The sequence below is a fragment of the Hippichthys cyanospilos genome, chromosome 12 (assembly GCF_059441005.1).
Source record: "Hippichthys cyanospilos isolate Australia breed blue-spotted pipefish chromosome 12, RoL_Hcya_1.0, whole genome shotgun sequence".
In the NCBI taxonomy this organism is placed as follows: domain Eukaryota; kingdom Metazoa; phylum Chordata; class Actinopteri; order Syngnathiformes; family Syngnathidae; genus Hippichthys; species Hippichthys cyanospilos.
The window spans coordinates 13,019,969-13,077,145 of NC_142380.1; the positions used below are offsets into that span (position 1 = coordinate 13,019,969).

General features: G+C 40.2%; 4 protein-coding genes across 7 annotated transcripts; 2 read left to right on the forward strand and 2 right to left on the reverse strand.

Annotated features, from left to right (window-relative positions):
- The first annotated feature begins 3,644 nt into the window (after positions 1–3,644).
- LOC148414946 (protocadherin-8-like) lies at positions 3,645–7,929 on the forward strand. The gene is made up of 3 exons (XM_088428574.1): positions 3,645–6,240; positions 6,637–6,862; positions 7,133–7,929. The coding sequence occupies exons 1-3, from the start codon at positions 3,811–3,813 to the stop codon at positions 7,486–7,488; spliced, it is 3,012 nt and encodes a 1,003-aa protein (XP_088284700.1). The 5' UTR covers positions 3,645–3,810; the 3' UTR covers positions 7,489–7,929.
- Positions 7,930–8,570: 641 nt separating this feature from the next.
- Positions 8,571–16,401, forward strand: LOC148414947 (leukocyte cell-derived chemotaxin 1-like). Its single transcript, XM_088429517.1, has 7 exons — positions 8,571–8,836; positions 8,943–9,083; positions 10,608–10,748; positions 11,047–11,160; positions 12,634–12,784; positions 14,097–14,203; positions 15,824–16,401. The coding sequence occupies exons 1-7, from the start codon at positions 8,765–8,767 to the stop codon at positions 16,043–16,045; spliced, it is 948 nt and encodes a 315-aa protein (XP_088285643.1). The 5' UTR covers positions 8,571–8,764; the 3' UTR covers positions 16,046–16,401.
- A 1,492-nt stretch (positions 16,402–17,893) lies between these two features.
- Positions 17,894–38,266, reverse strand: sugt1 (SGT1 homolog, MIS12 kinetochore complex assembly cochaperone). The gene is made up of 13 exons (XM_088429516.1): positions 38,171–38,266; positions 38,011–38,059; positions 35,424–35,514; positions 34,559–34,628; positions 33,551–33,621; positions 33,261–33,314; positions 32,319–32,347; positions 32,105–32,130; positions 29,726–29,822; positions 28,358–28,465; positions 23,943–24,033; positions 21,893–22,065; positions 17,894–20,189 (listed from the first exon to the last, which is right to left on the reverse strand). Exons 1-13 carry the CDS (start codon positions 38,182–38,184, stop codon positions 20,088–20,090), a joined length of 975 nt encoding a protein of 324 aa, XP_088285642.1. The 5' UTR covers positions 38,185–38,266; the 3' UTR covers positions 17,894–20,087.
- A 687-nt stretch (positions 38,267–38,953) lies between these two features.
- Positions 38,954–52,275, reverse strand: LOC148414949 (ETS-related transcription factor Elf-1-like). Of its 4 annotated transcripts, none has more exons than XM_088430327.1 (9): positions 52,121–52,275; positions 49,144–49,216; positions 48,865–49,039; positions 46,984–47,098; positions 44,509–44,613; positions 43,438–43,584; positions 43,258–43,329; positions 41,835–42,030; positions 38,954–40,792 (listed from the first exon to the last, which is right to left on the reverse strand). In XM_088430327.1, the coding sequence occupies exons 3-9, from the start codon at positions 48,922–48,924 to the stop codon at positions 40,237–40,239; spliced, it is 1,251 nt and encodes a 416-aa protein (XP_088286453.1). In that variant the 5' UTR covers positions 48,925–49,039; positions 49,144–49,216; positions 52,121–52,275; the 3' UTR covers positions 38,954–40,236. The 4 variants fall into 4 exon arrangements, with proteins under 4 accessions (XP_088286453.1, XP_088286452.1, XP_088286451.1 ...); XM_088430326.1 differs by lacking the exon at positions 52,121–52,275 and adding an exon at positions 49,827–50,028; XM_088430325.1 differs by lacking the exon at positions 52,121–52,275 and adding an exon at positions 49,308–49,444.
- Positions 52,276–57,177: the final 4,902 nt, after the last annotated feature.

Consider the following 57,177-nt stretch of genomic DNA (forward strand, 5'->3'; position numbering starts at 1 on the left):
GGATTAGTTTAAAAATTGGAGTTGGGATCCTGTGCTAATAAGTATGAATTTGAGAAGTGGGCAAATAATTTTTCAAACACAGATATCTACTTTCAAACATCAGGAGTAACAGTTAATGCTATTTATGTTCAATAACAAAATATTTGTACTTTATTATTTCCCACCCTTGCCTAATGTGCCTGATTTCCATCAGCAAATCACACAAGCACAGATGAGAGAACATGCAAAATCTATATAAAGAGATAGAATATAGAATCTAATCACAGGCAGACACAGTATTTTATTTATTTATTTGTTTTAGATGAGTGATATTTAGTGAATACATACCTTTGCCCGCTCTTGATTTTCCTTAGAAGGTTTCTTCTGTCACTTTGGATTTATCATTCCAAACTCTTGTGACATCACTTCCGTAAGCATTTAGCCACAATTGCAAGGGACCACACATAGAGATCTCTGATTGATCTGCAGAGCACTTTATCACGTTTTCAATTTCCCTAAGAGTTTAAAACCATCCCAAGTGCTTCGGTCCCGCTAAGTGAAGTGTTGTCCTCTCTTTAAAGACTTCTCTCTGTTCAGGTCAGCGACACTTAGAGCTGCATTCACTACTAATCAATTTCATCTCTACTTGAGGATGAGCCCATTATATCTCCGCCACTCACACACAAGCCCTGGAGTGCGCTTCTCTGGTGGAGGGGTGATAATTGGATAATTAGTGCCTGGAACCAATTAAGAGTGAGCTGCTTGTGATGGCACGCGAGTTAAGCAAAGGTTAGCCGAGAGAGAGTGCGTGATTGTGTGCGTGCGTGTGCCTGTGTGTGTGTGGAGGGGTGATCGATGATTTCATCCCCATCCATGAGGGTGCCCGGTCAGACTCCCCTTTCTCCACTCTCACTTTTTGTGCTGTGTATGTGGTGGACAAAAGAGGCCAAATCGTCCATTTCCATCTCAAAGAGTTAAGCCCCGACAAGAAGCAGGGGTCGACCGAGCAGCCTCGCATCCCCAAAATACCCTCCAATCACTAGAGCAAATGGGAGCACAATGGTGGAGAAAAGGGAGAGATGAGGAGAAGGGGGATTCTCCAAAGATGTATTTATTTATGTTAAAGAAATGCTAATACATCCCATGAAGAATGGATGGGATTTGAAAACGCTTTCTAATTCTACTATTGTGCAACTCGCGTGCAGACGGGCCAGCGCGACACGGCAATCACGTGACAGGGTTTTCTTTCCAAGCTGGGTGTCCTTCAAATGACTGCTTTTTTTTTGTTGCATTTTTAAGGGATGCACATGCACCCGCACATGCACAGAGTATAATCCCCAATGCAACATGGTGCTAATTTGCATCTGATTGCTCCTTGGCTCTTTGCTGAGTATGAGAGTTAGAATGCGCGGGCTTCCATGCGCGCCTCCGTGCATACAAAAATAAGTAAGGGGAAGCATGTGAAATACAAAGCTGATGTGGGATCAACGCAAGGAGACTTGTCAAGCTCCTGAGAAAAACTGTCAGTCTACCTCAGTGACTCTTATAAATGTATTTAAGCATCCGTGTAGATGGTGCGTTTTTGTCATCTTTCACTCACAATAGCTATAGACAGTACAGTGAAAGGGTGTAGGTTTTTAAATAAACTTTTCCAGCAGTTTTTCTCTGGACAAAGTTCAAATGGAATGCGACGGAGCCTTAAAGGGGAAGTCAAGACAAACCATTTCTTTGCAACCCTACTAGTCTAAACATGGCATTCTGCTTAATATTGTGCTTGTGGAATATGAATTAGGCCACTTGTTTATATATGTCTTTGGGGGTAGTGGCCATTTTGCCACTTGCCGTGTCAACCGAAAATAAAATCACAGTTGATCAGGTAATGACTAATCAAGGCTCAGCATGTGATCTCAGAAAACGGGATTTGTCATTATCTGTGCTTTGAGCAACTTGATGTTGTTTTCAGGTGACGGCAAGTTGCAAAATGGCCACCCCTTAAGATGGATGAAAACAAGTGGACTTGCTGTTTGATAAATTATCTACAAATGCAATTCTATCCAAAACACTGTGTTTAGACTAAAAGTAGCTGCGTGTAACATATTATTGGAAAGAAAATTTTGGAGTCGGTTTCCTTTAAGCAATCTGTCTGTGCGCATAGCGTGTTGCAGCTGGAAAACTATATGCAAGAGGCATGTTTATGTCCATTCAGGTGTCTCCTATTTGACTTTGTGTGGCAGATGGGATCTTTATAGAACATGCCAAGTGATATTAGCTTCTACCGCAGGGCAAGTGTTGCTCCTGCATAAGAGGGTTGTGTGAGTGAGATGGGAGGAGGGAGAGAAACGGAGGAGAAGGCGGGCAGGGGGGGGCAGAGAATGAGAAAATCTCCTAAAGAGCCGTGACGGGGCCCCAGTCGCTCTCTAAATATATTTTAATAGGTGGGAGCCTCACGTCCAGAGCAATTCATCTCCCATCTCGGTGTAATGAAAGGAGTCGTGGCTGAGGCTGTGGGGACGGAGGGAAGGGGAACAAAGGATGCATGTGGCTTTGCCTCATTATGCTGCAGTTAGGCTGAGGTCTGCGAGGAGGCAGCGGGGGTTAGGGTCCCCCCAGACCGGCTCAGGGGCCACAATGGCTGAGTGGACGGCTGCAAAGGGAGCCCCTGCCATGCCATTATAGCCCAACTACTAACGAGGGCTTTATACGCCTTTGATATAATCTCACCATTGAAATCCTGATGAATCCCCCCCTGCGTTGACGGCCGAATCCCATTTGTAACGCACATAGTAAAAACCGCGGCCGTGTGCGCTTATATGTGCGTATTTTCACCTGCTCCTGTGTGCATGTTCCTGCAGACGAGGCCAAGTATAGAGTCACGTTTGACAGCGGCTTTAATGAAAAAAAAAAAAACCTTGCCTGACACTCGAGAAATCTGGTGAGTTGATCTCAAATTAAAATGAGATCAACGTTTAAGTGGCTGTTCTTTTTGGCGCGCTTCAGATTGAAACAGATATGTAGGCAAACAATTAATGGATTACAACATGCTGGGGCGGGGGCGAGGGTGATAGACGGCGGAAAACATTTATGGAATTTATTAATAGGAGTAAAACAAGCCACCAGTTACACCACATTCCTGTAGATATCTGGTTTGCACAGTTCTGCGTAAGAGCATCCATCAAGAATGCTTTTCGGATTAAGCATTGAAAGAGGCAAACCATTTTATCTTGCCACTTCAGAAGGGTGCCACTGCCCAGTTCGAGACACGTGCGTGTGGATACAACAATGTAAAAACATAAATCTATGGATGGATGGCATCCTCCTTAGTCAAATGTTTTGTCCTCTAGCTCAGGGACACTGCGCCTTTCTGCACCCCAGACTCATTTAACAGCCTGGGGAGCATAAACAAGAGATGGAAACTATAGCACGTACTAAATCACGTCGTGAATTTAGCCCACATATTGGATGCCAAGCTTTTCGACAGTCTAGGAATCTCTTTATAAGGTTTAGAGGTCTTTCAGAAGTTACCCTCATCCCTCCCTCCTGCCTTTCCCTCCCCAACTCCCCCGTTCCCGTCGTAGCCCGGATTGGCCACAGTGAGGCTCATTTGCATGCCTGCCCGTATAAACCCTTTTGCAGAGACTGCAGCTCTCTTTGCGCTGAGAGCTGCACACCTACGGGGGTGAGAAAAAGAGAGAGCAAGACAGAGGAGCGCACAGACAGACACATGGAACATTTGTTACTCTTATTTTAAGTGAAACGGTGATTTGCAGGACTTTTTGAAAAATCTCAACACTTAATTGGACTCTGTTACATTGCTGACATTGGAGTGCAAAAATGAGGGAAACAAGGTGGGTGTTGTTGTTTGTCTCTTTGACAAGCCTCGCAGTTGTCACAACGGCAAAGACAGTGAAGTATCAGACCTTCGAGGAAGACGCCCCGGGCACAGTCATCGGTAACTTGGCCAAGGACATCTCTTCCGCCTCCTCGTATTCTTCCGCGGGGTCCCGGTCCAGTTTCAGGATGATGAAACAGTTCAACTCATCTTTCATCCGTCTGAGGGAGAGCGACGGGCAGCTGAGCATCGGGGAGAGGATAGACAGGGAGCGCATCTGCAAACACACCCTGCAATGCCTCATTTCTTTCGACGTGATAAGTTTCTCCAAGGAGCAGTTCAAGCTCATCCACGTCGAGGTGGAGGTCAAGGACATCAACGACAATTCCCCCGCGTTCCCTCGCAAAGAGTCAACTATGGACATCTCTGAAAATACTGCCGTGGGGACTCGCATCCCTCTGGACTTTGCCGTGGATGATGATGTTGGCGTGAACTACATTCAAAGCTATCAAATCTCAGTTAACAGCCACTTTTCAATCGACGTGCTTAGCAGGGCCGACGGGGTTAAATATGCAGAGCTGGTGCTCATGAAGGAGTTGGACCGGGAGACTCAGGCTTCCTACGCGCTGGAACTGGTCGCTATGGATGGCGGGAACCCGTCCCGCTCTGGCACCACCCGCGTCAACATCAAGGTGAAAGATTACAATGACAATAGCCCCGTCTTTGATCGGAACAGCGTCTCTGTGGACTTGCCGGAAGACGCCCCAGTGGGCACCTTGCTGCTGGACTTGAATGCAGAAGACCCAGACGAAGGGCTGAATGGCGAGGTGGTGTATGGCTTCGGGAACCAGGTGCCCCTAGAGATCCGCCAACTCTTCAGAGTGGACAGAAAAAGCGGCAGGCTCACCTTGGAAAGCCCAATCGACTTTGAAAGTAAGAACACGTACGAGTTTGATGTCCAGGCCGCTGACTTAGGTCCAAATCCCAGTCCGGCCATATGTAAAATCGTTGTTCAGGTGCAAGATGTTAATGACAATGCGCCAGAGATTTCCATCACACCCATGACATCAATCACTGCGGGAATAGCCTATATAACAGAGGCGGCGGCCAGGGAGAGTTTTGTGGCTCTGGTCAGTACCTCGGACAGAGATTCCGGAGCCAATGGGCAAGTGCACTGCACCCTCTATGGACACGATCACTTCAGACTGCAGCAAGCCTATGAGGACAGCTTCATGATCGTGAGCACCAGCCCGTTAGACCGGGAGAAAATTCCTGAATATAATCTGACGGTGGTGGCTGAGGACCTGGGTTCTCCTCCCTTCAGAACCATCACCCAGTACACCATCCGCCTAACGGATGAGAACGACAACGCTCCGGTGTTCAGCAAGCCTGTGTACGAGGTGGCCGTGGTAGAGAACAACGCGCCTGGCGCCTACATCATCACAGTGGTGGCCCGGGACATGGACTTGGGGCCAAACGGAAAGGTCACCTACAAACTGGCAGACACCTACTTCATGGGCTCTCCTATTTCCACATTCGTCTCGCTGGACCCCGCCAGTGGGTCTCTCTACGCACTGCGAAGCTTCAACTACGAGGTGATGAAGCAACTGGAGCTCCGAATCACAGCTAGCGATGGCGGCTCCCCTCCCCTCTCTGGGAGCGCGACTGTTTTCCTGAGGGTCGTGGACCAGAATGACAACGCACCGGCCATCACCCACCCGGTGCTCAACAACGGCTCTGCCGAGGTCCTCCTGCCTCGGGACGCGCCGAGCGGCTACGTCGTCACGCGGGTGGAGGCGCAGGACGCAGATGAGGGCGTCAACTCAGAGTTTTCCTTCGGGTTGGCTACCAGTGAACCCTCCGTCTTCTCTGTCAACAAAGTCACGGGGGACATCTACCTGAACCGGGTGCTCAGCCACGACGTGGACGATACCTTGAGCGTCACCGTGACGGTGAGCGACAATGGCAGGCCCGCCCTCACCTCCACCGCCACGCTGCACTTCCTCATCATCGCCGGCTCCCCGCCGAGCGACCGTACCGTGTACCAGGCAGGCGGCGGGGGTGTGGTGTCCGCCCAGTGGGACCTGTCCGTGGTCATCATCGTCGTCTTGGCAGGGAGCTGCACCCTCCTGCTGCTCGCCATCATCCTCATCGCCACCACCTGCAACCGCCACAGAGCGGACAAGAGCGGTGAGGACAGCGACTCTTATGGGGAGAAAGGCACGCTGGAGCGGGGCAGGAACCACGTGGCCGGAAACCCGCTCCTACCTTTGCACGGGGCTGCGGGGGCGCCGGGCTTTGAGGGACACTCGTACAGCAGCCAGGCCCACGCCGGAGGAAACGACATGTGCTCGGCCTCGGAGGACGGTAGCGAAGTCCCCTGCGTTTACGACTCTGACACAAACAACAAACCAAGGGGGAATAAACTTGAGGTGAGTGCAGCTTTTGGGACATGTAGTGTAGGAGAATCACAATTGATGCTTCCTGGGTTATTGAACCCTAAATTGCCCTTTGAATGCAAATGTTTGATTGTCTGTTCATGTGAGTCTATTCCAATGAAGAAGGATAGGTGACAGGACTGTCACAAAACTAAAATGACTTTGTTGAGTTTGCCGTATTAGAAATGAATTAAAGGATTGCTCTCTCAAAATTTTTAAATAATAATTAAATGGTGCAGCTAAGTCCCATAAGACTGTGGCCCACCGTGTATTGCCCTCTTTGCCAGATTGCCAGTCCAGCCCTGACACCAGCTCACCTGCAATCCTAGTGAGATTAAAAAATTGATGCATGATTGCATAATTGAACACTCTTTTCTGTTTCATTTGCAGGGTTATTCGACATTGCCAGGCTACGGGAATGGAAAAGAGGCTGTGAGGCCAATCACCATCTGGAAGGGCAACTCTTACACCACCATCTCTGCCAGGGACCCTGCGTTCAGTGGCAAAGACAGTGGCAAGGGGGACAGTGACTTCAATGACAGTGACAGTGATATGAGCGGAGATACTGGCTTGAAGAAAGATGGCACATCTGTTCCCCCAATGGGTGGCCAAAATGGTAAGGCTCTGAAAGGAAAGGGGTCAACTCAACCTCAAGGTTTCTCTTTATTTGTCTTCCTAAGGAGAAATGTGTCTCAGTTGCAACTATGAATTACAAATAAATAAATAAAGATCAGCAACACATATAAATACCATGTACAAAGTATCAGTAGTTCATTTTTACAGTTCACTTGGGCCCCTATAAGATTTTAAGCTTCATGTTGTGTGGCTTGATGGCATTATAAGAATTTGCATTTTAATTATTTATGTATTTATTTATTTATTTTAGCATTGTGGGCTTGCACCAGTGAGTGTAAGGTTCTGGGTCATTCGGATCGCTGCTGGAGCCCCTCAGCTGTGAGAGCCAATGCTGCCCCTTCACCCGCCCCGACTGTCTCCTCCTTCAGCAGCCACTCCAAGACAGCCTCCTTGCCTCGGGACCCCCACCGCAGGGACAACTATTACCAAGCGCACATCCCCAAAACTGTGGGCCTGCAGAGCGTGTACGAGAAGGTGCTGGACAGGGAGTACGATTATGTGATGATCACCCCCCCAAGGCCTGCTAGGGTCCAGGAGGTCTGCAGTGATGTAACTATTCCTGTGTACACCCCCAGTCCGACAAACTGCGACAAAAACGATGCCTGAAGAGACTGTGCACATTTGCTCTCACAGAAATATATTATATTCCAAAAATATTTAATTTATGTTCCCCTGAAATGAGAATTGTAAATAGATATGTGTGAGCATATATACTCCCCACGTTTGTGCATCTTTGTCTAATGTAATGAAAAAGCAGAGTCAATCACTTTCAAATTTTCTTCTTTGACATGAACTGTATTATATGCAAGTTTTGTACATTCAGAGGATTTATTTTTGATAAAAGCCATAATTAAAGGTAAATACAGATCTTTAAGCATGCTTCTATTTAAATTGTTTGCATACTGTTTGGCTGGAGGGCTCAAACATGAATCAAATTGATATTGACGTTTGAAATGTTCTGAATGTAATATTATGTAATTGTACAGATTTTGTATGATCACACTTTTTGGAGAGAAAATAAACTTTCAAATAAAGCACTAAAACGTGTTTCTTGGAGTGTTGTTTTTTTAGAAAGTGAAGAATGGTAAACAAAGACCGACAGGTGTCGCTGTTATAGCAGTAGAAGACGTCCTTGCATCACACCGAAGGTCACTGCTTGTGTGTTAATATAATAATAGGTTGGTGTCAACAAATCATTGTCACGAGTAACGACCACAACCCGTGATTGATTTGCCATTCGGATTCACCTCGTAAATTAAATTAAATACCCGTTGTGGTCATATGAATGAATCATAAACCAATGAAGTACAATGAAGCCATCTACTCTGTCAAATTCTGTACTTCAAATGTGACCAAATATTTTAATCTGTTTCTAAATAATCCACTATTAAAATCTCCCTACTTGCTGCTAATAGAAAAACATCGCATTAGTTACCGACCAATCTTTTTACAGATTTAAAAAAAAAAGTTTTATACAAACGTTTTGACTGATATTGCATCTATATTGCATCTATGTTTTATTGTTGCGATAGAAAATGGCTTATATTTGGAAATCACTTTGTCCACATTGCACAACAGAAGCATCGTAAGAGCCTCTTGTGTAAGTACCATCGAGGGTGGAATCAGAATCGCGAAATACTTGTCATTTCAATTCGTTATTCAATTAGGCTGATCATTGACGTTGCAAATAAAACTAAAATAAATGTTAACATATAAACATATCGAATATATGCCGATTTTGAAGACGATCCAACTGCGCGTTTTTTTTGGGGGCGGGTGGACTCCCCTCCACCTCCTCCCCCTCAGAGAGAGCGATAGAAACATAGTGAGAGGGGGCCATTGAGCAAGTGTTCCGGGGATCCTCAGGTGTTTGGCTCCAGTCATGGCCGGGAACACCGAGAAAATACCGATCGCCTCGGCAGGACCGGAGGACCTGCAGCAGTTCATGCCTCCAGTAAGAGTTTCAGACTAAAATATTTACAATTCGGCATCATGGAGACACTTTCAAATGTATCCCCGTCATGACTGAGTTGTTTGGCGCATTTTGGCTGGTTTTGCAGGCGTACTCCACCGTGGCGGTGAAACCTGCAGCCACCGGACGCTTGCTCAAGGCTGGGATCGCGGTGCTCATCGCCGGGGCCCTGTTGCTCCTCCTTGGGGCCGTTGGAGCGTTCTTCTTCTGGAACAACAATGAAAAACACGTAAGACTGTTGTTCATTTGGATTCAGGCGTGTGCAGTGATGAGGCACTTAAATGGTACATTAAGTCTGTTAATGTCCCAAGTCTGGTCTTCCAGACAAATCCATTCGTTTTCTGTAGCAGAAGTAGAAGTTTCGTTTTAAACGTTTCTAGGCACACGCAACAAAAATTTGCAAAAATAGCCATTTGAACTGGGCCCAAACTGAAGGCTTTTGGGGGTCGACTTCAAACCTAAGGCTGTTTTTTGCTGCGTAAAAAAAAAATAAAAAAAACAACACTTGGATCTAAGTTAAACAAGACATGTTCCACCAGTGACTGCATGAATAGAACCCTTGTTTATATGTGGAGGATTTTGGAAGGGGGGTGGAGTGGGGGGCTTCTCTGGTCCGGCTGATGCTCCAGGGGCAAGAGGTGTGCGAGAGAAGCGCGTCGAAGTGCAGTTTTCTACCTGTTTTGATGGTCCAAACCTTAATTACATGGAAAAAAAGTGCCGTATGATGGAAATCAATTGATTCTGTCTGACCTGAGCTGAAAAACAAAAAACAAATAAACAACTGTGTTTGGAGTTTGGACACTTGATATATTCCAAAATATTGATTTTTTTTTCCCACTTTACTTGAAGGAAAATATATGAAAATGAATCCAGCGGTACCTGTGGGTAAGGAGTAGAAATCGAGTATACCCAATGGCTACTCTAATTTAATTGTCATGCCATTATGTGCCCCCAATCAACCCAGTAGTTTTTCAAACTGGGGTTGTGGGTACAACCCTTGGGCACCGGGACGCAGGGCTCCAATAAACACTTATTGATAATACATGATAGAATAATAAGTTAAGTGTTGATTCCATTAGTAAACGGTGGGTCCATTTAAATGTATATTTAAATTTACAATTCAACTTTCAGTAGACACACACACATCACAGCCATTTTTCGAAATGGCATTTTCCTCTTACTTTATAGATTCATATAAACCAAAAAACTAGAGAGTAAAGCTTTTTGCAATTGTTGATTGTAAAGCAACAACTCTTTTTTTTTTTTTTTAACAGTCAATGCAAGAACATATACATTTAGTCAGGACACTCCCAGTCACTTTATAAAAACAAGCTAACATTAGCTCCTCCCCCAAATACAGGGATCTACAAACAAGAACTGTGCCACAGTTCTTGTCACAAAGCAAATTCCCCATACAAATATAAATAATTTACACATGTAATGCCAGTGGAAAATAGTTTCACTTGATTTTCTTGCAGAGTGCGTGAAATTGCCCTAACCATCTACTTGGGATAGTAAAATGAAGCTTCATGAAGCATCCTTTCAATGGAGAGCTAACACAAAGGCTAGTGCATTGGAACTTTATTAAAATTTTAATTAGACTTTAAACCAAGAGAGCCATAGCGAGGAGTATTCACAAGTGCTTTGTGACACTCCACCCCCCCGCCCCCCCCCCCCCAAAAAAAAAAATGTGAAAGAGGATTAGGGATATCACTTTCATACCTCACATGCCAGTGTGTGTGTGTGTATGTAGGTCTACAATGTCCACTACAGCATGAGCATCAACGGCAAAGTGGAAGAGGGCACGATGGAGATCGACACAGAGAACAACATGGAAAAGTTCAGCACAGGCAGCGGGGCGGATGAGGCCGTGGAGGTCCACGATTTTGAGATCGTAAGTGAGCAAACACCCCGGGGCGACAGTGTGTTGAAATAACACCAAAACACTGTTTTATCGAACATGAACTGATTTTCAGTACCAGCAACCAAGCATCACGTGTCCGGACCTTTTTCCGTAAATTTGTCTTTATTTAGCTCCTGAGGACATTACATGCACTTATAAATTCTCTAATCATCATTTATCTTGGACTGGTGCTTGATTTAATGCTGATGATGTACAGTGTGGCTGTAGTCATCCACGGGGAACACACGAAGGAGTCCAACCATCATTTTGGTTTTTTTTTTAACCACAGGGAATCACTGGGATCCGGTTTTCAGGGGGTGAGAAGTGCTTTATCAAGACCCAAGTGAAAGCCCGCTTGCCTGACGTGGCGGATCTCGACAAGGACTCGATGACCTTTGACCTGGTGGGTTTGGTCTTTCCGTGAATGCTTCTGAGTTAAGTGTTCTATTCAGGTAGTTGAACAAGTTTCGTGGACATTTTAGAAGAGGATTTTGACAATGCTTTGTCTGCCAGTCTGCTGGAAAGCAATACAGAGAAAACAAATTATGCAGGATATTTTTGCAACATATGTGCATGCAAGCGCGTTATAGTGAAATTTAATTCCTAGCGAGGCCTGGGGGATTTAGAAAAATAATTCAAACTGGAAGTAAATAAAAGACATGAAGACTTATACAATGTTTTAAGCCACCAAGAAAAATTGTGTCTGCATGTTATTGATAAGTTAAATTAATAATGATTCTAGGCAAAGTCAATCAATGTCTTCTTTGAGCTACAATCACACCTTAATATCTCCCACTAGTAAATTTGAATTGATGCTGAAATTCCGCCCCACATCTATAGTTTGAAAAGTTTAGCCTTGATGAATTGGGCAAGATTAATCTTATCCCATACTTAGGGTGATTGTTAAGCAATTGCTGAAATACAACAGAAGGTCGTTCAGTTTCCATCTGCAGGGGAACAAAATGCAGCGGATTTAGTGGTAACGAACAAAGATTTCCTGTCAGTATATTGTATGCGAGCACACACACGCACACACACAAATGTGTCACTGTGATTGTTCAACTGAAGCTGTCTGATAATTAAAATCATTTAATTCCCCATAAGCTTCACATCCACATAAATCCACATCACCGCAATTGCCTTCATAAACACACACACACTGACACACGCATGCGCTCCTACACACACAAGTCATTACCACGCAAGACTGTTCTTATTGCCTTTCTCTGCGTCATAAACGATCATTTATTTCACATTTGCGCTTTTGTGCTTGATTGTGTTACCGTCTCTCTTTGCCTTCAAAATGATCATTGTGCTTCGTGTGTGTGTGTGTGTGTGTGTGTGTGTAAACAGGGAGATGTTCTAATGGTTGCTGCAGGCTTGTCATTTACTGTAATTTAGAGTGATGGCATAGTGCATATGGGTTAGACACACACGCACAAAGCCCTGCCAGAGAGAATGGGTCAAACAAACTCTTATTAGTTGTGCAGTGGAGAAGGGCCCCCGCCTTTTATTTTCCCCTCTGGCAAGTCATTTGTGCTGGACAAAATAAAAGACAGAAGTAGGTCTGCCAGGTTCGATCCCCAGCAACAAATGCCTCAGAGTAAGAACCACTTCCACCTTCGGGGATGTAAATACAGTATGAATGTTTGCGGTCTACAAACCTCATTAATTTATCAATCAGTTCAATCTTTTCCCTCCCTGCAGATGTTGATGAGTTCCGACATCATGTATTCCGCTAAATATGGTGCAAATAGGATCGGCAGACTCGAGCCCCAGGGGCCCCCCCGCTTGATTTCTTGTTCCGATGGGCTGGGACGCTCGTCGAAAAGGCTAACACGATAAATCACGCGAGCTATATTTCTGTTTTCGCTAGGAGGACGAGGTGATGCCGGCCAAGTTTGAGGATGACCTCGTATGGGTGGCGGCCGGTGCGCCTCTCTCCGACTCCGCCTTCCTCAGTGACAAGATTAAAGATTTGTGTGGAGATCTGCCCATCTTCTGGCTCCGTCCAACTTATTCTACCAGTAAGCAATCGCACAGCTCAATACATTAAAGATTAGCATAAAAAGTAGATGAATTTGATTATCCAATGCTACTGTGTATAGACAAACAACTTGAGACATCGAACCATGAAACCTAAGGCAATTTGCATCAGCTGTCTGTTAGAACAGAAGTAATGTGCCAAGCACTGTTACATTAATGTAGACACGCAATGGTCCAAACAATTATATATTTATTCCGCATAATCGCTTGTTCATCAGTCTATGCCACCAACATATAGTGACAGGTAGGACATTGAAATGCTCTTTCACTGTAAAAGGTACAATAACTTGTGTATCCATATTTAAATTAAAGATAGATTTTGTGTTGCAGGTTTTTGTAAAGCTTGCATGTGCCTTGGCGCCAAACATATAGCTGGCAGATTGCTCTGTGTTCGTTACAAAACAAACAATTTGATGTGTTTTTTATCAAGGCCCAGTGGTACGCTAACTTACACGTGCCAAAACATATGCGTGGCGAGCAAAGCCTTAGGTTATGAAAGATTTAAGGATACTGCTCAGGTGAAGTGAAAAAACACGCAAGCTGCATGGAGCAGATGCTAAAATTTCAGTGTTCACTGTCTGTCTGTCTGTCTGTCTGTCTGTCTGTCTGTCTGTCTGTCTGTCTGTCTGTCTGTCTCCCTAGCTAGCTACACCTAACATCTGTAAGCTAGCTAGTTAGCTAGCTCATTTAAACCATGTGTCCCAAGTAAGCAAGCCAGTTCCATTGTTTTGCCTTGTTTTTACGTAGATTGTGTTCTAATGTGCATCTTTTTTTTTCCTACAGTCAGCAAACCAATTGTGAAGCTGTCATTGTTATGATATCTGGCTTCGACGTATAAGTGTAGTCAGTCAAACCAAAAACAAACAAACAAACTAAAAATCATGAACAAAAGTGCTTGCTTTCAATGATCGATAGCTGTGTGGATAGTAACATTTAGCTAAAAACACAACCACTGGTCACCAAAGCGTTTCAATTTGTTATAGTTTCTGTTGAGAATTTATTGCATATATTATATTCAGCAAAAGTTTAGTGGACGCCTCTGTCCTAAGCTAAATATCTTCTCGCAATCTCGCTATATATAAAATTACCTATTACATATCTACACACTGTAGTTATAAAGCACCTAACAGTCTAAAATGTAGTTCCAAAAAAATAGCGCCTCCGAGCCTTAGTTTTAAAGTGTTGAAAGACAACTTTGTTCTCCCCATGATTTCAAAACTTCCACAAGTTTGCGACCAGACAGCGTCCTGCAGCATCGCCATTTTGTTCTGTAAAGTTTGTGATGTCGTACAGGCGGACAAAGTAAGACGGGGGCCGCCCCCCGCCGCCGCCGTCAGGCACCCTTGGATGAGGAAGAAGAGGACGTGGAGGCAGAGTTCAACCCGGAGAACCCCTATCAGGTGAATCACACAAACGGAGGTGCAAATTCTTCCCCTTTTGCCTCGCCACAACTGTCCGCTCGGATCTACATTGTACCTGAGGAGGCTTTGTAGGAGGAGAGTTTCTCACAGCAGCAGATGCCGAGGTCACGGCGGAGGGCCGCGGATTGTCGCTGCAAATCTGAGCGTGTCCATTTGTTTCCCTATGTGAGGGGCTCTTTAGGACAACTTTCCTTTCAGCGGCAAGGCTCTATGAATAATTCCAGACACTCCCCTCCTCTGGCCTCACACAGATTCCATACACACACACGGTCACCCCTGCCCTTCCTTGATCCATACACGCATCTTTGTCCCTTCCACGCACAGCTCTCTCTCTCTCTCTCTCTCTCTTCTTAATCCTCTTTCTTACCCAGCAGAGTAAACCGCCTCCTCATTCCTTTGAACCTGGGGTAAACAGAAAGCGGTTTGAACCCTACGTGCTAAGAAAAAGGAAATATTTCACAACAAAGAGAGCAAGATAGCGAGTAGGTGAATGATTAAAATCAGGGGTGCGCATAATTTTTTTGGTGGGTTACTCACATGAGTATCAGAACGTAGTGTTTGGTACGCACCCTTTCTTTCATGAAAACGTCTTCCTCAGTGTCATTCTCAGTGTCGCTCCCACATTAGGCGCACTGTCTGCGCACACAGCAACGGCATATTATTCAAGTTTGCGTTCTCGAAAGGTTTCACAAATCCATCAGTTTGTGCAGTTCTTCCACGACTCAGTTTAATGATTCCAAGGAAGTCTGAGGTAAATGCTCTAAAGTCGCTGTAGAGCAGGGGTAGGGAACTCCGGTTCCTCAAGAGCCATATCCTGAACTGTTTTTGATGTGTCTCACTTTCGACACACCTGGTTGAGATGATTATGATTATTTGAACCAGGTGTCAAAGACGAGGGAGACATGGAAAATAGGCAGGATATGACTCTTGAGGAACCGGCGTTCCCTACCCCAGCTGTAGAGTGACAACGTAAATGATCTCATTCACTCCTCCACAGAATTGAAAGGCAGTCCTGATAACCAGTCCAAGATGCTATAGTAAATTAATAAATGTCCTCAGAATAGGAAGAAATGGGACACGGATGCTTAGCTTTATGAATAGCGAGGAGAGAACTGTTACACAGAATCTGCGTTGTTTCTGCAGATTGTCTCGAAGAGGGCGATTAGCTATTGCTTCTCGACTAGCTTGTTTGTTAGCAATAGCGGACCACTGAAAAAATTCCACTTTGTATCAAGCACACCTGTTTTGTCTGCTAGCTGAGGACACGAGCGGTAAAACTTGCACCACATTTATGTGTGTTTGAAGCCACGGCGCATCTTGGAGACACTTTTCAAAAGAAAAAAGAAAAACATTTGTTCAGCTCAGGCTCGGTTGTCATGGATGAAAGTTAGGTAGGCACGCAGATGCGCAAAGTGAAGCAAGCGTCGATGCGCATCAGTGATTTCTGTCTCGCATCTGCGTACCACAATTGTGAGAAACTGAACAATGGGAGCAATATTTTTCCTACGTATACTGCATAACTATCGATCTCTCCGTGTGTTTTGTATGCACAGCAGCCAATGAACCACCCACTGATATCAGTCCTCCGCCTCTTCTCAGAATAACCTTGAGGGGGAGGATACCATGAGCATTGACCCCAGGTTGGACCACGAGGGCGTTTGCTGCAGAGAGTGCCGTCGCAGTTACACCCATTGCCAGAGGATCTGCGAGCCGCTGGGGGGCTACCACCCCTGGCCGTACCATTACAGAGGCTGCAGAGTGGCCTGTAGGGTGATCATGCCTTGTAACTGGTGGGTGGCACGTATTCTGGGTATTGTGTAAATGCACCCACCCGCAACATGGCATAGAGATGGCAGGTGGGAGGGACTGGGGCTTGATTTGGGGAACGGGAAGGCGATAACCAACAAAATGATGGCCGTTTTTTGGGTTTGCATGTAGGTACTATAGGTAGCATTCCGTCTAAGCAGATATTCGGGCGTAAGTAGGCATATGATAGGTCCATGAGTAAAGGTGCAAATATTTAAAAGGTAAAAATAAGAAACATTTTAGGATTCAATATATAACCATAAGGGTTGATTCTAGATAATATTTTAAAATGTCATTTATTTAGCTATAGTCAAAGCATATATTCCTTCCAAATGAATGTAAATAAATGTAAAGGGTGCAACATTCTACTATCTGCTGTCAGCATGCTTTTTAAAATTCTCATCAGTCCTGTGAGAAATAGTTCTGACCTCCGTGTTTTTCCCCCAAGATACCGTAAGCTGAGGGACTCAGCTTCTTAGGTTGAGGGATTCAAATGTCTTTTGGCTGCATTGGGAGGCAATTTCAAAGTGCAATATCACAGAATAAACATTTTTGGTGTTTATTAAGAATTAGCTAATTATTTCATCATGCATATTGGTCTCCTGGGATGGATGATATACGCCCAGTGCTGCGTCACAATAAAAGCACATTGTGGTTTTGTGAGCTGCTCCGAAAGGACACACTGTGACAAGTTTCCCCAGTTATTTAATGCCACAGTTGCATCTCCTGGAACTCTTTAATGAGACTAAAGAGACTGTAGCCGTCATGCTAGCAGATCTTACGATGCAAAATTCTTAGCTCCTTTTGATGTCACAGCGACGCCTCAAGCTGGGGTCGAGGGTAAGGATGAGGGCGGCGAGTCCGCGTAGGCGTCGACTACCCTGAATGAATATGCTTTGTGTGTGTGTATTAAGTCTAAGACTCGAGCCACAAATAAGCATTTGATCGTCTCTGGAGATGAAAGATGTGTGAAGCATTTACCGCGTGGCTGAGTATGAGTGGCTCGGTGAGACGGTTTGGTGGCTGATCCATATTTATGCTCTTGTGACACAAGACACCCGCTAAAGGTTGCAGCTCTTGAGTGTGTGCGCTCGAGGAACTGAGGCCTTTGCTCCCTCATCCCGGTGTGGAAGTCACCCTTTCTCCTCAAGGCTGAACAAACAAGGCAACTGGCATTTCAAGATGATACCAACCTAAGCGGGATATAGAAACTAAATCCTCCAGCTTCAGGACATATCTGAAGCATCCTTTCCTCATATCAGTAATGCCACATTTCATCCCTACCAGCATATAAACACAACTTGGCTCCCTGCCGTCCTATATTGCTGTTCTTTGGGCTGACAAACCCCCTCGCCCCCACGAGGCTTTCAACCTGTCCGAAACAATTGTCAAGAGACAAAAAAGATGTGACAGCGTTAGTGAGACAAACAAGAAACCTTTAATTTAGACCTTGTATTGAATCACATTGATGCACCAAGTGGCGTAGGCCCACTTACTGCTGCTGTGATAGCTTACTGAGCACGGGTGCAAACGCAATGAAAACACTTCCTAAGTTATCTTTTAAAACATCTTAATACCGCTTTTTAACTTTACATTTTCATACAAATGTTGATTACAAGTAGTGATTAAGGCCTTTATTACAGAAGCCCACTGATTGTAAAGCTAAATTAGATGTTTTATGTAAATTTCCTTCTCAGGCCTTAATTAGGACTGAACGATTAATTGAATTTGCACTATAATAGCAATTTGATGAAACACTTTGCTTAATGGGGCATAAAACACACGTTTCAGTGAAAACTGAACAAAGGCTTTGTAACCTTGGCAACGCAAGATGGCTGCTTTGACCAGTATTGAGAGGCAGTCTGATGTCCAGGATTTTATTTTTTTGACGTGTTGAGAGTGTGCTTTCAAGACATTCATATTTACATTATGGTTCATTTGTCCATCTCTTGGTATCCTATAAAGTACAATACAACTGATATTGCATTGTAAAAGATTAGTCACTTGGGCATTGACAAATACTCAAAAAAATCAAAAAGAAAAAAAAAATGAGGGGAAAAAGACAGCAATTATATTCCAAAAGTTCAGCTTCATTCATAATAATATGCCATAGTTCAAATCCTTCTAAAGTTTGTGACCATGAGTGGTTTGGAGGATGAGGAGGATGAGGATGATGAGGATGAAAAACCCTACAGATACCTACACAAGCCAGTTTGGTACATTTTAGTAAAGCAAAGCATATTTCGTTACAGGCTGGATTATGACAGTTGCCCAAACTGTTACTGCCTTTAATGACATATAATGTAATAATGAACCAATATAAAGGAAAGAAGAATGCAGTTTTGTTTTTTTTGTAATGGACATGCCACATGACAAGCAGAAGAAACAAATGCTGGTTGTTCAGTATGAAGCAATGTCCACAAGTATTTTTGACAAGTGCAAGTTAAAAAGTTTCGCCTCTACACTTGTACAAATGATCTAGAATGATTGGAACCACCTTTTGTCTTCACCAGGAAGAAAGCCTGCTCTGCCATTGACTATACATCCAATGATTTGTCTTCCAAAATGCCTACTATTGCTTACATTAAATCATAGGTCTTAAAATACTTGTGGATCTAACTGTGTATATCTTAAACAACCATCTCAATCAATATCACCATAAGGTGCATTTGAGAATATTTTAGCTGCCAAACTTAGAACAAAAAAAAAGAAGGATTCTGTTATAGGATGGACTTCTTTGGTATATGTTTAATGAACAAATGATGCAGTCACTGAGCAAGATTCATGTCTCGAGCTGTATGTTAAATTCAGCTGTGCTTTGAGATGCGAGGGACTCGCTTTAAGTGTCTGTCATTCAGAGTATTTTCTTTGCTATGACTTCTGAGTATATTCTTCAAATACCGCACGGTATAGTGGCAATGAACGATAGTCCCTTCAGAATAAGCAGCACCTTGGAAAATAAAGCAACTCTCAACAAAAGTTAACTGTCAAACCCAAGATAAATGAAGATTAAAATGTGTATTTAAAATGAGCCAAAAATCACATTGCTTAGCCTTTAGTCTATTATCAAATTGTTAATGCTAAAATGCAATGAGAAAAATAATGTAAAACCTCTTCCAAAACTATATACTTCAAAATTTGCAATATTTTTTTATTTGGAAAGCTCAACCTAATTAAAATAAGATTAAAAATTAAGTTTTAACTGCTCTGGCCGTAAAATTGTTAATGTCGTTTCCAATCATTTCAGTGAGCAACGATGATTTGAGATATGAGTGACTTGTGTTACATCATGATCACGGAATAAAATAAACTCACCAAAAGCAACATTATTAACTTCTGAAAAGATTTTATATCAATTGATGTTACACTATTGCAGAAATATTCAGCTGATATGACACCAATGGTGTATTTTAGAACTAGCTAATATGATCATGAACGATGTTAATATTTATTGTCATCGATCCACTGTTTAGGCCTCTATTTATGACAAAATACTGTAGATGTCACAAAAAAGGAGTTTCACCAAAATGACAGGCTAGCCAGCAATTTTCAGGAGCATGCAAAATGTTCAATATGAAAATAGAACAAACATGATTTTTTTTTTAATCAAAAGAACTTATTGGAGACACTGAAACCATTAAAAAAAAAAAAAAAGAAGTAATAATTGACGCGCAATTTTACCAAAACATGATAGTCGTCAACAGAGCGGTGTGTGGGGACACGGCAATATATTAAAAAAAAAAAGAAAAAAAGATTCAGATTATTACCTTTATATTGGTATTTTTTTTAACCCAAAGGCACTTTATAGTGATATTGATTTGCCTTTTCCCAACCGCATAGTGGTGAGCTGAGCTGAAATGAACTGTACTAGTGCTGAAAAGAGTTGCTTGAGTGAATACGGCACAGCTCCGAAAGACCGTGCAAGGCAGAAAGCGTGAAGTTTCGAAACCCCCTGCTGAACTTCGACAGGGTTAGGTAGAGAACGATCAGGTCAAACTGAGAGGGAGGAAAATGAAAGGAGGCGGCGGGGGTGGGGGGTGGGGTGGGAGGGAGCCATTCAATTCTTCCTCAGCTCAACATCATCGGGTGGGCTTGCTTCCACTTTTCTCTTGCCCACATCTTTCCAGTTGGTGCTCAGGACTGTGCCGTTTGACTCTGTCTGCGCAGGCAAATGGGGAAAAAAAAAAAAACATCACTCCATGCATTGAAATGGAGCCACTATTTCATTAGCAGTCCAGTTATGCAACACCTCTCCGCTTCAAAATGCTTACATACTAAATTAGTTGACGACAGCAGTACTAGCTTTATTCATTAAAAAAAACACACACACACACACACACACACACTTTTGCAGGCTTAACCCGACTCACAAGATTCAGATGACTGACAGTCAGCACTTTACGCTGACGATCTGACTTAAGGGAGAAAAGTTTGTGCACCTCGTGCACAAGAAAATACTTTTTCCACCCCACTACTTGAAAACCACTAATACCAAATTCCTGTTTTAGCTGTCATTACAACATTGGTATATCTTTCACCATCTCGCAAGGGTTTATTAAAGAAACACAATCATCTGTGTTATGAGCAAGTGCAAAGTCCTGCAGCAAATCAGAGTAGTCAAGCAAAAACAAGCCATTAAAAAAAAAAAAAAAAAACAGTGCTAAGGCAAATGCTGCACTGTAACAAGAACTGTCTGCAACAAGGAGCAGTTAGCATCACATGTCAATTGTTTTATATAATCCTAAGACATTGGAAAAAAAAAACCGGCAGTTGAAAAAAAGCCAATTAAAACAAACAACTGTGCTTTTTGCAATGGGAGCTGCTCACTCTCTGGGAGGAATACCTTATCACCTTGTCGTGACCATACTTCTGGAGGAACTTCAAAATAAAAAGTTGTTTGTGTCATACATTACCTGTTATGTTACTTTCTTTTGAAACATCCGACTGGTCAGATGACAACATTTGGCTGTTGACCTGCCGGTCTTACGCTTCCACCGGGTGAAAGGCAGCACAGTGTTCCCATCTATTTCATTGCACTTCTGGCCCAAATCTCATCCAATCACTATAACCTTCTGCCAATAAATGTGTCTGTTCTGCCTGGAACGTTTTAATCTTTCCATTGTGAAATCATTGCCAAATTCAAAATCATTAGGTATCATAGGTCATTATAACCCATATTATGAACATTTATTTTTCAATATATTCGCTATCTAGGGCTAAACATTTGCTTCAGTGTAGAAGAAAAATTGATGCTTAAAAGATGCTTAGAACTTTTCAAATATCCCTCAAAGAACACATGAAATTTTGATGGAAACACGAGGGTGGACTTTGCAACATGTCATTCGTGTGCGATGTGACGTCGCAGTTTTCTAGGTAGGTCATTAATTTGTGCTGTCCATCCATCATACAATGAATATTGTCACATCCATGTATGTACTAATCAAAATACTCGTGCCGTTTGACGAGATTAAATCTTCACCATTTAGTGTTTTCACTACCCTTACTTTGTATCACATGACCTTGATGGTTCTCTTTGGCGGTTCCACTGTATTTTGCCTTGATGTAATTTTACAATACATTTTCATGATTCAGTTTTGTGCTCTTGTAACAGTGCATTACTTTATACTAAAGCCTAAAACATTCTGATGAGACCAGACTCCATTCAAGGAATCATGTTACACTGCAAATTCTCTACTGGCATGGACTAAAAATTATTAATATTTGCGTAAATGAGAAAGGAGCTAACATTATTGGGGATGGGTTGATTTATTTATTTATTTTTCCAACTACTAGTTTGCTACTTGTGGCTCAAGTACCTCCAAAGCACTTGAAGGCCCGCAAGGGCCACGGAATCATACTCACAAAAGACTTATTCATGGCGCGCTTGATTTCGTCCGAGCCATCGGCATAGATTTGCTGGAAGAGCTGGTTAAGCGCCGCGTCACCCTCCAACTTCTCGTTCTTTTCCTCCTCGTTAATGTCCACCACCATCTTGTCCCATTTGCAGCTGTTGTGAGCTGAAGTCGGGTACTGATCTGTTAACAACAGCCGGTTAAGGTGATGTACAATGTTCATCAATTACTGATTTAAAAAAATAAAAATAAACAGTGGTTCTCAACCTCTTTTCAATGATGTACAAAACATCTGTACAAAACATAACAAAAATAGCATACAAGTAGGGCTGAACGATTCATTGCATTTGCAACACACTGTAATCACAATGTGACAAAAGGCAATATCCTAATCGCAAAAGAGCGGTTTAGATGTCTTGATGCTAGCGGAAAAAAGTGGAGGGGAGCGAAGGGGAGGAGAGGGGCAGACAAGGGCGGCAGGCAGACGATATCATTGCTATAACTAACGCTTGCGCTGTAGCTGCATGTATTTTTTTGCCGAGTTTTGTAGAACAAAGTTTTAGCTTTTTTTGCTTCGCAAGGTAAAAAGAAAAAAAAAAAACATAAACAGCAGCAACTTCACTCGCTAAGTTTTGTTTTATAACGTTGATGTAATAAAGTTTGGTGTTTAAGAATGGTGACGGCAAACGGCGACTCTGTAGCTACATGCGGCTCTTTCATCCTTTTATGCTGAGGCTCTGCGAAAACAAACAATGCTTGGCGTAACAAGTGATGCATTTGAATTGCAGTCAGTACAGTTTGCGCGACTGGGCAATTGGACCACACCTAGGACGTGTTTGGAGCGACGAGACACGAGACGCAACGTAGCCAATCAGCTTCAGAAGTAAAACAGAAAATGTAAATATAGTGCGGCCTTTCAGATTAAAAGCGCACATTTCAAAAGGGGACATAACTAAAAATCCATCCATCACCAATTAAAACGCTTGAAGAATAACTTAGTAGAATATCTAGTATTGACTGATTATGGCAATGAAGATATTCCTAAACTAATCAGCTGTACAAGGTTTTGCCAAGGAGTCATTATAACACAATTTAGCAATAAGTTGTTTCATGTTCAATTAAATGTCTTATTTATTTTTCTTTGCTTTCCATTCAGTTGACAGTAATGGAGTAGTTCGCAGAGTACTATGTTTTTTTACGTTTTTATTCCAGGTGCCCTTTCATCGCATATTCACCAAAGTAGTCATTGCAATATTATTTGTACTTGTACTGTTTATTAAAAAAGCTATCAAGTTATGAGTGTCTTTATCTGGTGTTCTCAAACTTTAAAAACCATTGATTCAGATTTGCTGATATTTGCAGAAAATCTCATGCACCCCCCCTTGAAGTGCCTTCACATTACCCCCTTTGAAAAACGCTGCCTCGAGAAATCAGTCAGTTCCGTGCTTTTTAATGCTTGTTTATATGTTAAACTAGGTATGGTCAATGTTTCATTGCAGAGGGATCACATCATTGGATTTCTACAAGCCTGTATTAACAGATGAATTGAAAGGGTGATGCATGTAATCCAGACTCAGATTTGCATAAATAAAGCACTAAATAAGTAGTAGACATATTGGGGGCAAGTGTGTACCCAAAGCAGTGCGATCTCATAATAAGAGATGTCAGCTCTGGCGTAAAAATGTGACAGTAGTAAACACGAGACAATTTTGAGCCGGTTGAAGGCAATGGATAGTCTGATTGCACCCTTCCGACTTTTCCATCTGTGCACATGCTTGCATAAGCGATTAATCCTTTGGGCAATAAAACGTGGGATAAAATACCAAGTCATATTAAGTCATCAGAACTCTCCTTTTTGTCCACGTTTTAGCCGTCATACTAAGAAAAGACTGTAGGAGAGCTGGACTGCCCACTTTCATTTTAGTTCAGAAAAAGACTTTTGGAGAGAAGGAGGGCGCGGGAGCAAGAGAGAGAAAATGAAGAGGAGGGTTAAGTTAGGAGAAGCTGCCAAGAAAGAAAAGTCAGTAGAGGTGGCACAAATGCAAAAACTATGGACTGACTTGGATTGAAGTGTTTGATGTTGGATTCCTGTCCCTCTCCCTCGAGCTTCTCCCATCTGATGGCATCTGTCTTCTTCATCTTCATCTCCACCTGACAGATGAGGGGCGGTGAGGGGAGGGGTTTGACAAGGGAATGGGAGGGGGGACGAAGAAGGGAGATAACAATGTGTAACAAAATGTTTTTCTTTGGTGCGTGGGGACCAAAATAACACTTCTATTAGAGCGACGTCTCGAAGATACATGACATCTGATCATTATTGAGGCCAGAGAGTGTCTCTGTTCTGAGCCACCGTCGACGCGGGCTTAGTGTGGGTATGCATTTGTGCGTGCGTGTGTGAGAGAGAAAGAGAAAGAGTGAGCGAGGGGGAGAATGAGAGCGAGAACGACACATCGGGGATATGCGGGGGCACAGCTCAATCTCGTACCACACTGACAGACATACTGCACTAACGAGATGCCTGTCAGCCAGAGGGCTAGTGTGAGAGATGGAATGAGCAGTATGTGTGTGTGTGTGTGTGTGTATGGGGGCATTATAGAGCATCTGATCCAAATCATTACACCAGGAAAACATAAGAGAGGAAGAAAACAATGCAGCAAGCCCTTGCATGGACATGCATTTAATGTTAAGCTGCTCTGACAGGACACGTACCAGTGAACACGCAAGCAAGCTAAAGTCCATTGTAACCCCCTCACCCCACACTCCTCGCCACACCATTGCCACCACCCATTAATGACGTGTGTGTCTAATTTGTGCATCTCTGTGCTTGTGCAAAGCAGCGTTGGTTAAGTCAGTGCAATTAGGGAACATTTCTGCTCTGCTGGGCAATGTGCTGTTTCATTTATGAGGGTGCCAGGATTTCAGATGGAACCGGAGGTGAACAAGTAGTGAAGAGGAGGCAGAGTGGCAGAGTGCACAGAAAAAAAAAAAACGACTGCTGCTACCTGACTAATTACCTTGGAGTGTGGCTTTGGTTTGGGTCCATCTAAGGCTCTCAATTTAATATATCAATAAGCAAAACATAACACTTGGGTTCACCAAGTATCACCAGGGCTGTCGGAAGCTGTAGCCTATTTCAGCTTCATTTTTTGAGAGGTCCAGTGAACCCTGAACTGGACTTATATATGGGTTAGCTGAATTAATAAAAGTTTTATGGTCATTTTGATTTTCAGCGTATCTGTTTAAACGAAAAAAAATGTCATATGTGAAAGTCCCGATGTTGGCTTGAACAGAACGCATGTGTCTTTCTGCTCTCCCCGAGTGTGTTTAAAGATGTTTGATTCATTGTACTGTAAAAGTAAAAAAGGAAAAAAAAAATCACATTAAATACATACTTCATTTTAAAAACATAGCTAACACTAAAGGCAAAGTCAAATCCTGATGACATACTGCGAATGTGCTCACCACTGGACACACTTATTACCGGTAGTCATACAAATAGAATCTTGTGGAATTCTGGTGTGCATGCCTTTAGGTCCGTAGTGTGTTATAGGTAGAATCTATTGACGTTAAAAAATTAGACGATCAAAAAAGACAGTTGTAGTTACTTGTTGCTTATTGTTTGGGCTCTCACAGTGGTTGGTTGAAGGTTTTAAAAGACCTACAAAAATAGCTCTACTAATCCTTTTCACTCTGTAATGCTGTTCTCCATTGTAATGTCTAATCTTACAAATATATTAATAACATAACCTTCATGGCTCGGCAAAAATCATCACGTGGTTGAGAGCCGATTTGTGCCTTAACAGGTTGGTCAACGGCCATAAATCACAACAAGTAACAACAAGTGTATAAGAGCATGTTTATATCAGATTTATTTATTTATTTATTTATTTTTTAAAAAGCCTGTTGCCCATTCGAGAAAACTAGCCCATCTGAATATGACACAACTAAAATGAATAACAATTAATATGGAAAAGGCCAGCAAAGGTTACCGGTGACACCAGGGCCTTAAATATTTCTGTAGTGCTAAATGTGGTGGACTTAATGTGTGTGCGTGTCCGAGTGCGTGCTCCTGGGCCATACAACATTAATCTGCTGCCACATCTGCGTTTCCTGGCTTTTAACGACATGGCAGGCCTGGCGCTGTGCGCGTTTCCGTGTGTGCGACAGGCAAAGCGACGGAATGTAAAGCGATGTGACAGCAGAACCAAAGGAGGGCCACCACCATCAGGACCTCAGGGGCCACACACACCCCACAACCAACCATAGACACACACACACAAACACACATAGACACAAAGACACATGGACACACACACGCTATTTACAGAGCTGCACGGGGGTCTCATGTCACTTGTCAAATGCCCCCCTCCCCAAGCATTTTTTTTTTTTTTAATTTGGATCCCTGCGTACTTCAAAAGCTATGGCTAGAACGACATTTTAATAAAATTATTTGATATTTTTGTCACAGATGGGCAAGAATATTAAAGGTGAAAGACAAAACATCAGCTATTAGTTATTTACGGAAACGTTTGGAAACAAATTGACAAATAAAACAGTCAACGTTGTTTGTGTGTCTGTGTGCGCGCATATCAGCCGTCTGTTCTGATCAAATACTCTGGGGTGTAATTGGCTCCCTGTTGTAGCGGTGACCCCTGCGGTTGGAATGTCTGTCGTGGTGGTGGACAGGAAGAGGTCACACTGACAATAATGTGCGACCAATGGCACACACTTGCAATGGGAAAGCTGTCAAAAGATTACTGTTTAGCATCTAAATTTTCAAGCCTGCAAGTAACCCCCCCCCCCCCACACACACACACACACACACACATTCCAATGATCTCTCCGCCAGTAAAATAAATGCATAGAATAGCTGCAGAATATTAAAATGAGACTTTGAGTGTACCCTAAGTTGAGGGGCTTTCTCACATTTTCGTGCAAGTGCCCACACATCATCTATTGACTTTAAGTCATTTGGGGATTTGTTTACCAATGAGAGCTGTGTGTGCATACCTGAGGTCCATGTCTACTACAGGAGCCCATAGGACCAAGCACACAACCAGGTCTTTGTGGGAAAGCGGCAGAGTGTGTGTTTGTAGCTGTGACCGACAGCAGTTAAGACAAGCCAGTGTGTGCATGTCGTAAGGAACCTCGGAGACTAACGGAAGAAAACGTCAAAAGATGGCACAGAAGGAATTACAAAAAGAAGCACAAGTGAAGATGTATAAGAGGCTGCCTAAAATCACTGTAGTGTTTCATAGACTGGCCCTTATTTAAGTTGCAGCGGACGTGCAGTGTCCACTGTTGCCATGGAAAAGCCAGGGTGCTTTTCATGTGCAGGTTAGCCTCGACTCAGCACTCTGTAGCACGTAGAGACAATGTGCACAAAGGAAGAGAAAGTTCTGTGCGGCTAATTATTGAATTCTTGAGGAGAGTCTCACAATTCTACGCTTCGCTCACTTTCTTCTCTTCGAACTTTGTGAGAAGTAGCTTTAAAAAAATTCCGGGCTCATATTTTTCCCCACTTTTTCAAAAAGCTAGTGTGGCACAAAAATAGAACTGTGCATCACAGGTTAAAAAAAACAAAACAAAAAACAAAAACAAAACACAACCATTGTCAGTTGGCCTGAAGATTCATTGAAAAAAGAAAAAGTTAAATCACACAGGCTTTATTCCTATAGCTGTATATTCAGCAGGGAGGCACAATAATGTTCATTGTGACAATATTGTTTTGTATGTACAAGTACAGAACACCGGCCTGGACCAAGGCCAATCGAGCTCAATGGCCATTAAGAGACAAGTCCTCCAATCTATCGTATGCCCACAAGTACAGTGCATGTAGCATGCAGTGAAACAGCTGTGAATCACATGCACATGATGCTATGGCTATCTTAATTAGGAGAATTTTGAACCACAATGGCTAAAAGTTTCATGACCCAGTGCCAACTCTGAAAATACACCTACAAAATGCCACAAAAAGAACCTCGAGTCCTTACACTCAGGATAAATCTGACAGTGGGCAAAAGTCTGAATCTGCACAGTCATTAGCACACATCAAACTGTAATACCCACTAATTAGTTGATAGTTTTAAAACTGTGCCCTTCGCCCTCATTAGGCCTGTAATCACTTTTTAAGTGCTGAGGAACTGAGGAAATGAATATAGCCTGAATGACTGCATGAACAGGACAGAGGATTTGGGTGTATACGAGTGAATCCCCGACCTCATTGTGTACAGTCAGAGAGGATTTGCCCAGTTCTTCTTCTTCAGAGAGCTTTACTGGCATTAAGGAACTACGGGCAGCGGCAGTGTTAATGTATTGGTTTTTTTTTTTCAAATACAGTTTTAAATAAACATGTTTCAAGAGATGTTCTGATCAATCAGTCATATTGATATAAACGTTGATATCGTGAAAAAAAAAAAAAAACATTGGTGAAAACAGCCCTTGATGGTACAGCACAGGCCAAACAATAGCATACCTTAGAGGTGAGGATTCGGAAGCTGCTTTGTTGTGGGACAATAGGATGCAAAAGATGGAGGTTGAGGTTGTAGTTTTCCCCGGATGCAAGCCTTATTGAGGCTGAGAGCTGCAGAAACCACATGGATGTCAGGTTATTAGTCCTCAAAGGTCTGACAGTAAGCAAATAGTTAAAACATACACCAATCTATAATAATCAGAACAACTTTTAGCATACGGTACAGAAAAGAAAAATGTAATGTTTTATGGATGGTGTTAAATTCTTCAAAATGCTAAACACACTGGAGACGTTTGTATGTTCCCAAGAACAAACATCGGATTTGGTTAGCACGAGGGTCAGAAATCTGCTGCTGTCCCCTTTAGCTACAGTAGGATTGGAGACGATGGAGGGTCAGACAGCTCCTAACAGCCTGTCACTCATTGGGAGTGGATGGGTAGCTTGTTTGCTTGCAGCGATACAACCTCGGCACTGTCCCAAATACCCATACTTATCACAAGCCAAACGGTTGCCTGCATTTAGAACATATTACTAGAAACTTGACAAGTATGAAATTCTGGCTGTAGTGTGGCTCAACAAACAATGCTGAAAACACAGCGGATCGCTAAGAGCTGAAAACACAGTAGCCATGATTCAATCAGGTCTAAATAAATCCAACAAAGAATTCATCTGGGACAAAAGCTTAGACAGTAAGCTGGTCGCTTTTGGCAATTCTTAAAACAAATCAGAGCCTTAATATTCATTGCATCAAGAATTCTTGTGCTGTCTGTAGGTATATTGGCTGCGGCACACTCATCCACCAGGGAAAAGAATTGGAACTCTTGCCTTTCATCTTTAATTTCCTTTGTACATAGTGACCCAATAAAACCGCAAATGTATCTGCCTTCACACAAGAGGGAGCTTATACAGATGTGACTCATATGATATGGAAGAAGCATTTCTTGGGGGTAAACTCCATTTGTTATTCTCAAATTGTACGAAAAAAAGAAAGTTGTTCCCCGGGGTGCCCTGCAGTCAGCCCGCTGAGAGACAGGAAGAGTAGAAATACAGGGGAAAGAAAGCCTGTTGTCCCTGGAGGCAGGGGCGCAGCGGGACTGTTCAGAGATCAGTTGCACCTTCTATCTTCAGGCAATTAGGAGGTTGCGCAATGTGGAGAGGGCACGTAAATTGTTCTTAGATCTATACTTTGGGGGCAGCGTTAACAAGACGTATCGAGAAGCACAGTTGGCATGTGAGGAATATGTAGTAGTGTTTGAGTCACGGACAGGGCAAAGTCATAATTTCTGACAGTTCAGCCTGAACGACAACAGCATTAGATGCAGCAATTAAAAGAGATCAAATGCCCAAGATATTTAATGAAGGCAAGCATACCTCTTTTTCCATGAAGTTGACACACACCCCTTCTTTGGGTACATTTTTTGCCATAACAGAGATAATGACATGAGATTCTGTTTGGTACCAGTCATGTCTGCAAAAGACACATAAGAATATTCACAAAAACATTCAAACCGGCTCTATTAGGGGAAAAAAAAAAGGTTGGGGGGGATCAATCTTGCAATATATTGTTGGACTCTCAAGGGTACGGTAGGAGACTGGTTAGTAAGGGTGGGAATCTTTGACTTTCATGATTCAATTCTTAATTAGGGGTATTCGATTCGGAATCTATTTTTGATTCAAAACAATTCGATCCAATTTAATCAAAAATAATTTCTGCTTTAATCTACATATTTGCAAAGAATCATCATACTACCTGAGTAGTATCAGAGGGAGACTGTGTATATATATTTTTTTGCATTTCGTAAGTTTTGATTTGTAAGGAACATGCCTTTTTGCACAAAAATAGCATTTGGACAGTTACTCATTTTTCTTGAAAGATGAAAAAATAGAACAAGAAACATTGCCATTTTACAGGAAATTGCAGTTTTAAAATACGTGAAAAAGTGTTGCCCAAATGAAAAATATTCATATCTTGTTAGTCATAAATGCACTGAGAAATATTAAAATGTTTTTCAAGCAGCTAAAGGGAGAGTATGAGCAAAGCATAAAACGTGTGCCAGTTTATTCTTCTGAGCATATTGGGAGCATTATCAGTTGAAATTCAAACATATTATTTAGTACAGTATAGAGTATTTCCTGGGTGGCTCGGTGGCAGTGGTTAGCACGCCCGCCTCACAGTTACCACAGTTTAATTCTAGCTGCCTTTCTGTGTTCATCTAGCAAATAGAAGTCTTCCTACTAAAACAGACTGTATTTTAGTATAAAGGTGGCAGAAATATTTATCATAGCTTCAACTGAAATCAATAATTGATAAACTGACAGTAAATATTGATATTTTATGACAAAACACCAACGCAATGCAATTAATTCACCTTGTTGTCATCATCCATAAAGAAGAACAAATTCAAGAACGGCGGAACATAGGAAGACAAATGACTGAAATAAGAAATGAAAGGCGACTGGCTTTTATGAGACAGATGACAGAAGAACATTAGACAAAAACATACAATCTGCAAGATCTCGTTTAAAAAAGTGAAATATAACAGTGAAACTAGGAATCTGCAAAGCCTCCTTGTTCGCTATGACAGTGAACTTCTCTTCTCGCAGGTATTGCTTTTAAAGCTAAGTTCCTTTGGGCTGCCAATATTATAAACCATCATAAGTCTGATGCCAAATTAAAACCGTCTTCTTTCTAATTTAAAGCATGGCAGCAAAACTGGAACTGCCACCGTAACTTTGACAAAACAATTGTTCACTGTGCAAGAGGAGTGAACACTTTGAATAATTGCAATGTAGTTTTGTCATCTGTTAGAAGTTCAAGTTTTATTGTTCATTTAATATTTTCCATTTTGAAAAACAAAAGAGTGTATCCCTTCAAAAGTGAAAACTATTTTGTGAATATTTGTAATTGACTTCAAATTGAGCCATTAATGTATCAAGTTATGTAGAGATGTATTGAGAAATTATACTGTTTTAATCTAATGTGATTTATTTTTTTTTTAAAACACCAGATTTTCACAGGCAATATAACACAATGGCATTCCCTAAAAATGCAATTTTTCACCACACAAAATGCGGCCTGTCTGCAGCGTTTTAGCCACTTTTCATAATCCTTGCTAAATGGTACTAAAGTTGAAGTGGGCTTTCCAATCAGACTTTGTATTTTGACAGAACTTATTTCTTGGAAAAACTGCCATGTTGCTGCATTTATATACAAAGTATTCTGATCAATATTACATTTGCAGAGTAAAAAATAAGGGGGATTAAGGTGCTTTACGGTTATGGCTAATTTGTTTACTGGGTTTGGTCACATAACGTTTGCAATGCGCACTCCAGGGTATTTTGACGTAAATTTCAGTCGACAGCACGGTGCTGCATAAAATGTCAGCATCATTGGATGCCTGAAAACGGGAGGATTAACTACCTTGATTCCTATTTCATGACCGCAATATTAATCAGAATACCGTGTTGAGACTAGAGATGGCACAAAGACCATCACAATGAAAAATTCCGACTTGACTTCTGCTTTACAGGTACAGCAACAATATAAGATGTTTAAAATGACATGATTGTGTTTTGGCAACATAGGATTGGGGCTGTATTTACAGATTCAACTGTTAATATGGGCAGCTCTTTATGGTTATTCTATTTGTAAATCTCGTTCGACAAATTGAAATGGCACAGGGGCTTATTAAAACACAATGTGATGATCAACACACAAAATGAAACCAAATCCAAAAAAGTGGTACTTACTTCACGTGTGGCACTGCTGATATTTGCTGCATCACGTACCCCCAAAGATGAAATTATATTGAAAGAGAACAACAGAGTGATGAGCAAAAAACAAAGTGCAATGTTAAAAGAAAAAACATATGATAACGAGCTTTGAGGGGCTGCTGTACAGACAGCAATTGTTATTGATGCAGTGGACAACTACTCCCCCAGGTGGCCATGCACAGAGACTCACCGTGTTAACGCTGCTGTAGTGCATCTTTTCTGCAAGACCAAAAAAAAAAAGAGCAAGGTTTAAATCTTTGAAGCCTGATTTTGCACATTGACTTTTTCCAGTAGGAAGACGATGACAGGTTAAAAATGCAGAACAGAGACATTTGTCCCCAGTCTGTTAACTGGACCAACCATGCACAATAAACTGCTCGTGAGCATTAGCACGGCTGATCCCATCTCATTCATTCAAACATTCACTGAAATGAACATACAGAAAGAATACTGTGTGAATACTGACTTTAAAGAGGAATGAGACGATAAGAAAAATGTTATATTGTATTAATCAGGTGATCATAGATGAAGGTGGGTTAGTTATCTTGGCTGGCTTATGAAGGGGATCAGTCTATTTGAGGATGATGAATCACACACTCAACTGGGTAATTTGTCAAAAACTGTTTACCCGAGAATGGTCCTGAAAACATGATACATGCCTGTAATGATGCTATCCCATAATGGTGTTAAAGATGGAGAGGAAAAAGGGAACTTTCTTCCACTGCGTTTAGGATTGCAACAAAGGCCAACAATTCTGGCAGGAGGCCGAACATGCTTTAGAAACCATATTGAATGTAAAACAAGCTCTGTAACCTAGAATGTTCATTAAGCTGCCTTGCTGTCAAGTCCTTACAGTAACCATTTCACCGGCTATAGTGTAATGGCCATCTAACTCTAAAACAAATTATTGATTGAATTTGTCCACAACTTTTCCCAAGGAGATAACTTACATCATATGAGGGAGATTGTCACTCAAAACAGTGTGGGGTGCATTTATGTTATATGGAGGGTGTGTGTGTGTGTGTGTGTGTGTGTGTGTGTGTGTGAGCTAATCTCAGCATAAGGTATTTTGTGCTCTAAATAACCTAATACCTTAAATCATAAACTTTAACATACTGTAGATAATACTCACCACTCAACATTTCCTCACATCGCTTGATCCAAATATCAAATGATTTGTTGGAAACTGTCAAACACAAAAACAAAAGACTCAATTTTCTTAAAGAAACTTACACCAGGCAAGCCATACAAGCTTGTATGTTTGACTTATACGGCATACAATAATAATAAATAATCTACTACAAAAATAAACTTCATTTATTAGTAATTATATATATATATATATATATATATATATATATATATATATATATATATATATATATATATATATAAGGTTGAATGAGTGCAAACAATACCCACCATCCAGTTGGTGTCCCTGACTGAATGCTGCATAGGCCGACTCATAGTGCTTCAGATGGTACTCTGCTATTCTGAATGTATAGAAAAATGAAAAAGAAAAGGCTGGTATTTTCTTTCTAATTCAAAGAGTTCAAATGATCCACGCGAATAAAGGGTTTACACGGAATAAGGTCCTTAAAACTACATTTACAATGAACAATGCAAGAGGATTACCATAATTTCACAACTACAAAGCGCAGCAGATTTACAGCTGCAGCAACTAAATTTAGCCATTAAAAAAAAAACAAAAAAAACACACATATTGGCTGCTTCACTTTATTGGCCGCGGGCCTTCACATTGTAACATGGTAAATTTGCAAACAAAGGTGTCACACTGATGGGATTAAAAAATTTTTTTTATTACATTAATCGCCGGTAAACATTTTTCCCCCTCAATACAGGCAGCTAGTTAAAAAGCAGTCTTCCAGAAAAGTAATTGATTACTGTGTCCAACCTGCACATGTTCAGTCTTCCACTAATTTTGGACTATTATCTGGACCCATCCAATCTTAACATACCTAACCCTAACATACGGGAAATCCTAAAGGACAATCTTACAAGAAATAAGATGGTCAGGCAATTGACATGCTTGGTCAGGAAGAAGCAAAGTGGAGACAATAACATCACGATTGTCTTAGTGTGAATCCAGCCTTAATTAAACTGTTAAGACAATTACAACTACAGATCATGCTAAATTGATGAATGAATGCCATTGGTTATGAACAAAGTAGCATTCTGTCATTTGGAAACAATGATAGTATTATTGAATAAAGCAGAAAACCGGCTGCAAAATGTACATGTGCCATATGGGAGATGCAATGATTATTTAAATACTGGCTGAGGTCACTATGATGCAGTGATTACTTGATAATTCTACACTGGCTAAAGCCAGTCTATATATTTATGATTAATATAGCAATACATTTTCAACAATTCTATTTTTAATATTAAACACCACACTGTACACACCCTGCTCGAATGTAGGCAAGGGAAAGAGTTGGATTCAGCTGCTGCACTCTCTTTGCATCATTAACAGCACCTGTAAAAACATGATTCAAGTTATGCTGCTTTGATAGTTTTTTTTTCTTTTCTTAAATAAATGTAGTACTACCCAAAGGAAAATGACAAGAAATATGACAACTGCTCAGCAAAAACTCACATCAAAGTATACTTAATATGGAAAGGACGAGATAGCTTACGCCAAGATCTTAGCAAGAATAATTTGCCACAAAATGTCTCGTCCCTGTACAGCATGAGAGCAATTTTAATATACATGTTTTCCCCTTGTTAGGCAAGTGGTATAATAGAATACACAGGGGACTATTGCACAGGGCAGTTAAAACACACCACCAAATGTGGTAAGAAGGCCAGTCAACGCTTCAAAATGAGCCTTAGCATACTAAATAATATATGGACACAGACACATATGCACGCTATTATTTTGAAGATTTTCTCTGAAGCGTGTGGTGATAATGATTAGCCTGAGTCTTTCTAGGGCAAAAACTTGCTCCTCCTGTTTATATTTTAAATTTGCATACTAGATTGTTAATTTTCCAGCATTCCAAACTCCAAAAAATAAATTGTTTTGAAAATATTATGAAAACTAGAACATTTAGAGCAGGCGACAGTTTATATTACAAATTTTGCAAAAATCTCGTCTGATCTCATAAGACATCTAATCTTGTAGGATTTTGTGTCATTTCCGTTCCCCAATACATTGGTTTTATTGTTAATGTTATTATTACTACATTAATTATTTATTTATTGTTGTAGGAAGCCAATATTCTCACTATTCTACGATGTCTAAATTCCTGAAAGAAACATTCAGACTTACAGCTGTAGTTTTTGAGAAGAATGTAAGCATAGGCACGCTGACAGAGCCACTCCGTGTTGTCAGACTCTCCTTGCAAGGCCTCGTTCAGTGCCTTCAAAGACAAATTAATCAAATTAGCGATGCTCAAAGAGAATAGAGTTTATTTCTAAAATGCTGGATGACTTCAAGTAAGGTGATATATCAATGCCACAAGTATAATTACTATGAATAAATAATCTTCAAACTTTATGTTTGGCATGTTTGAGAAGAACCCGTGATTTTTGTTTCTTTTGTTTCTGTTTTAAATCAATTTGTCTTGTGTTGTACCAGCCCAATGCCAGTTAGCGTTACGAAACTACCTGAAGTGGATTTGCCCTGTTGTGCCAGTGATGGCTTCTCAACAACTGCCACATTTAAACAGCCCTTTGCTGCAGAATCTGACTGAGCTAAAGCTATCACAAACTATAAACCATAATTTAGGTCAGGCTGATATGACACTAAAACCAAAATCTCATTATTTTTCTAGTAATTCCGCACCATAACAAATTGAATCGATTTTAATACTCCTCAACCAAACAAACATTTATTTAAAGAAGGTTTAACCAATTAAAAAAGTAAAATCTGTGCAAAATGGTCAAATAACAATAATGTACACCAATGTTCATTCAGTTTTTTAAGTAAAGTCAACATTCATAGATTGTGCATGAACATGACTCTTAAGAGCTTGTGCATAGTTTGCTTAAATGCCACAATTAACCAGTAACTATTGTAAATATGTCCAGTACTTTGACACTTCTGCAAAACCTCAATTTCATGTTGTAGCTCATATTCAAAATGACAAATTCATTGAATTGATTACATTTGATTAGATTTAGGGCAGCTTAGTGTATGAATTAGCCTGCTGCTAAATAGTTGAACGATGCACTGTGACCCCATATGCAGCAAGATCATGTTGTAGCTCTTTGGAGCTGGTTTGTGGGTTGAGTTTGATTGTTCTCACCATCTTTTGCCTCTGCTTATCTGACATTTTTCTTGGCCTGCCACACATTTCTACACTGTCTTCCTCACAGTGGAAACTGATAGCTGAAATCTTTGAGCAAGCTTTATGTACCCTTCCCCTTAAACATGTTGAACAAACTGTGTTTTCAAGTCATTTGACAATTGTTTAGAGGCTCCCATTTTGCCACCCATCAGAGAAGATGCAAAGAGGAGAACAACTTCCAACTGGGCACTTTAAACCTACTGTATATGGCACAATGTTGTTTTCAGGAAAAAAAAAAAAAAACTGAAGAAACTCTAAAGGCTTAGTGTGTATTTGAGCAAACTAAAAAACAAAGAGTTCTTCCGAGATCGTGGGATTTACAGTAGGCCAGATCGCTAATGCACCCATTCACACAAATTCAGTATAGAACAAGCACTGGAAAGTAGAGGTTGCATTACACTGTTGCTCCAGCCTACCCGCTCAATAGCAGATGTTCCACTTTGTATGTGGTTCACTATAGTTGAAGTAAGTGTGAAAGAAAATGATTCAGGAAATAGATATTGTTCTAAAGACTGTGTGAATTAGAATTGATGCTAACAAAAACAAGTCTAAGGGTCCGAATTTAAGTATGTTACGTAAAAGCAATTTGTTTTATTATACCAAAAATATGTAATCTTATTGATACAATTCCTGCACTCAACAATTTTTTTTAGCAAAAAATATGTTTTTCTCATTAAAAAAAAAACAACAACACTATTAATACCCCAGTTACAAAACAGGCATGCTTTGCATTTTTCTTTTTCAGTGATGAGGACACAGACTAGAGTTTAAATAACCCTCCATGATTTAAAAGAAGGTAACATGCTTTATATTGTACTTTAAATGTATGCTCAAATTATAAAAGCAGACATATTTAGATTGAGTTGAATGTTTTATATATATATATATATTTAAACTTGCAAGTGTTTTATATAAACTAAAGGAAAACAGTAATTGATCGGATGCACTCCTAGTTTGCGTTTGAAAGTTTTGGATTGTTTTTTTACAAGAATTGAGTCTATATTTGATTTTGATTTGCTAAGATTTTATATACTGCATACGTTTTTTAATCTGGTATTGTGTTAACCATTAGGCTCTTGAATTTTATAGAGAAATTACTTAACCGGAAACCTTCTTGAAATACCTACGTTTAAACTATGTGCCATGTAAAAAAAATGTACAAACTTAAAACTTTTCTTTTGGTTTTACACGCTTAGTATAACAATTTGCGCATCACATGTTACCATGGCGATGTGACGTAACCCACTTGAAGCAAATCTCACTGTAGCTATAATTACCCCCACGAAATCTTAAAATTAACACAGAAAGGATCCTTAACAGATGAAGGTCGATTAATCACGCAAAATAATTAATGGACAAAACAACACTGGAAGGGTGCAAGGTAACCTTCCCTAACTAAGCTAGCTCGTGACAATCAAAGCCAAAGCTAATACTAGCCTCCACGCAACCACGTTTTCTCAAGCTAGAAGCGCCTAATAATAAACCCCTTAGTCTTACAACGAACAAATGCATATCAAAGATATGATACAAGTGTTTAAAATTAGTTCAGGACGAGCAAATGTTTACCTCGAGAGCTTTCTGTGGGTCTTCGTCAATGAGGCTGTCAGGGAAACGGCTAAACCAGAGAGAAATAAAATAATTTTATGAAATAAATAGTGTGACGCGCAAAAAAACTGTAAGCAGATAAATGTTAAATCATAATTGTTCAAATTAAAATTCAACTTACTGTTCAGTCGCCATTGCTTTGCTGCTAGCTGTACAGATACAGCAATATTGTTGCCAGCAGGAGCTTTAGTGACACAGTACTTCCGCTGAAATTGCTAGAAGCCGGAAGTGAGTTATTTTCCCCTTCGAGAACGGCTGGCATGATTCCTTTAAACATGGATGTACACAGTATTGCGAAAGTTATGGGTCATTCCAGAATAAGAGGACATTTTGGTTTTAAAATTCTTGAAACGTAAACGTTCACTTTTCTGATTGTCTGCTTCATATTCATTGGTAGTAGGTAATCAACTATCATAGGCTTCATTTGTGCTGCTTTACAGATCGTTGATACGCGTTTTTATTGCATGATTTTTTAAATAAAAAATGTACTCTTAATCACTGTAACAGGGTTGCAGGTAACAGGATTGAAAATATACGCTAATGTTAGTTTATTTCTCAGGAGGAGAAACTATCCAACAAACTTACTTATGTAAAAAAGAAAGAAAAATATTTTAAAATCATTGTCTTATTATGAGTATATGCATAATAGGGTTGAGTGATATAGTTTGACACATTTAAGTATAAAAATTCATAAAAATATGAAAATAAAAGAGAGGACATATCTACACATCTCTAGCTATTCTTTTGGAAAACTTTGATGATGTAAAGTCCAGTGTATTCATTCGATTCACTGTTATTACCTTCCTCTACCGTGCCAAAAAAGTTTTGGTTATAGGGTTGTACTATTATAGGGTGTCCTTTTTATCAAATTGTGTAAAGCGAAAAAAATACATTTCACACTAAAAACGGAAAAACATGTATTTATTTGATACATGTGGAGCAACATCTTTAACCACAATTGGGACTGCATCAAAGCAACAAAAAATGTCACACTTTCTCTATGGCAATTTCTTCCAAATCCAGATCTGTAAAAATCATAGTATACAGACACCTCAAGATAACGCAAAAAGAGAGATTTCTAAATTACTTCATAAAGTAGAAAACATTTTGCATAGGGTGCAAAGAAGAGCATAGGTGACATTATAAATCATAAATGATATCACAGACATTGGTCTAAAATGTTTTGCGCTCAGTTTTTGTTGAGTGATGTCAAACTTGTGGGGTGGCTTCATCAGTTTCTAACAAACATTGTAAATAATATAAAAATGAATAAACCTGGACAACAAAACCTCATTACTTCATTATGAAAAGCCAAACATTGTATTTTTCTTTGCATAGAGTAAAGGCAAACAAAACCTGAGAGGAAAAAAAATGGCAACAAGGCACAAGTCAAGCATGTTCGGACATACAGTAAATACACGACATATATATATATATATATATATATATATATATATATATATATATATATATATAAAGGCTTTCGAGTTCCATATAAGCAAATCTATAGGGTTTAATAAACAAACGCGCATTGCAGGAAAGCTCAATAGTTGCAGTGTAACTATAGGCGACACAGTAGCTAAATAAAAGACAGAGATCACTAGTGATTGTCATAAACAAAAGGCATCTGCTGTAGACCCAGTACCTCAAATCTTAACAGCAGCAGTGCTAAATAACTACTGACAGTGATCCCTTATTTTTATCAACTCGTAACAAAAACATAATTCAATAATAATAATAAAAAGTGGAATGTTTCCCAGACAGCTGACAAGAGTAAGGTGGGATAATATGTACTGAGATTATCAGGCACTTATAGAAGAAACATACAGCAGGGATAAACATTAGTGCAAAGTCATTGTCAAGGCAGAGGAATGCTTCAGCATGTGAGGGGTTACAGAAGGCCAGAAGAATGGCGGAGGAGCACTATGTACTCCTCAGAAGTGCAAGTGGAGGGTGCGTGCAGAAATGCTGCAGGTTCCAGTGCATGTCTTTGGTTTCTTGTGTATTTACCAGGTACAAGTGAGTGAGACGACAATTAAGGACATTGGCTTTTTAGAGGGGCGGGGGGGGGGGGGGGGGGGGGCTTCGATCAAACCCAAACGCTTGCTTGCTGACAGCTCGGCAGCTAAGTGGTGTGCATGTTGTGCTGTTGTGTGTTTTGGGTGTGTTTGTGGGATGCTCATTAAGCTACTGGTCAGAGCCAATAAGCGGCACCAGTTTGGGGGTCTCCACTTGAGAAGATTTGCCTCCAGACGGTGACTTTCTATCACATGCATCCAGTACACCCTGACTATCAGCAGAAGCCTGTTGCTCACACAGACTCCCCAGCAGCTGAGCTGTTTTGAAGACGGACGCATGACCTCCAGGCTGGAGGGACTGGACCTTCTGCAGGTTCTGGAGTGTGCGCAACATCTCGGCAGAGACAATGGGCAAATGCTGCTCCTGGATGAGGCTGGAGCTGGCAGGTCGAAGTACAGTGTCACGCATTGGCCTGGTCCGCTGGACAGAGCTAACTGATGTCTTCTTTGGTGGGATGGAATCTTCTTCCTCCACCGATTGGTCACTTGAAGATAGTGTGCTGTCATCAGAATCGTCACTCACTTCATTAGCGTCATCGTGTTCTTCTTCCTGTTTGACGCCATCACCATCTGTGATGTAGATCATGTCTTTGGGAAGTGAGCTGAACTGATAGACGAGGCGCTGGCCCTCAACCTTATTCAGGATACCTCTTTGGTAATAGTACCTACAGAGCATTACACAAGAGCGTCAGAATAAACACAACAAAAAGTATCTGCCCCGTCCTAATTTCTTGTTTTGTTTTTTTGCATATTTATCACACACAAACGTTTGACTTTATCACATCATTATTAGTACCACCCAAGCACATACAAACTGTTGTTTGTAAAAGACAATTTTGTTTACCAAGGAGGGGGAAAATACAAACCCAACTGACCCTATGTGAAAAAGTAATTGCCCCCTGAACTTAATAGCAGTTTTTAAACTGAATTTAAATTTGACTTGGCCACTCTAAAACCGTCATTTTGTTCTCCAAGGCGGACTTTCTGGTGTGTTTCGAATTATTGTCCGGCTGCATGATCCACAGCACTTGAGTTTGAGGGCACAGACTGATATGCCAGGCATTTTTCTTCAGGAACTTCTGGTAAGAAGTGAATTCGATTCGAAAATCGATCTTCTTGGTTCTTTTGTGACCTCCTTGATGAGTTTTCACAGAGTAATCTTTGTTGGTTGACAGCTTCTGGGAAGGTTTGACGCTGTTCTCAGTTCTTTCATTTGTGAATAATGGCTCTGACAGTTGTTTGCTGGAGCCCCATAGCTTTGGAAACGGCGTTGGAACATTTTTCGGACTGATAGACTTTCTATGTTCTTTTGGAATTTCTTTGACTTGCGGCCAAATGTGTTTGTTCTTGTCGCCAAAATTGACTTAACAGATTCAATTTATGTGATTGTTTTTCTTTTTCAACAAAGGTGGTGGCAATCATGTTTGGGTGTATCCTGTGAAATGTAATTAAGCTTTTCCAAAACTATAGCTAGGCATAGATGATTTATGATTTAACAAGGGGCAATTGCTATCACACATAGTCAGATAGGTTTGCATCCCCGGTAAATAAAATGATTATTTGTATAATATATTGATTTGGTGAAAAGAAAATTTTGCCAGTTATAAATATGAGAAAAAAAAAATAGAAATCAGGAAGAGAGCAAATATCTATTCACAACACTGTATTATAAAGGGTTGCATCTTGGTTTTGCTTTTAGGGCTGTACCTGAGTGCTCGGCCCATGGTCTCATAATTCATATCTGGCTTGTTCTTGTGTTTTCCCCAAAGTCTCGCCACTGCCTTTGAGTTGACCAATTTGAAGATTCCGGCATTGGGGTTAGTCCATTTAATGTAACGTGGGCAAACTTGTCGGTCCTGCAGCAACTCCATGAGAAACTGCCACAGGTAGAGTGTGTTCCCACCTGAGGAGACCAAAACAAGCCCAATAAGAATGGGATTAGCATACTGTATGACATAATTCCAGCGAGAGAGAGAGAAACAGAAAGACAGCTAACGTGTTTGTCTTGTCAACATTGACAGAATCCACATTGTACTATTAATTGATACACAGAGAAATTGAATGGTTGATTTGAAATAAATTACCATAGAGTGATGGTATTTTATTTCACATCACTTTTAAAAATATTTTTGTGCAGTAGGTTTATAGTCATTTTATACTAAGTGCCCATATTTCAGATTGAATTGAATGTGATCAATCAGAAATGATTAATGTTAACAGTAATTATTAATGTTTATTGGTAATCAAAACCCATTTTGCTCGCTGAAGGTTTGTTTTAATTTTATTTACACACTTATTTTAATTTGGCCTTGTAAATGTTTGTTATTGTAACAAATGTTATAATTTACATTTGTGCTTTTAATAATGTAGAAAAATATCTATTTGGCAACAGAGATCAGAACAGAACGGTGATGTGACCAATCATGCAAGGAGACCCACCTATTGGATTTTTTTTCATGAACAATTATAGTTCTATCTCAGCTGGACAACAGAAAAATAGAAAAAAAAAAAAAGCACTTCACTTGTAGTTCACCATGATCTCCTGAGGAGATACTCAAGAATAAAGTGAGAGGTGGCTATGTACTGTGTAAAAACCAAGCCTTGTGCACGTATCATTTTCAGTCAACAGCAAGTAGCAAATTGTTTTTAACTCTTTCAGTGCCAAGCGTTATCAGAACAAGCGACTCCTAAAGTGTGAGCCAATTTTTAGCATTTTTGCTCATCGTTCAAGGCCAACAGAATATTTTGTGCTATGTCTATGTAAACAAGGGTGGTACCATATAAAAGATTGATTTCCATTCCTTAATTTGAATTACAGGTATGTAATGTATGTGTACTATGCATTGCTTTCTTCCCCAACGTGAGCAACACTGTCATCCAATGGTCACAGTTCATCACTACAGTGCTCAATTGGCTTAATAGTAAAATAAGCACTAATCGGTGTCGGCATTTAAAAAAAAACAAAAAAATACATATTTGATGAGAATTCTCATCATTGGCACAAAACCTAATTATTTTAAAAGGCGAAAATTTTCGTCCATGGCACTGAAAGAGTTAAAGGTATTACATGTACATGAAAATATTAATGTTTTCCAGGTTAAATGACTTCAAATGTAGAGGTTCACTTTACCTTTATTGTATTTATCCCGTTTCACTTTTATGTCAGGAGTAGGAGACTCAGCCCTTTGATGGCGTTTTCTATCTGCAAGGTTAAGGGGAAATAAATATCATTTACATGATACTTTACATGATCACACAGACATTGCTCATTTACATAAGCAGGCGATTCATGATGAGTAAAGTGACTGACTTCTTTGTTTGGACTGCAGATGTGTCGCAGGCTCATCTGTGTGCCATTCCGGCTCTTCAACAGCTCCCACAATCCCTTCTGCAGACACAGTCACCTGAGTGACAGGAGCTGTGATGACATCACCCAATGATGGCAGGAAAGTCTGGGCTAGAGAAGGTCGTACAGATTTATTGAAAGCGCTGCACAAGAATAATTCCAACACCATCCTACATTGAGAAGCAGAGCAGGTGCATATGGGCAACTTCCCCTTTTACCGGGTTTTCAAAATGTCAACATTCAATTCCTTTATTTGATTTCATTTTCATGTATTACTTAAACAGATGTCAGGCCATCAATATTTGACGGCCTTTGGGTTTACGATTACAATCAGAATTAGTCAAATGAGGCTTTGATATGGCTACAGTAAATATACAGTTTCTAGTGCTGCATAACATATAAATATATACATGACCTGTACACATAATCTTAAGGATCATTTGAGAGCCACTTTCACTCAAAATGCCAACGTGCATGTGATTAACTTTTTATAATAATCTGAATAACCTTTAAAGGCTCCGTGAAATGGCATTCATGCGTCCTTGAATTTATGAGTCATTGAGAACTGGCGTGGTCAGTGAGTTGATCTATAATTCTGCCCAACTTCAAATTGTGTTTATAGCACAAAATGCAATTCACAATGAGCAATGTGGCATTCTAAAATGTGGCACTAAAAATAAAAGTAATACAAGTACTACTCAAGCAATAAGCATTATAAAGTACCGGTAATAGTGTTTTAATCTAACAGAAAATATGATCTTTAGAAGTGTGCATCAAGGTTGAAAATGCCAACTGAGACACTATGAAATACCTTTTGCTTGGAAACCACTCGTTTTGGCAGTATTCTAATTAATGCGACAAAATATTTGAAAATAGATTCTCTCACTACTGATCAAAAAAAAAAAAAAAACCCTAATATATTGAACAAGAATGTTTTTGGGAGGTTAAATGGCCTCATTTTAATACCAATTAACATGTTGTGTAAAACCTTATTGGTGGATTTCATAAAGTTGGGTGTTGACAGCGCACACTTACAATAGTGTTCCAACGACAGGGTGTCAGGACAGTCCAAGTCAAGAAGTGAGTCTGCAGCAACAAGCGTTTCCATGGTCTGTTCGTCTCCAATTCCACATGGTTCCACTTTAGACGGCAGAGTTAATACCAAATAAATATATTGTAAGATAGTAGAAGAGAATGGGATTCAGAACAATTGCTTCAAGCACAACGTTCAGGTTGATTTACTCAAGAGGCAAGCATCTCCTAAGATTTGTATTTCCCCCCCAAATCCATAGGTTACAATACTTCCATGAACATGACATTCACGCTGCAATGATTTCTTCAGTAAGACCTGGTTGAACTAATTTCTACTCATTCTTCAAAATAAGATCCTGATATACTGTATTTTAAGATGATTTATACTACGGGATTAAACAAAACTAATTAATATCTTTGATTATTAGGGCTGTGTGTATTGGCACCCTTACAACAGAGAACATTCTAGAATCTGGTATTGGAATGATCACATTTAGTCATTGAATGTATGACTTGCGGTGCCGAGCAAAGAACCACCAAATGCACGATATCGAATGTGGATTTTTCATAGTGGGTACAGAATGCTATATTGCCTTGAGTTCTCTTAGAGTGCTGGCAGGCAATATATTATGAATGACTGTTTATCAATGAGCAAGACTGCTTCATGGGCTGTTTTATGCAGTGGTGCCATCAATGTGATGGAGTACCTTGTTACCGTGTATATTTAATTATCAGGGATAGCCAAGAGACAGTGATGTCCAGTTACTGTGACCGGTGACAATTCATCATCTGACCCTCCGCCAAGGACCACCATCAATCTCACAAATACAGTACTGTACATTATAGTCTAGTCCGAGGTGCCAAAATCTCCCTCTCTGTGGGCTGCATAGAGACGAACAGAAAGCTGTTAGGGCCACTTTTTTTTTTTAAATTAGTTTAGTAAACATGATCAAAAATAATTGATCTAGCAATTATACACACACACAAACCCAAGAATAATCAGTAGTAAGATAAAAAAAAACAATCCGATACAATACCATTAACCCTTCAGCAGTGTTTTGTCCAATCCTTTGATCTATACATCAAACACATTTTACATCAAAGCGAAAGCATTGAAAGAAACATCAAGGAACTGAAACTTCACCCAGATGGTGAGATGTCAAAGTTCAACATGGCACGACCCGTTATTGCTCTACCCGAAGCGTGTGCCATCCCTTGGCTAAAATACTGTGAAAATTATGTGGAAGAAATGACCCAAAAATGTTCAAAATCCTGCACAACGGTTAATGCGATTAAATATATTCACAAATTATATCTTGACATTAAGCGAAACTTAATTCTTTTTGTTCGCCACAGTTCAATGAGAAACCTTTTGTTACTATTTTACCTGTTAATTTATGTCTGTCTTTACATTGCTACAAAAGTTTATAATTTGGAGTACTGCTAGTTTTGTGCCCATTATTCACACAGCCTGGGGACTTTTTTTTTTTTAAACAATTGCATATTATTGCCAAACACGTCAAACGTTATTAGTATGATGATGAAAGGGAAAAAAGGCCGGCGGGGGAGGTTTAGTCACCAGTATCAAATTGGCCAAGACAAGTGTAGTATTTGATGCGTAAATGCATAGTTGATCAGCACTGATTGATACTGATCAACCAAGAGCTGAACTGCGTTTTTCATATAAAGTTTATTATACTATAGCTTGGCAAAACGCTGCCATCAGCAGTCTGTTATAATAAAACTAACATTTGATTACATCAAGTTTAAAAAGTTAAAATTGGCAATAAAACATAACTGACTGACGATAGATCATAAAGCAGAGTTCATTAAAGTCATCACGGCGGGATCGACGCATGCATGTCTTTGTGACGTAAATTGAAGGATGGAAAACATCTGCAGGCTAACGATGCTGTCAAACGTGGATGGACAATTTCTACGCCTTACAAAAGCCGATGACGAATTGATCAACGAGATCCAAGCAGTGAAGCAGGGAAACTACAATCGTGAAGTTTTTAAATAACTTCATAGAGACGTGTCTTTACTGTAGTTCTGCTAGCAACGTTAACTTAGCCTAGCCAAACACCACTACAGCTGCAACTTGAAGATCAAAGTAAAAACGACCCAAAACTACGACACACTTACTTTTAACATTCAGCACTGACGACAAGTGAGCTAGAGCATGCTTTAGCTGGATTCCTCCTAGCCTACATTCTAAGGCGATGTATGTGCTGTCTTTTGCAGACAAGCGAGAAATGTTTTGTTGAACTTCCTGAATGTTTTACGGAGGGTGGTCCTTGACTTGGAATAAAGAGCGCGTGCGCAGAGCAGCCCAGGCATCTTTTTCAACCCGAGCCACTGAAAAGAATAACAATGTAAAGCTGCGCAGGCCGCAATTTGTAGATAACTACCCACATATTTGGTACACAAGAATATTGAAGTCAAGAGGGCTGTGTGCCCCGTCAATTATGCACTAACCTTTAGGCAATTCGCAGTCTTCTACCTGTGTCTCCTCGCACAAAAAACCTGAATATGCCAACAGGTGTGGATGCTGCTCTACTAGAACAGCAGGAAAATCAGAGCGAACGCCCAGCTGTGCAAATGACAAAAGTATACAAGTTTTAAAATGTTAAATCTATGGAATCACACTCAAATTTGCAAACCCCTAAACGTTTTAGTAGATGTATTAGTCGTATCTTTTCATGGTACAGCAATAAATAATGCAATCAGTGTACAACAACATTATAAATTTAGCAGTGTAAACTGCCGGCAATAAGTTACATTTTTAAGGGAAATTGTCCAAATTGTGCCCATAATTTGTCAAAATTGTGTGTGTGTGTGTGTGGGGGGGGGGGGGGGGGGGGGTTAAACAAACCCCGCGTTCTCACCATTCAACACCTATGGATGCATCTATTTATAATACGGTATTAAAAATGTTTGGGGTGATTGATTTGGCAAAAATACCCTTTTTTAATGGCAAAATGTAAGCACATAGCCTACTTGGCCCATATTTAAAATGGAATAGCTGTCATATATCTATTTAAAACTCCAAGCCGCACTTTTAAAAAAGTGATGTACTGAGACCAAAACTCGACCCAAGAATTTTCAAATAAAGGCCATCACAAGGTGTTGAGAGGGAAAGGTTTGTGAAGCAAAGGGGAGTGGGGTGGAAGATGTCCCCAACTGGCCTTCAGGAAAGTCCATGCATTTTTCTAAAATTCCCAATTGCCAGCACACTCCTGGTGCCCTCCCCCCCATCACTGAAGTTTCCCATCCCTGGCCGAGGCCATCTTTCTGTTGTGTAACAATTATCCATCCATCCATCCATCCATCCATCCATCATTATTTTGACTGGTTGCCAACCAGTTGCAAGCACAGAAAGACAAACAACCATTCATACACATGCAAACACACCTATGGACAATTTAGTGTGGCCAATATACCTACTGCATCCTACACATTATTTGAATGTGGGGGGACCAAAGTAGAAAAACCACACATTCACGGGGGGAAAACTCTGCAAGATGGATGTGCTAACCACTCCACCTTGCCACTCGCGTAACAATCAGTGATGAGATAAAATACATTTTTTTGTTTTAATGCGAGGCTTGAATGCCTTTTTATGAGATTCTGTCAGCTGCAACATTCATGGAGCCTGCAAAATGTGACTTTCAGTACAAATTTTTGTAAGTGCAGAACAGCTACACTTGCCTTATATGATCAACTGTTTACACCAGTGCAGCGCAATTGAAAAGTATGCCCACACAAACAAAAATGTAAAAATATTTACACATTTTCACTTTGTTAATAGGAACTGATTATTATTACATTTTCATCACAATTTATAAAGCAGAACATTTTATAAACAGGTTGCTTTGTATTGTGCAAGTTTTCGTAATGTTTTGCTCAGTTAGTGTACTTCAGCTCCAATGTTACACACCACAATCTACTGAGCTCTTGGGTAGCAACTTTATGAAAATTGTTATAATGGTCATTTTTCTCAGGCATTGACAAGTTTAACAGTCATTTGTTGCTGTTGTAACTTGCAAACTTAGAACTTATACAGAGAGCAATACATTGACCTTCTAGTGTGGCTGAGGTGTTGTTGTTTTTTTTTAAACATTCTCGAATCACTTTATCCATATTAACTGCGATAATTACATGATTATATTTTACCAATGAATCAACAGATAAAGGCAATAATATTGCCAATAGTCTTTTCTAATGTTAATTAATTGAATGTTGCTAGCTGGTGAAGGTCTTCCTTATTTTTTATTCTTTTTTTTTTATTTTAGCTCAAGACAACTCGCAAAAATGAAAATTGCTTCCAAATGATAGATTGCTCAAATTTTTACTTACCCCTGACAGGTTAACATGGTCACTGGCAAAGTCGAAAATAAGCTCTGATTGCTGTAGCATGGCGGAAACACAGCATCACAAGTATCCTCCGAAATCTGTATTGTCTTCTTGTCTCTAGGCAGAAGCTGTTGGGCCGATGAAAAACAGTGGGCAGTTGCAGTCACCTTTAGTTGATCTGAAGAGCGCACATCACAGGATATGACGATGCTGGCATCTCAAAAGTGAACGTGAGTATACTACTGTACATTAGCATGAGACAAAGTTGACACAGGAAATAACCTTTGCCTCTTATGCTTTGACTTTCAATAGGGATCTGGCTGCTATGAAATATGTCCTGTTGTCGCACTGGAACCTGAGGGGGAAAAAAAAAAGAGAATTTAGTAACATACAGAGGTTCAAGACTCAAGCCAAAGATACGGAACACTTAGACACCAATTGCATACTTATTTGTTCAAGAGTCGGTCTCTGAAATACAGGAACAGTACAGTCTGCTTCTGACTATCACACATCTCACTTGCATCTTCTAAAAAGAGGCCAAACCACCAACAGGAAGGAAGCGTTTGTACTGCAATGTGTGTGTATGTGTGCGTGCAATACTGGGGGAGCAGCTGCCGCTGAACTCGAAACATTATGTCTTTGCGCAACTTTCAAGGTCTCACAGCCGTTGCATTCACATTCCTTAAGACATGTTGGGGACATTTTGTATCAAAGCACATGTTTTTTTTTTAATATATATATATATATCCCCCCTGGTTTTAATCATTTAATTATTTGATCCTTCCTCTTATACGCCTTGCTGAGTCCTCTGATCATTTTTGCTCCTCACTCTACCATGTTTGAATTATTCAAAGGTTAAAGTGAAACGCGTTGGGGATTTAAGTATTTGCCGCTGTTGTACGTGTGCTTCTTATTTACTAGTTTAAAAAGAAATTCATCAACATGATGGCACACCTGCACCTTACCTTTAGCTCTGTTCTGTAGATCACAGCAGTAATCGGGCTTTGCAGTGTACACAGTAGCTTTCATTCCTAGAAAAATAGCTTCAAGGAATTAATTCTAGTCATATTTTAATCCTGTTAATCCTCCAACCTTAGCAGCTTCACAGTTATTGATGTTTTTCCACCAAAGCTTCCAAAGGGAGAACATGAATGAGCGTCTTAGCGCTTGCGATGGAGCCACAATATGTTTGGGTCAGTTATCACACAGGAAGCACAGCTCAGTTAGGAGGCACCACTTCCTGAGTTCGTGTGCCAAACCGCTGCCATCATTTTAGCCAGAAATGGCCTTCTCAGTTTCAACTTCCTCTGATGTTTACTTTTTTTTTGACTGCAGTACTTTCAAAGTCAAATGAAGTTTTCTCTTCAGATACTTTAAAAGTAAGCCACATTACAATTAGGAGTGTCAGATTATCAGATTAATTGCACATTCCTTGCAATTCATTACAGTTATAGTTGAAGCGCAATTGTTTTGTAGCGTTAATCTAATTTTTAAATACCAGGAATTTGGAAAACGAAGGACAATCACACCTTGATGTGGACAGTGATTGGCTGTCATTGTGTTTAGCATAACCAGATAGGCTTCTCATGTGGGTGGAAAGGCAAGGTCAGAAGCATGACTAAGACCTGGAAATGATAAAACAAGTGGAAAATGGTGAGGAATGATGAATTTAACTAAAAAAAATGCCTGTGCAACAACTTTAAAAAGTAGAGTGAGATGCATTCTTTGTAAGGAGTTTGCTTACTACAGAAGCAGAGCCTACCACATAAATGTGAAGCACCCAGCTGCAACTGCAGCCATAGTTAACAATGATGCAATGACAACCAAGATGCTAATGTAGTGAGCCACAGCAAAGCTCTTTACCAAACTAAACACAAGTACACCCCGAATTTCAGCGAAACTGTGACGGACAGGATGGGCAATTTCTTATTTTAACTTTTTTTTTCCTATTATTTAGTGATTGACGAAACAAAACAGCACCATTTCCCCTAAGGGTTCCAACCACCACTTGAGGCTAGTTTCATATACTGCAGAAGGTAATTGGTTACAAGTGCATCTATTCAAGAAAATAAATGACTGAACCCACTTTTTGTGTTATACGTATATCATGCTTTTCATCTGCTACAATTAAACAATGTATCCAAATAATTAATAAATATTTTTAACCTAGTTTTTTAATCTCTTGAGAGCGCTTATTGCAATAGAATGTTTCAGTTGAATTTGACTTTTTCTTGTCATCAAATAAAATAATACTTTATGTTGTGAATTGGATCTTCTATGGTTCTCTGTGGGTGCCGCATGTTGGGTATAAAGTAAGTGAATTGAATTAACAGCTTATTTTCCTCCAGCTTATTTTTTTCTAACTGGCAAGGCGCCACACTTATCTTGGTGGCAATGAATGTGTTACTAAACATAATCAGTGCAGGCTGTATTTTTATTTTGCAGAAAAAAAGGATTATACTTTTTTTTTGGGGCCAAATTGCTAATTCCCACATTGTTCTTTTACTGCGCGGCAGTTGCTTTCAATCACCATTGTACGAGATGTATATTCATCATTAGCCGGCCCGGCCCTGCAGTCTGTCAGAGGACTCAGAAGCTTTTGTACATTAGTACTCTGGTCACATACTGGAGGTTTGTCTCTGTGGCCTTTGCACAGGGCTTTGCGACGGTGAAGTGGCTGCCAGGCCCCTCAGGACACTGATAAGGCCCGGTGACGTTCATTCCTCATTTTGCCTGCGTGCGGGTAAGAGAGCGAGATAGAAGAATTGCGGGTTTGTCGGACAGAGCCAGGTTATGTGTGTTCGATGTGTGTGTGAACTAGGCCACGGTGATAACAGGATGGCAAGTGAGGGGAGCAGCTGATAAGGTCCTCTGGTTGCCTGCTCTAACACGGCCTTGTTAAATGAACATTGAAATATGGTGTAAGGGGAGATTGGCTATCAGAAAAGTAGCGGTGGTCACAGCCAATAACTGCTGTACAACATTCCTGATGGTCATACAGAATGTGTTTATGTGTGCACATGTTTTTATGGGCTTATCTTTTAATAAACCTTTTAAAAATGTGAATTTCCATGCTCAGAACCTCATGCTGCGAAAACTGGTTTCACTTTCCTTTTTGCACGTGGCATCCAACATAGAGCTATTCTAAAACTTAGTAGGTCTTTCTTTGGTACTTTTCAAAACAAACACAATAATATCACCTATTACCTAACCCTGTCAACATCATTATTGTATATTAAATCATAAGCAGAGGGGTTACCTTATGTTGTCACTTGGTATCTATGCATGCGGACAGCAGCCGGCTGGAATATCCAAATAGGAAACAGAAACTGTTTTCACCTGGTAAAAACGGATCAGTCATCTGATTGTATACCAGAAATCAAGTTTCCTTATTGTGAAATGTCCAAAGAAAGTGACCCTCGACTGTAGATCAGTGTAGATCTTAAATCCCTGTCAGATGTTGTGCCTGCTTTTTTTCTCCCCTTTAACTGCCCCCCAAGTGAGTTCTGATTGGTTACCTGTGTTGTGAGTCAAGGTAACCCTTAGTAACGATTGTCAGTGTGGAGCAAATGTAAACACGGGTGTATTTGCAATGTAAAGCAGAGCCAAGCAACAGACTTGCAAACGGAGATATAATCCAAGGGGAACTGTGTGGTGTATGCTGTTTGTTTGCTTCAGACGCAGATTTTTTTTTTTTTTGAGAATCTGCTTTTTACTTACATTCACTTACATATGGTAATATTTGACTGAGGCATATACTAGCTTCCATCGCGTTACGTTACAAAATGACAAAAAAGGTGTTTTGACTGAAGATCATTACAATGCCGATACAGTCCCTGGCGCTTCCTAGTGGCAAAACGTGGAATTAACACACTAATTATTTCCCATCCTTTCTTCTTTGTTTTTTTTTTTAATGATACGCTCACGGATGACAAATGCTCTTCTACACACAGTACAGTTGTCCACTTGACATAGAATCAAGTGGACGCTAGAAGCTGCCTTGTGAAGCCCTTCAACACTTTTTCCTATATAATTTCATACTAACTTTTAGCAGCCAGATATACTGTGTTGTCATATTATCATTTGGATTGTCTTAAATGGGTTGAATAAATCTCTACTCTGTGAACCCTTATACGAAGCCAATTTCCCTCCAAAAATCTGTTGAGAATGTGGGCTGTGGATTGTGTAAATAATATGTAAATGTCTTTTGCGCCATACAAAGAAGAATGCAATACCGTAGTGTTGCAGCTATCTAGTATTTCTGGTATTCAGATATAATACAGAAAATTTGAATCAAATATCGAGTAAAAAAGATTTTTGTTTGGTGAAAAACAATTATAAACATAGCCGACCAAATAACACATTACCACTTACTGTAAATATGGATCGTCAACTTCTGTAAATTTTTAATGAAAACCTTTTTTCTTTCTTTTACTTAAACTGTGCTTAGCAACACACCTTCATCCTCCTCGTCCTCCTCCAAATCTCTCCCTTTAAAGTTTGGTCTTCGAGACGATGAATTTGCCAGCTGAAACAGCACATTTAAGTCAGCATGTTGTTTTTAAAATGTGATCAGTAGGAACAACAACTGTTCTCAGACTGTGTGTAGTTTGCCTGATCTCCCTGTGCCGACGTGTGTTTTCTCTGTGTACTCTGGTTTCCTCCCACAATCCCAAGAATATGCATGGTAGGTATATTGGACACCCCAAATTGTCCTTAGATGTGTTTGTGAGTGTGAATGATTGTTTGTCTCTGTGTGCTCTTGGATTGGCTGGCATCCAGTTCCTGGTGTATCCAGCCTGCAGTTCAAAGACAGCTGGGATAGACACCAGAAAGCCTGTGACCCTTGTGAGGATTAGCAGTTAAAGTAATGCATGAATGGAGGGTATTTTATTGATGTTCCTGGGCCATGGTATTTTTTGCTTTCTTTCCTTTTTAAAATCTATTTTCAATTCCATGAACAGACTGAGTTTTTATTTTATCAGCTATTCAAGTTATATCACTGTATTCACTATCATTATGCACAATCAGTAAATCTGCCCATGAGGTGGAGATGGTGAGTTGCTGCTGTGCCGAGCAGTGTCCCACATTGTGTCTGAGAAACATACCCCTTCTCCCTCCTTGGGCTTATTACCAGGTGGTCACCCCACTCATTGCTTGCCAACAACTGAGCTTTTTGGCGATGCATCAGCTTCTATTTAACCTGTTTATTTGTGGAATGTACCAAACAGGTGTTTTTGAGTTTTCTTAAGCCAGCCTATTTTTGCTCCAGGCCATTTTTTTTAACATGTTCCAGGTGTAAGATTCAATATAAGAGAATATTTCCCAGGAGGAGGAAAAAAAGAAAAACCTCAATTCAAACATAAGATATATTGTTTTTGTAGTTCAATAAAGCTTACATAGAATTTTAAAATTAAAATTATTTACATTTTATGAACTGCGCCAACTTCATTTTGATTAGTGTTTGCACATACTGCCCTGTTCTTCACCCGGTTGACCTGCGCTTCTCCTTTCCTGCTGAACAAGGATTCTCATTTCCTGTCATTACTGGCTCTTGTGATGAACTCCTATTGAAACAACTTCACCTGCTTGCTTCCTGAGTCTTCATTTGGTTACAAAGCTTAAGAGCATAACTCTGAGAACATCTCCTGATGTAGAAATCGGAGGAGGAGATAAAGGAAGGAAATGCTCAGGAATGTCAGCCAGATAAATTCCTTTTGCCTCATTTTGCTGCTCGTCTGAATGTGTGCGTGCGTGTGCGTGTTTGTGTGCGTACATATGTTTTGAACTCAACTTGCTTGAGAAAATATGTCAGTTATTGAATGCGGGAAGTCTGGACCACAAATGATTTGAAAAGTAGCTATTAATAAAATATGTGTAAAAACATCTTACGGTGTTGTTGCTTCTTTACTAGTGTTTTCTTCTTGTAGGCAGTGTGAGATTCTTATATGAGCATGGTTCAACATTATTTTCCTTGAAGTATCTCCAAATAGCTGAACAGCTTCCAGGCAGGACACTGACATGCGTTTGTGTGTACACGCACATGCACGAAACCTGCTGGAAGTGTTCCCTCTAAATATTGATGCCAGACTTCTTGTGCCATCAATTCAAGACATAAAATATTCCACAATGCATTGTTGTAAACTATACAAGTTGTAAATCATTGCCTTTCAGTCAGGTGAGTGTCTTTTGAGGTCAAACTGACTTCTAGAGCCGGTGAAGACTTTTTTTTTTTTTTTCTGAGACAGCTGTATACCTTATGTCTATTACCTTAAAGGTTTCGGCGTTTAAATGTCACTCCGGCTCAGTTTCTCATGGACAATAAACCATCTTTCAGGACAAGGTTAACAGAAGGACACTGACTTGTCCAAACACTAAAGCGCAAAGTCAAATTCATGAAAATAAGCTAGAACGTTTTCACCAGATCAGGTTGTGTAAATAAGCAAATGTTAGCTTGTCCGGGAAGAAAATGTGAAAAATGTTTGGAGTTGGGTAGACTCGTCTGGAGTCAAATCATGTGTGTGTGTGAGCGTGCATGTGTGAATGAGCGAAATGAAGGAATTATAGCGAGGGAAAGTATACTTTGTTTCATTCCTAGCATTTGTTTATCTGTGTTTCACCCAGTTTGCAATAGCAATGCATGTGACTTTAGCAATACTGTATACCGTAGATCAGGAGTTCTCAAACTTTTTCAGAGACACCTTTTTAGAAAGCACATTTTCCAAGGACCCAATTGCAAATGTTTGCGAAAAGAAAAACAAAAAAATTAAGCCAAATATAAGTGCCCTTTTTATTGACCAACAGATTCAATTTGACCACAAGCATATTTGTTACCTTTCAGCGAAACTGTAGTTATATAAAAATAGTCTGGAAAATCTGTTTTGCCAAAATTCCTGATTACCTGCATGTTTTTCCTTAAAGGGATAGTGTGTAAGATTTAGACCGTTTTTTTCATTACGGACAGCAGGAGGTGCTGCAGTTGCTGCATTTACCATTGCCTGTAGCTATAACAAACATGGCCGCCTCCAGAGAAGTGCCACCCCCCATGTAATATAATTTAAGGATACCTAGACCTATGATTGTGTTTAAAACATAGTATTGGTTATTAAGAACACAGTCATTTGCAAGTTTTTGAAATTTACAATCATTTAATTTATTCCTTGTTAATGAAAAACGGTCTAAATCTTACACTGCCCCTTTAAAAAAAACTGATTTGATTCTTTATTTCTAAAACCATAGTTAATTAAGCATATTTGTATTGCTTTGCTATAAATCGAACAGAAAAACACCAACATACCAATAATTTTAACTATAGATAATATTCAGTGACTTCACAGAATGACGTGATCATGTGAGTCAGCTTGGGCTAAAATACAGTCTTACTCATTGTGTTTACAACTTTACATCGAATGTTATGTTGTTGTGGAAAATGTTATGCACATCTTTCTTAAGCAATATGTTTGTAGAGAAGACGTATGTGGATGGCTTGGAGATCGATAGTCCGAGGAGTGGTACACGTTTAATTTTTTTTGATTAATGGAATCGATTGAATTACAAGCATTTACCAATGTCTGTTTTTTTGTGATGTCAATTAGTGTACGTACTGTGTGATCTGACTTAAAATGGGTTAACCATTATCATCACTGGTAGGTAGCCCTGTATTCACATCTTTACTTCTTTTTCTAGTACAAGTCAGCTAAAATCATGTTGATTAAAACATCTTCAAAAATCACCTTTATTCACACGCTTTGAGTACAATTTCAATTTTTGGACTACCAGCAGAAAAAAATAGAAACCTTAAGGCAGGTCACTTACTTTCCACAAAACACACTTTGGTGCTTTATTTATCCTTGCGTTCCATGTGTTTCTTCTCTGGTGGGGCACTCAATTCATGTGACCGTTCACATTCGTATGTACTTCAAAGAACCTTCTGTTTACATCCTAGTTCGCCCTATTGCCTCATGCTTGAACTGCATGTGTGTGGTCTATTGTGAAGTGATAAGTGAAAAAAAAAATGTTATAGAAATATGTACAAACTTTTCTCAGTTTTTGCTCACTGATCCGCAAATGCTTGTTAGATCCATAGAGTGGTCACTGGGTCGATTGGCGGGCTTCCATGTCGTCATGTGAATCCTATCAATTGTATGATTTTCCTGGTACACTCCAATTTAAATTATGTATTTATTTGGAGCAATCCACTAGAGAAAGTGCCTAACTTGACATCAAATCAGACTGTGGTCTCTGACCTATAATGAGTTTGATAGACCGGCCATAAAATAAGAATATACTTTATCTTACATCAAGAGTACTCCTAAG

What these genes read in the sequence shown, in the direction of transcription:
- LOC148414946 (XM_088428574.1), top strand. Translation starts at nt 3,811, where the DNA reads ATGAGGGAAACAAGGTGGGTGTTGTTGTTTGTCTCTTTGACAAGCCTC. An exon ending in CAAGGGGGAATAAACTTGAG is followed by an intron (nt 6,241 to 6,636) that starts GTGAGTGCAGCT and finishes TTTCATTTGCAG; the next exon opens with GGTTATTCGACATTGCCAGG. An exon ending in CCCAATGGGTGGCCAAAATG is followed by an intron (nt 6,863 to 7,132) that starts GTAAGGCTCTGA and finishes TATTTATTTTAG; the next exon opens with CATTGTGGGCTTGCACCAGT.
- LOC148414947 (XM_088429517.1), top strand. Translation starts at nt 8,765, where the DNA reads ATGGCCGGGAACACCGAGAAAATACCGATCGCCTCGGCAGGACCGGAG. An exon ending in ACTCGATGACCTTTGACCTG is followed by an intron (nt 11,161 to 12,633) that starts GTGGGTTTGGTC and finishes TGTTTTCGCTAG; the next exon opens with GAGGACGAGGTGATGCCGGC. An exon ending in ACCCGGAGAACCCCTATCAG is followed by an intron (nt 14,204 to 15,823) that starts GTGAATCACACA and finishes GCCTCTTCTCAG; the next exon opens with AATAACCTTGAGGGGGAGGA.
- sugt1 (XM_088429516.1), bottom strand. An exon ending in TCTTCTCAAAAACTACAGCT is followed by an intron (nt 34,629 to 35,423) that starts GTAAGTCTGAAT and finishes ATGTTTTTACAG; the next exon opens with GTGCTGTTAATGATGCAAAG. An exon ending in TCAGGGACACCAACTGGATG is followed by an intron (nt 33,315 to 33,550) that starts GTGGGTATTGTT and finishes TGTGTTTGACAG; the next exon opens with TTTCCAACAAATCATTTGAT.
- LOC148414949 (XM_088430327.1), bottom strand. Translation starts at nt 48,924, where the DNA reads ATGCTACAGCAATCAGAGCTTATTTTCGACTTTGCCAGTGACCATGTT. An exon ending in TCTGCAGTCCAAACAAAGAA is followed by an intron (nt 43,330 to 43,437) that starts GTCAGTCACTTT and finishes TTAACCTTGCAG; the next exon opens with ATAGAAAACGCCATCAAAGG. An exon ending in ACGGGATAAATACAATAAAG is followed by an intron (nt 42,031 to 43,257) that starts GTAAAGTGAACC and finishes TGGTCTCCTCAG; the next exon opens with GTGGGAACACACTCTACCTG.